The sequence below is a fragment of the Condylostylus longicornis genome, unplaced genomic scaffold (genome assembly GCF_029603195.1).
Source record: "Condylostylus longicornis isolate FDR11 unplaced genomic scaffold, ASM2960319v2 ptg000027l, whole genome shotgun sequence".
Lineage (NCBI taxonomy): Eukaryota > Metazoa > Arthropoda > Insecta > Diptera > Dolichopodidae > Condylostylus > Condylostylus longicornis.
Window position 1 is genome coordinate 3,025,257 of NW_026577996.1, and position 57,172 is coordinate 3,082,428.

General features: G+C 23.2%; 3 protein-coding genes across 9 annotated transcripts; 2 read left to right on the forward strand and 1 right to left on the reverse strand.

Moving 5' to 3' along the window:
- Positions 1-1,821: 1,821 nt before the first annotated feature.
- Positions 1,822-6,293, forward strand: LOC129607272 (kynurenine 3-monooxygenase). The gene is made up of 11 exons (XM_055518157.1): positions 1,822-1,839; positions 1,897-2,081; positions 3,032-3,101; positions 3,171-3,361; positions 3,425-3,473; positions 3,543-3,630; positions 3,775-3,943; positions 4,009-4,260; positions 4,324-4,554; positions 4,644-4,805; positions 4,864-6,293. Exons 2-11 carry the CDS (start codon positions 2,016-2,018, stop codon positions 4,945-4,947), a joined length of 1,362 nt encoding a protein of 453 aa, XP_055374132.1. The 5' UTR covers positions 1,822-1,839; positions 1,897-2,015; the 3' UTR covers positions 4,948-6,293.
- A 134-nt stretch (positions 6,294-6,427) lies between these two features.
- On the reverse strand, positions 6,428-31,035 carry LOC129607270 (terminal nucleotidyltransferase 5C). 5 transcript variants are annotated; one of them, XM_055518151.1, is made up of 2 exons: positions 30,500-31,035; positions 6,428-9,151 (listed from the first exon to the last, which is right to left on the reverse strand). In XM_055518151.1, the coding sequence occupies exon 2, from the start codon at positions 9,006-9,008 to the stop codon at positions 7,335-7,337; it is 1,674 nt and encodes a 557-aa protein (XP_055374126.1). In that variant the 5' UTR covers positions 9,009-9,151; positions 30,500-31,035; the 3' UTR covers positions 6,428-7,334. The 5 variants fall into 5 exon arrangements, with proteins under 5 accessions (XP_055374126.1, XP_055374127.1, XP_055374130.1 ...); XM_055518152.1 differs by having other exon boundaries at positions 30,496-31,025; XM_055518155.1 differs by lacking the exon at positions 30,500-31,035 and adding an exon at positions 20,922-20,939.
- Positions 31,036-36,242: 5,207 nt separating this feature from the next.
- Positions 36,243-56,066, forward strand: LOC129607204 (protein GDAP2 homolog). 3 transcript variants are annotated; one of them, XM_055518001.1, is made up of 9 exons: positions 36,243-36,397; positions 37,601-37,739; positions 39,700-39,833; positions 39,894-39,994; positions 53,883-54,036; positions 54,124-54,263; positions 54,335-54,389; positions 54,468-54,611; positions 55,459-56,062. In XM_055518001.1, the coding sequence occupies exons 2-9, from the start codon at positions 37,736-37,738 to the stop codon at positions 55,504-55,506; spliced, it is 780 nt and encodes a 259-aa protein (XP_055373976.1). In that variant the 5' UTR covers positions 36,243-36,397; positions 37,601-37,735; the 3' UTR covers positions 55,507-56,062. The 3 variants fall into 3 exon arrangements, with proteins under 3 accessions (XP_055373976.1, XP_055373975.1, XP_055373978.1); XM_055518000.1 differs by lacking the exons at positions 36,243-36,397; positions 37,601-37,739 and adding an exon at positions 38,573-38,681 and having other exon boundaries at positions 55,459-56,066; XM_055518003.1 differs by lacking the exons at positions 36,243-36,397; positions 37,601-37,739; positions 39,700-39,833; positions 39,894-39,994 and adding an exon at positions 48,910-49,210 and having other exon boundaries at positions 55,459-56,059.
- The last annotated feature ends 1,106 nt before the right edge of the window (positions 56,067-57,172 follow it).

Genomic DNA, 57,172 nt, shown 5'->3' on the forward strand with positions numbered 1-57,172 from the left:
CTTAGCTTAGCTACTATTGTAAGAGTAACTAAAGAAATTTAAGCCGAAAAGTAAAAATTGTGTAGATGAAATTTTAAACTTTTTAAATTGGAATTTTTCCGCTTGTTTTAACTTTAAATTAAAAAAAGAAATAATTTTTTTCAGATATTTTTGATATTATTTTACATTTTTAGACAAGAATATCAAAATTCAACTAATAAATTAATTATAGTATTTAACTAATTAAAAAATGGATAATATCGATAGCAAGCGCGTATTAGTATTCCCACTTGTTAACGGGTTGAAAGCTTTACTTTTAATTTTATAATCTATAATAATTTTCTTGGATACCATTAACTTAACGTTCGGCATGCAGATTCGGCAATTTGATCTTTCGAAAACATGATTTTGCATGCAATAAGAGTGATTATGTGATGGTTCGAAATTTTACATGTTAATTTTTCGACAGAAGTAATGTGTTTTTCCATTCTAGGGAAACGTAAACAAACTATTTTTCAATAGGTGCCTGTCAGTCTGTCTGTGCAGATTAGTATCTCAAGTTTGGCTAAACCTATTTCCACGAAATTTTATATTTTAACAAAGCGTTAGGTTATTTGATCGGTTACTAATTTCAATATAGTTAAACAAATGAAATTGACGTTAGATCAGCATTTAGATGTTAGCTCCTACATTTCTTATCCTTAATAAGTTTTCATAATTTTGAGTAGAAAATCGTAATGAATTTCAAGCATACATATATATAAAAACACTTTCAAAAACATATTTAGACTACCAAAATAAAAAGTAGACAAATTTGCTATTTGGTATATAAAGAGCAATAACGGAAACAGAAATACGGTATTAAAGCACAATTTAAATTAAAGCTTATAAATACTACTTACTGAATTGTGTATTGATAAAGCCATTTTAAAAATTCGAGGTTAAACAATTTTTGTACCTACTGCCTGACTTTTTAAACCAAAGATCACATACAACACAACAATTGAGCAGAAAGTAGAGAATTCATAACCCTTACTATGAAAATATATTATTTAGAGGATGAAATAAGATGGTTAAAACCCTGATACCACAAGATATGTGAAAATGCCCAAAGCTCACAACTTCATACAACTTAAAAAATATATAGAGCGATTACCTTTAATTTTAATTTACTCTGGCTTTGGAATACTAAATTTATGAAATTCTAGTTAGTGATTGTAGAATTATAACACAATTCAGCTTATTAGGGCTAATTGCTAAATTGTGTATTAGTATATTTACTACAATTTCAGAGCCACGATAATTCTTTTCTTTTCCGAAAGATGATATAAACGTCCGTTCATTCAATAATTTTAAAAAGCATTATTTGACTTACTATGTCATTTTATACAAGGCAATAATTTGCATCATATAACAATAATAATTTAAATAGATTGGAATTCAATTAAAAAATTTTGAATAAAAATATAAGTACTTTAACTTTGTTCTAATTATAATTTTATAATCATTATCTTATTTTTTTAATTATTATGTTTGGCTGCGCTTATTTTCTAATTCATATAAATATTTATTATATAAATCATTCCGAGATACAGAAGTAATTATTATTATTATATAGAAAATACATATATATATTTATAAATATATGCAAAATTTATGTATAAATATATAAATTTTTAAAAAGCTTCATCTTCATATCAGTCTCATAAAAAAAAAAGTTAAGGCAAACTTAAATTAATTTTTTTTTTTTTTTTGAAATTTGTATATCAAATTGCATCTCGTAATCTTTTTTTTTTTCTATTTCAATTTCTAAGACAACAAATATAGACTTGTTTTAGTTGTAAGGTTTCCATTTAGTGTGTAAGTAGTTCACGAGTACAAAGTTATTTTGAAATTTTATTATTTATTTGATTCCAGAATAGAAAGGGTGTTTGAAATTAAATTGTCGGAGTGATTTTATTATTCAATAAGAAATTTTTAAATTAAAATTAAATAAAATTTGAAAAAAAAAGAAAGTTATTTATTAAATAATAAATATGAACAAAAAATCGAATGGAATTGTAAAACAAGATGTTAATGTGGCTATAATTGGAGGAGGATTAGTAAGTACATACATATATAAATTAATTAAAAAATTCAAATACTTTATATGAATTGTGTGAGTTTCTATGTTCTGTATTATATATAATATATATATATAACTTTGTACATATATGTATGTGTTAAAGGAAAATCTAAAATACAAGTTTTACATTTCATAACCAATTTTTCATACCTATTTAATGGTTTCTATTGCACACAAAACATTTTAATTAAACCCAATTTTTTTAATATCTTAACAATAAATTTTGAACTATGTAAAAGTACTTGAGATGTTCCTTTATTAAATTCAGCAAGGATGACGAGATTTCTAATATGTAGCGTAGCGTTTCTAGTATCTAGTAGTAGCGAATGTCGTAGCAGTTCTCAAAGGGACTAAAAATTTTTTACTTCTCAAAAAAAAATGTATTTCGCAGAAAATCTTCCTTTTTAAAATAAACTCTGCACGCCACTGAATTAAAAGTTTTACTGATAAAAACTTACGAATTATCTGATTTAAAAATCTTAATTTATTTTTTTTGTCTTCATGATTAAAGTGCTAAAGGTTTAAATATAATTTTTAAGTAATGTCTGGTGAGTATAGAGCACATTTCAATTGTATATTTCACATGTACATTATATAAAATATTGGACAATTTTCTTCTAATCTCAGTGAGAAAATTAAAAATTTGTTTATCATTCAAAAATTTGAAATACATATACATACATATACTTATAATTGTTTAATTCTTTATGAGAGGAATTTTGCGCCATCTCTTATGGATTATATGAAATCTGCTCTCTTGTATTTATAATTTGTCACTCTATGACTTTATGGAGTTGTTGTGTTGCTGACTCAAAATTTGTTTAAATTGAAACCAAATACAAAATTTTTATCTCAATATTTTGACTTATTCAATTTAATTACACATATTGTAAAATTATTGAAAATTTTTTTTTTAACTTTTAATAGGTTGGTTCATTGACATCACTTTTTTTGGCTAAACTTAATTATAATGTGAACATTTACGAATATAGAGAAGGTATGAAAAAATATTTAACGGTTTAAAAAGGTTTGTTGTAATTATATGAGCATTTTTTTTTTGTTGTAGATATAAGAAAAGTTGAACAGGCTAAAGGTAGAAGTATAAATTTGGCTCTTTCTGTTCGTGGATTCAAAGCACTTGAAGAAGTTGGATTAAAAGATGTTTTATTGAAGCATGGTATACCAATGAAAGGGCGTATGTTACATGATTTAAATGGTCAAACTACTTTTGTACCATACGACTCTGTAACAAATCAAGTATATTTGAAAATTTTCATTTAAAAAATTTTCTATTAATTGAGCTTTAATTTAAAATTCTAGTGTATTTATTCGATTGGCAGAAAATTTCTGAATGAAGTTCTATTAACTGGTATTTTAATTAATAATATTAGTAATCTAACAAAATAGAATATATAATATATATATATATATATTTTAGCTGGAGAAAAATATACAAATATAAAGAGAAATTTCAAGCAAAAATTAATTTCAGCAAATTTAAAAGATGGAAGTCTTAAATTTAGAAAGTATGTGGAAATTTAATATCGTAAAAATGATATTTCTGTAGTTAATTTGTAATTAATAATCAAATTATTTTATGACAATTACATTTTAAATTTTTAATTTCCATTTTAACAAAAAAAAACAACAATTTGCTTTAAAAATTTTAGCTGCGAAAATAATGAAGAGTATACCAAACAAGCTGACCTAGTTATTGGATGTGATGGCGCTTATAGTCAAGTTAGACGAAATATGTTGAATTCTCCAGGATTTAATTTTAGTCAAACTTATATTGAACATGGATATATAGAATTATGTATACCAGCTGAAAATAATGAGGTCCGTTATTAAAATATTTTATATTTTTCTATAATTAATTTTACATAAATATTATTTACATTTAGTTTGCAATACCTGCAAACTATTTACATGTATGGCCGAGAGGTAAATTTATGATGATTGCATTACCGAATCAAGATAAAAGTTGGACGGTCACCCTTTTTATGCCATTTCATAAATTTGAATCGATTAAAAATGAAAAGAATTTACTTGAATTTTTCAATCAATATTTCCCAGATGCTATTCCATTGATTGGAGAGGAACGTTTAATTAAGGATTTCTTTAACGCAATTCCTCAGCATTTAGTTTCTATTAAAGTAAAATAAAAGGTTCTGTATTTTTTTAAAAGATTTGATTAAAATCATATTTATCACTTTCAGTGCTATCCATATAATGTATCGTCTAAAGCTCTTCTGTTAGGTGACGCAGCACATGCAATGGTACCATTTTATGGTCAAGGAATGAATGCCGGTTTTGAGGACTGCACTATTTTATATGAAATTTTATGTAGAACAAACAAAGATTTAGAAGGAGCAATAACAGAATTTAGTGAAACCCGTTGGGAAAATGCCCATGCAATTTGTGACTTGGCTATGTATAATTATGTTGAGGTAATATTTTATTAACATTTTATTGAACCCTTTCATGCAATTTTAAAATGTAAAAATGTTTTAAATAATTTCATTTTGAATATTTGCAGATGCGTGATTTGGTGACTAAGAGAAGTTTTTTGCTTCGCAAAAAATTAGACACTATTTTATATCAAATATTTCCTCAAACTTGGATTCCACTTTACAATTCAGTATCTTTCACTAGTATGCAGTACAAAAAATGTATTGAAAACAGAAAATGGCAAGATACGGTATCATACCCAAAAAAAAAAACAAAGAATTCTTTAATTACATATGCTTTAATTTTAGGTTCTGAGACGAACATTTTTTATTCTTGTTTCGGGAATAACAGCTGTCTGCTTTGCATATTTTGCATTTTTGAAATTTCTTTAAGAAGAAAAAATTCCAGTATAACTTTTAATTTTTTAAATAATTTTAATTTAAAAGAATTTTTTTATACTTTATATTGATGCGTTAATGTTTAATTATTTCAAGTTTTCATTTGTATTTCAAAAAAATTTTAAATCTTAAATTATATTAAATAAAATATGCAACTAACTTATTTTTGTCAGTTGACGTTGTTCATGAATAAATGAAGGTTTCTAAGTGTTAAATTATTCAAATAGGCAAGAAAGTTCATTTCTTAACTGAAATAGAGTAATGTAGTTATAAATTTTAAGTTCAACGTACATAAGTATCCCAAAGGTTTCGGTCTCACTTTTCCTATATTTGTGATTATCAACACACCCTCACTTTAAGAATATCTTAAATTTTTAAAGTATACATATTATTTCTTTCATTTTAGCAAAGACCTATATTTATCTATTATAAGATATATTTTATGGTCTGTGATTTTAGTCAGAAAATCGCTAACGCCTTTCAATTTTTTCCATTTGTGCAAAGATGAACGTGTAAGAGCGTCACCGAGAAGTTCTCTGTAATTTTTGCTCAAATTAAACTTAATTAAGTAAGAACTCAGCACTGTCAAATGTATTTCAAGCTGCGTTAACAGACGAAAAAGTATTGCTTTTTCAAAAGCAAAAAATTTTTGTTGCTCTCTTGGATATATTAATTCGGATGTAAACATAAATGTATGGTATATATTATTTACATGTTCTAAAACGAATCGCTAACAAGCAAAGCGTAAGATTATTAGCTGAAAATATGTGTGGTAAAAATTTTGAAAATTTCTAACTCTCAAAGAGTTCACACAATACTATGATTCGGAATGGAGAAATTAGAAAACATCATGCGTTCAAAAATTTTTAAATAAATAAATAGAATTAAAACAATTCCTAACGGTTGGCAAGATTATAAATAATAAAACAACAAATTTTTAATTTTATATATAATTATGTATATATAATTTAGTCTACATATATATATATACATAATAGAAACTTAAGTGTTTTTTGTTTATTATTCTAGCAAAATATATTTTCAAAGTTTTTAACTTTCCAGTAAAATAAATATATTATTTTCTTGTTAGAATATTTTCCAACATTATTTACATATTTTTTTTTTTTAAATTTGTATTTTCCAAATTAAAATTATGTTTTAGTACTTTTTACACTTATACTTTTCTAATATTAATAAAAAAGATAAAATATTATTTATTTTATATATACATGTATATTTACATATATATACATATATTTAAAATTATTTTCTATGTTTATATAATTATTCTGTGTATATTATAAATTTAAAATAATTTTGCAAAAAAAGAAAATTAAAAATTAACCCCACAAAATATTCAAGGAATATAGATTTCGCAGAGCGTTAACATCATATATAATGCTTTTTATATATTTTATACTGCTATATAATATATTAATATATAAGAAAAAAACATACGTTTATAAATGTATAACTTATAAACATTAAATGTATATAAATATATTTTTTTAATTGTATAATTAAATGGGCATTAATTTATTAATGAAAATTTTTAGGCAAAATATACCGTGTCCTTGAAAATGTAATTCTAACTTTAGTACCACATTGACAGTTTGTTAGAAAAGCAAATGTTTTTCAATAACCGTGAAAATAGCGTCTACTAAAACATTACCATTTCGCTGGCATGTTAGTTAAGTAAGAACTTACTGGCAGCACTATGGAAAATTTAGTGCAAATAAAAAATAGTTTAATATTCTTCTCTGTCGTTTTTCGAATTGCTGCCATTTTAAATATTTTAGCTCGAGTTAAGAATTGCCAATGTAGTTCTTAATTTTCAAAAACACCTTATAATTTATATTTTTTTTATATTTAATTATTTTACAATTATTTTTTATAATTGTGAATTCATTTTTTCAAGTATAAGTTAAGTTTAATTACTCTTGCATTTTAATGCAAGAAGTTTCTGTCTCATATTTAATTTTGTTACAACTTACAGCATAAAAAGAGCAACTTTATAATAATACATAATAAATTTATTAAATAAAATGAAAATTAGGAAAATAACATTCTTTTTTTTTCATGTAAGAAGTAAAATAGAAATACTAATAATTGTAATTATGATTATTAACTATTATTAAGGAAACGTTTTTGTTTTTTATTTTCATTTTTAACTTACGGATCCAAAAATTTTTTTTTTATTTGTAAAAATAATTATTTCTAAATTAAGAGGATATTATGCATACGTATACATATTTAAAAACATTAATTAAATAAATTGAACATTGATTATTTATATTTTCCATCTATCTGATAGATAACTATATCTATATAATATTATAATGTATTGTAATAACAAATAAAAAAATTTTTTATACATTTTTTTATGTTGCACTCAGCCATGTTGTTGGACAAGTACATATTGTTGTAGGAATCACAGAAGCATAATATATACCATTAGCATATAAAAAACTTGGAGGACCGCTTGTTAATTGAATATGTGAAGTTGCAGGTGGCTGCTGTTGCTCTGTTGTCGATAATTGTATTTGATCTTGTGGTTGCTGTATTTGTATAAGATGTGGCTGCTGTTCCTGATGTTGCTGTTGCTGTTGTGAAGTCTGCATGTGGATTTGTTGCGATTGTTGTTGATTTTGTTGTTGTGATTGCTGTTGTATAATCTTATCATTTTGTTGTTGTATTAATTGTTGCTGTTGACTTATTACCAAATTATGTCTTCTTAATTTATCTTGATGTTGTATTCGTTGTTTCTGATGTTCACGGCATAATATTTGCATAGCTAAAGATTGTATAGATGAGATTGTTTGCCTTCTTTCATGGCTCATTAGGCAAACTGTTGAATTTTCAACAACTTGTCGCAAATGCATTAAATATTGATATTGTAAATTTTCCTCATCAGTTTCCCAAAAATGATTCCTTAGATATGCTTCTAATTTAATAGTTTGTGTTGCTAAATCTGGAAAATCTATAAAAAATCTGGAGCACATATAACGTTCTAAAGTCTTAATTTTATCATTATCAACTGCTTTATAATTTCTAACTAATAAATTACAGTATTTTAATAAACCTCCACCACGTATCTCTTCTGGATTTCGTGTTGCAATTAATTTATTCTCTAAATGATATAAGGCTTCTTGAAAATCACCATAAACAGATTCACCGACAACGGTTGGATAAAAATTTTCTGATATTGGTAATGCTGCACATTCATAAAATAATAATAATGAATCCAATTGAATTTGAAATGAATCAACACTAAATTCAAATTGTCTTCGCATTGTATCAACAAATTTTAATTCAACATTTTTGTGACCAGGTGAATTACCCAGCGATATTAAACTCCATTTATCACAATCATTATTATTATTTACTTTAACCATTTTACCAACATATGCTTCTTTTAATGAACATGGCATAATACGACGTCTGGATACTCCTTCTGGTAGTAAATCTAATAAAGTGCTAAGGACGGCTGCTTTAACACGATCAAAATGGCGATTTGAACTGAATTCGACCGCAAATATTAAATCTAAATCATTATATGATTGATTTTCTGATGATAATACATGACTAGCGGCGCCACCATTTAAACGAATATCTTTAACTAACATACCAGCTCCACCATATTGTACATCCAATTCTAATTTCTTCCTAACAAGCGCAACTAAATCTTTTAGCGTTACTTCTAAAGTCGGAAAATTTCCACGTCCATGTATAGAAACTGTTTCGTTCATTACATCATTTAATTTAGAAACTTGTTCAAAAGATAACACAGCTAAACGTTGAGATCCTACATTAACATCATCATCATCATCACCTTCATCATCAGTTTCATCATGATTTAAATAATTTTCGTCGGTTTCATCATCATCGTTGTCATCATCTTCATCGTTGTCATTTGTAACATTTTCAAAAGAGCCATGATCTGATGTAGATATCAGTGATGCATTTGAAACTGGACTTGAAGATAATGTTTCGATTCCTTCATCTGAATTAAATCCATCATCTTTTTGATATAAATCCATTACCGTTGTTGACATCGGTATATTTGTTTTTATTGAAGTATCCAGTTTGTTGGTATTTTTTTTACACAGAAACTTGAATTCAATAATTTTTAGGTTATTTTTTTTAATATTATCTTCTGATAATGTTTAAGCCTCAAAATTCTTTAAGTTTATTTAAGCTGAAATGGAAAAAAAAAATAAATTAATATTATAAAATCTTGTGACAAAAAATATTATTATCAAATATTAGTAGAGTCTAAAGAGTAATATTAAAAGCTTAACAGTTTGGGCTATAATGATGAAGCACACATAATTTCAGTCAATCCAATACAGAATCCAGGGTAAGACGTCAGATTAAGTAATAAGGACAGACAGAAAACATTTTTAAGCTAAAGAATAGTTCGACACACTTAAGTACGATCGAGAATGAATCTCTTTGACTCCAAAATTATTGCCATATTTATGAATTGTGTAATTACACTGTAATACTTAAATTTTGAAGTCTTTGGTATATTTTCAATTATAATTTTCTGTAACAAATCTTGAATTTCTTTGTCTAGAAAAAAACACAAATTAAATACAACTTTACTCAACTTGGTTGATTATTGAATTTAAACTGAGTTGAAAAAAAAAATTAATGTTCAAACTCAAATGTATATAAGCTTGCGTTCTAAGTTTGAAAAATTAACTATGTACATACATATTTATTATAAAACGATTTAAAAGTTTCTAAAAATAAAAAGGAAAATTCAGTAAATTTTTTTTTATTATAGAAATATTTTATTAAAAATTGGGAACATTAAATATACAAATATGTAACACAAAAATCAGTATCAAAAACTTTATGTAGGTATAAAATTATAATGAATATATACATATGTATGTATGTATGTGCATATCTACACAGAAAAAAAAAATAAGAAACTAGGTAGGTACTAGTTTAACAGGTTATTCATTTGTTCTTTTTGTTTTTTTCTCTCTTTTGATTTTTGTTGATTGTCTTAATTTTCCGAAACAAATTTCTTTTCCGCTATAAAAATTTTGATTTACCCTTCATCTTGCTATTTTTTTTTAATCAAAATTCCATTTTAATTTACCCAAAAACAGCATAAATTTGAATTTATTTATTGACTTTTTGATCAGTTCGTCTGTCAAGACAATTTTAAATACTTTGTTATCAGAACTATAGGGTACTAGGGAAGTAGGTCATTCAATACATAAAAATATGAATCAAGTTTTCAAACTGAATAAAAGATAAAAAGATAATTGAAAAGAAAAATTTGTCTTGATCCTACCCACTTACACAAATTTAGATATAACGTAAATTTGATTTATTCAACAAGTCAAGTTGACATTTAATTTATTATTTGGCACTAAATTAAATCTTACCCTAATTTATATTATAATTTATTTTTAAAATTTTTATCAAATTAATCAATCACTAAATTACTGTAACATAATACAATTTTTAAGTAAATTGGACCAAGTATGAATTAAATGTATGTATGCGTTATATAACAGGGATGCTCGCGTATACAATACAACCGACTTGCCTCCGTAATTCAAATGAAATCTATGCTTTTTGGCTCAGTTCTTCTAAAACTGCAACGTGTTAGACTAGCGCGACCATCAAATCAAACCAAGTACACACTCACACTCACTCTGGCTCATCGATCGTGCACAGCCAGCATCAAATAACCAACTGTTTAGATGTTAAGTTGTCTGTTAAATAATTGTTTACTTTGATATTAACATATTCGTTTTTGAGAACCTTTTGTTATTGTTTTACCATGCAAACGTTGATAATTTTGCTCATGCTATTCTTGTTTTAACATAAATTTAAAACATGTTCACTTACATTTCAAATTCTTTTTTGTTTTCATTCCGTATACCGACCGCGTAAGTACTACTTGTATTTCTCATATGTTTAATACTGTCTACTTACATACATACCTTTATTATAATATGTATACATATGTACATGATATACTCTTATAATATATTTATAAATCGATCATCAAGGCCGCTTCTTGCAGTTTTTAAACTAATTTAGAATGTCTTAAGAGCTTAATATTCCAATCATAAAGAAAAAAATTGCTTAAGTACGTTACATTGACTATAATGACTATAATATCAAAAAATCGAAACAAGAAACTTAAAACCACTTTTTTTTTGTTTTTATATATAATATGTACATATTTTATTTAAAACCGTAATAAAATTATGAACGCGTTATAATATCTACATACACACCATACACACATGCTTATGTATGAATGTATATATAAATATTTAAAATATATACGTACATACACAGGTATTAAGTGTTGACACTGTGTATAATTAAAAAAAAAAATACAAAAGTAGAATACATATAAAATAAATATAAAATATTAAAATATTATACTTATTGAATTATACCATATAAACCTAAATTTACATAGGCAAGGTATTGCCTATAGTATTATAGCTATCAATTTTTAATATTATAAAATTTAATAAGTTCAATACATCAAGTCAATTCAATATATGTATACATATGTATGTATGTAGAAATGTACATGTATATGCATGTTATACTTATTTTTTTATCATGTTTTTAAAAATTGATTAAATAAAGGGTGATTTTTTATGTACATATGTAATTAATTTTAAAATTTAAAAAAAGTATAAAATTATTGCACGTAAGTATTTAATTCCTATTTAAATCGATAGTCAATTATCATTTACTTTTTAAACATGATTTTATGAAATTTAAGGTCATGAGTGCGTTTTATCACATTTTTGATAAAATATCACCGACTGTTCAATATTATGTTTAATATTGTTCGATTGATAGGATGCAATCGATGATGAATACTGAAACGGCTTTATTACAAATACTTCTATTTGCTCTCCGAACGTATTCCTTATTAATATTTCTTAATTTATTCATTAATTTGAGACGCCTATGTTCGTAATCCGTAAAAACATACATATATACATATGTACATATATAACTAGTAAATCAAACTGTGTAAACTGTCGAATTTTGAAATACATAAATACATACATTGTACATAAGTATATGTATCACACAGATGTACATTTATATGTGTACTTGCATACGTTATACATACATATTCACATATCTTAATTAGCAAAATTTAATTTTAATTTTCTTATTTAATTAATCCCATTTAAACAATAGGCTTAAAAAATAAGCTATAAAATTATAAAAAAAAATACATACATATGTATTTACATACATATAATTATATAATTTAAAGTTCAGTTAGACTCATATTTAAATATTTATACAAAGTTATTTATAAATATGTATTGGCATATAGTACGTACATATGTATATATAAATGATTTTAAACAGCAATTTAATTGTACACACTGGCACACATCTTGCATTAATTACATGTTTAAGAAAGAAAAATAAGAAGCAACGGGATGTATGTATGTATATATGTATATGTCATAAATTTGGGAATCAGTTATAAATTTTTGTTATCTCTAAATTAACGTATATACATCCATAGATCGATGCACATACATACTCGTATGCATGTATATATTAAACCGGTTTTACATATTATATATTAAACATCACAGTTTTCAAAACAAAACACAAAAAACACTTTACGTGTTCTTGTATTTAATTTTAGTATAAAATTACATTTTTTCTTACATACACATACGTATACATACATATTATATTTTAATTTTTTTTTCTAATTTAATTAAAATAGCAAAATCAATTTATGTTTATAATCTTGATAATACACATTTTGTGTTAGGTGATACATACATTACATACATAAAAATATACAATATAACATTAAAATCACATAAAAATTTGAATTCTCTCCTATATAACAGGATATTTGATTGATTGGAAGATCAAATAGAGAATTATGGTATAAGATCACCGAAAATTGTATATTTTATAATTTACTGCCATTTTATTGATATTTTTGACACTGCAGTAGATGTTCGAAATTAAAAAGCCCCTATGTTACATAAGTTTTTGCATACACCAAACTCATATATCCTAAAGTTAGCTGGATTAATGGAAAAACTCTTAAATTGGTTCCATATTTTATTCACCTTTTTTTTTTCCAATACAATTTTGTACTGATAATTGAAAGAGATGAAAAATATAGTATTACAAAAACAATAAAGAAAGACGACAATGATGAATGTAAAATTTTTGTGGACTTTTGTTGTTAAGATATGAGTTTTATTACATGAGTTTCGTGTTGTGTTTATTGGTTTGCTTTGCTAGTTCGATATTATATTTGCCTCTCTATTTTTGCTCCGTGTTGCTTGATTTTTGTTTGATGTTGCTTTTTGGTTTTTATTTATTTTTGTTTTTGCTTTTTATTTTTATAAAGCAATAACAGCAGTAAAACTACTTTTAAAAATGCTTTTTATTACGGTCTTTTTTTTTCTGTTTTTGTTTTAATTTTTGTACACATAACATTCAAGTGTTACATAATTCTTTTCCAAAAAGCGAAAGGAAATAACTGCAAGAATTATACAAGGTTTTATAACTTTAATATTCAATTTTCTAAAACAAAAAAGCAAAATGAAAATAATAAAAGTTATATAGGAATAGCATAAAATTATAAGCAAGCATTTAGTAAATGGCAAAAAAAAGGCAAAAAAGAGAATAAATAAAATATAAGAAAAAGCATCATAAAATTAAAAATCTAGAATAACTGACCTGATACGCTAATAAAAAAAAAAAACGAAAAAGAATCAAAATGAAAACGAAACTACTAAATTTCATTTTATTGTTGGTTAAAGTGAGTAAAGTAAAAATTACTATTGCATTCATTTACAATTACAACAAAAAAGGCAAAAAAATATTAATATAGGTGCACCTGCGCAAGACCATAGAATCGAATAAACCTATACAATATAATATGATCTATTATACAGAACTGTTATACAAAAGTATGTATGTATATGTAGATTGAATATTGTCGTATATATATATATGTATATATATTGTGTATTTAAATTCATCTAACAGCCCTGAACCTTATCAAAGAGTATAGTAACACGTGAATAATTCTTTATACTCTAATAATTTTGCCTCATATTCTCGAAATTTGACACTTATTTAAATGAAAACTTTTATACATGCATATTATACATACATATAGTGATAATAACCTACGAGTATGTATGCAAAAAAAAATTTATTTTGTAAATTACAAGTTATAAATTTTTTATTATAAATTTAATTTTATTTTGATAACGAAATCGAATTAGACGCCATAGATTGTTTTGTCCAAATGTCCTTACTTCAATAGTTGTGTTCCTACACAATTCAGCAATTGCAACTCATAATCTATACTTTTTATTGATACTGGATTGCTGCGATTTTGAAGTCATGGTATCTTATCAAAATGTCAAATTTCTTTTTCGTATCTATACAAATCGGAAAAAAAAAACTAACGTGAAATAGGGAGAAATTAATAAATTAAAGTTATAATGAGCACATATTTTTCGAAATTTTTTTTGGAAATGTGCTAAATTAATTTTCTATAAAATCAATAATAACAATTTTAAAATACGAATGTTTGTATGTATGTATGTTGACAAACAATAACAAATGTTTTTGAAAATTAAAAAGGGAAAATAATAATATTTAAATAAGGCAATATTTTTTTTTATAATTATTACGTATAAATGGTGTTTAATATACATAAATAAGTATGTATGTACATATATGCACGTACATTTATGATAAATTTGTCAATAAAAATTTCTGAACAAACAATGAAAAATACCACATGTTTGAACTGAAATAAATAAATAGAAATTAATGATACTTATTTTTCGCCGATTAATTTATTTAAATATTGTGTGTACTCAGTTGAAAAATATCTCATGAAATTTATTTATTTAATTTCATTAGAAAAATATTTAATATTTTCTTAATACATATATACATATTTGCGCAAAAAAACTCTTTTATTTATATACATTCATAGATATACATATATAAGGCAAGTTTTATATCAATGCAACAATATATGATGTATGAAACCAAGTCGTATTAGGTTTGATTAATTTAGTCATTAATTTATAGTACGATTCACCAGATAATTTCGAACTTTATTCTAAGTATCGAATCAGTTAATGATGGTGAGACTTTTGTTGTAATAATTCCAAAAAATTTATTATAGACACGAATCATTTGTATTAACTGGTTTGCATTTACAATAAAATAATATCGAACGAATTATTGACGATAAAAATCATTATTACTTAGTGATAAGACCCTCAGAATAAGTGCTATTAATTGTCAAATTATAAGTTACAAAAGTTGATCTGCATAATGTTTTACCTAAATGACAAGCTTTGTAAATTACATAAATATGCATACATATATGGATGAAACATAATGTGATCGTAAATAAAAATTAACATTTTTTTAAGAAATTTTTTATTTAGTTTAAAAAACTTTTAATATTTTAATTTATAATTAATTCTAATATTCAAAAATAAATAAATTTTGTTTTCATCTACTTAAATGTTAATTGATAATCATTTATAATTGTTTGTCGATATGTTTTTGATCGGAAGTTATGCCTTCGTTATAGTGATAAGAGCTGTTAGTAATCGATTAATTGCAATTAATTAAAGTAATTTTTTCAGTCAAATTTAATTTATTTCCTCGTTTTATATGCACATGTGCATTAAATCCGTTCAATGACATTTGAAACTATTAATCAAACTATGTATGTATTTAAAATAATCATCAAAAATTTTTGCTTAATTTACAAAATTTTGTTTTTTTATTATTTTTTAAAAAATTATCAAATAATTTAAAATCAATTTAATTTTATTTTTTGCATATAAGCAAAATTTGTATTATTGTTTTAGCAATATATTTAACAATGCAATTTACAAACTTCCAAAACCAGAAAAAATAATTTAGATTAATTAAAATTTTGTTTATAAAATATAAATATTATATGGCAGCTTATAATTTATGACATTAATGACAGTTTTGCAGTTTAAACAATAAGAACTTGAAAAACCAGTTTTGGGTGATTTTGCTTTTATGCATACACACAATTATTTAACTGTGACTTAACACAAGTTGCATGCATGTACTAATCAAAAAATAGTACCTAATTGACACGAAATTGAATAGCACTTTCCAACACTTCCAAATAGATTAAAATTAGAATTAAAACTGTTAAAAAAATGTTTTATTTTTTTTTTAAATAAAAAGTTTTTTTATTTTTATTAAAATTTTGTTCAAAAAAAATTGTTATAACTTATAAGTTATCTGAAACGATTCATTTAATTTTTAATATATACATATATACATATGTACATATACAAATATAAAATGTATATTTATGTATGTATGTACATTTGTAAATAATCTATAGATCCTGTTAAATTTTTCACAAACAAATATTCATTCAAAATAATGGTGATTGTCTATTGTATGTACATATGTATGTACATACACATACATATATATATTAATATACAGAATATATATATATATTACGAATATATGTATATCTGATATGTATATACGTTATATATAAATATATTTATACATTTGTGTGTATTTAAAGTACATACATACATATGTACGTATAAATATGACGCAATTGCCGCCATTCGCTTCTCTAATTTTATTTTCTTTTTGGAATTCGTTTCTGTTTTTTTTTGTTTGTTTTTTTTTTTTTTATATGAAGAAAATATAAACATTTACAAAATATCTTAAAAAGGCAACAACTTAAAATTTAATATTGACATTTTGTATTTTGTGAAAGAAAAACAAAAACAAAATACGCTTACCTATACAAATTTCTTTTTTATTCACTTGTTACACTTTAAGCTGAGTAAAAAATATTTAAATATGCTCTTCTTAAAAACGGTATAGTTAAATATAATTGCCATTATTTGGTGACATATGCAAGCACGTATATAAAGCTGCCAGAAATAGAGGACTAACACTTTAATGCAGATTAAAATTGTGTAATAAAAGTCAAAAGCAAAGTTAAGAACTATATTCCGACTTCAAAATTTCCATTATACTGTGTTATTATAAAGGATTCAGCAAGGGCAAACAGAAAACTTAATTGTGCATTTTTTATTACTGCTTTGAATAAAATTTGAAATATCATGGACACAAACCAAATATGTATATTGGGAAGAGTTTACACTAAAACAAATGTTTGTTACACTTAATTCTACCATTCGATTAAAAATTTATCATGCTACTCGTATATACTTACATATTAATATGTACTTTAAATAAAATACTAGGAAAGCTAGGAATATAAATTACAAAACCTCTCAAACAAAAAGTTAATGGTAATATTAAACAGCAAATTTCCTAACCAGCAAATATACATTTTTTTAATATACTTAAATTCATATAGAAGTTACGGTATCGAACTTTCAAATTTGCAATAAAACATTTTTATACTTTAATATTTAGGAAAGAAGGTCTTTTCTTCCTTGAAAATACCATCGGGAATTTTAATTTTTGTTGTAAAATGCAACTTACATATGTGTTATGGCTGCTGAACTGCGTAGCAAAACATAATTTATTTTGGCAGTTATATATTATATTAATATATACATATGAATATATGTAAATAAAAAAGTCGTACTTTTCTCCAACATTATCGTTCATGCCAATTATGTATTTAATTTTGAATTTGAGTTAGAAATAAAAATTTCAATTTTTTTTTTCAATTACTAGAACCTTAGTATACAAAATTATTTCAAATAGGTAGATACAATATTACACTTTTTTGTCGAATATACATCCATATATACATATATATAAGTATGATATATATATAACTATGTTAAATACATTCGTATATACAAATGTAATTGTTTAAAAATTTCTTTTCGTTACTTTATTTTTAGAATTTGTTTTTGTACTTATATTTTAAAGAAAATTTTAATCGGTTCGTCTACAAAAAAATTATTTTTAGTTTAAGAAACTTGAAGAAATGTACATACATATGTATATTTACATATATACATACATATGTTTGCATTCTGAATTCGTTACAGTATCCATAAAAAACACTATATTTACCTGAAAGCGCAATTTATAAGTACATTATGTATATGAACGTATGTACATAATGTAAGTGTGTATTTTCCAATGGAACTTAAACATACATTTTAAGGAAAGCACGTGTTTTTGTATTTTGTAAAGTCGATGCGGGGCTTAAATTTATTTAATATTTTCTATTTTTCTATTTTTTATTTTTAGAACGAAGAATTTTTTGTTTTTTATATTAGTTTACATGCAGCGTATTTTATTAATGTTATATTTACAGCTATACTTTGAAAATTTTAAGGTATTCGGCATATGAAAGTATTCAGTATTCGAGTTTTAGTCTACCGAAAACATATTAGGGCTACAGAGATTTAAAAAACAATGATTTGAACATGTTATTTGTAAATTTTTTTTTATATTTATTACAGTTAGGGCGAAACCGATGATGTAATTTGGATTTTCAATAAAACAAATTATTACTATAATTCAAACAAATATATTGAAATCGCGAATTTATGGGTTAATTTAAAATTCAATTATGGGTTTAATTTAAAAATTTATTCAATTTAAAATCAACGCTTCTTTTGCACCTACATACATACATCTTTATAACAAAACCAGTAAAGCATTTTCTCCAAAATTATTCTAAATATACATACATATATATATATATATATATATATATGTATATAGTTATGAAGTTTCATTCATTCATAATGTTTTTGTAATATCCGTTGTAAATTAAAAAGTTACAAGCGCCAAAATATGATATTTATAAATTCAGTAAAATAAAACTTTCTTATAATCATACATAAGTAGTTACAAAATATATACAGACATACATTTATTTAATGCGTATAAACACAACTTTTTGTTATAAAATTGTTCCATTCATATCTATATGTACCTATGAATCAATAGATCATTAACAATATTTTGTTATCACAATCCATATACATATATATATATATATATATTTGCAAGACGTACATACATACATACATACATATTCAATTTTTGCAAATTTGATTTTAACAGAGAAGAAAAAACTAAGTACGTGGTAAAATTTAAAACAACGCATCCAACGTAAACAATTTTTTACGAATAATTCATTTTAATAAATTTCTGCAATAACAACTCCTGTATACATACGAGTACTGAGATAAATTTCTGCTTATGTAAAATGAAAAATATTATGTACCTTTTTAAATTTATTATATATTATACACCGTTATGCATAACTATTACAGATGTACTTACATATGTACATAATGTATGATATAACAAAAAAATATCAAGGCCTGGACATTGACAGAATTGAAAGAGCGCCTAACAATATGTCATCACAACAAGTTCTTATGCATTTCATAAATATTTATAGCCTCTTAACCTCAAAATATCATCGTTAAAGAAAAATCATTGTTTTTTTTGTCATTTTCAATAGTAAAAAAATGTTTATAAAATCATTTTTCTGCAACATTTAATAATTGATTCAAAAGAGACATCAGCAAATTTATAGAAATAACAAAAAAAAAATTAAGAAATCAAAATCAAACACAAAAAAAATCTTGTTTTTTTGTTATACACCTACACAACACTAGCGCACATGGAAGATCTACATACATATATGAGAATTTTAAAAAAAAGCAATGTCCAGACCTTGATTTTTGTTACGTCGAAATACCTTTTATAATGAATTACATATGTACATATGTATGCATATACATATATAAATATATTATGTACTTATATAACACATCTATGTATATAAATACATATTTCACTTTTAATATTAAACCGTTATCTCTCAGTCTTCTTAATTAATTACTCATGTATGTACATACAAACCACATACATAATTTTGTAAATTCAAATATAAATTTTGTTTTTAAGAAAATAACTGTGAATTTTAAAAATAATTTAATTGTTAACTGTTTATTTTTTTTATTTTTACTGTACTCCAGTAAAATCAAACTAATGCAAGTCTATGTGAATTGCGGATAAAAATTTCATTCAATATTTTGTTTCAGAATTTTAAAAACATACTTAAGTACATAAGTACATGCAAATATTTTTAAAATATATGAATGAAACGTGTACATATCTACAATGCACAAATGTATATACATATGTAACTGCATGAAAAAGAATGTTTTAAATAAATTTTTGAAATAATATGAAAAAATTTATTTTAAGTTTTTACAATTAAAATTTACCCATTTTAGTTTAAAAATAAATTTACAATTTCATTTGAAAAAGATAAAACAAAATTTAAAAGAACTTTGATTAAAATAACAGAAAAAAGAATCAAAAATTGTCACGTCATAAACTTTTATACACAAGTATTTATATTGTATGCATGTACCTTACATATGTTTGCATTGTGTATATACTAAGCATGAATACATGAATTGTGTATGTGGTGAGATAAAATTACCTTTTCTGCATAGAAACAAGATTGCTTTTCCGTTTCTTCAACAGTTTGTTTTAAAATTTTTTGTATATTTTTCGTTTTGCTTTTTTTGAATAATTTTTATTTTAATTTTTTAACAAAAATCACTGATATTTTGCGTTTATTTAGCGATTATAAAATTAATTATTATGAAAATATAAAATTAACACCATCACACACAATAATTATTGTTATGCAAAATGAAAAAAAAAAAATATTTTTCTTCAAGTTTTGATTTCATCAAAAGATTTAATAAAAAAAAAATTGAAAGAGAAAATAAAATATAAAATGTTATTTTATTTTCTGCTCCCGGAAGAAATTGGTATGTACCTACTTGTATACGATAAAACGGCTCTTTCAAGTTATAATAAATTGGCAAAAAATATTCTTACTCTTATGTGTTTTTATTATTTTTTTTTTTAAATGAAAAAATAATTACCGAAATATCCGTACAAAATATTTTCATGAATCACTCAACAAAAAATATAATCCTTAACTAAAATATTTTGTATACTCTTTTTACGCATATTGTTGCCAAAAAAAAAAATAAAATAAAAAATTCTTCTTCAATACGTCTTTCAGTCTTTCTCTATCTGAGGTACATACATACTACATACATTCATACAAGCATGTATACATGTTATACCTATATTTATAACAGTTTAATTTAGAACTTTAAAGAAAATTCTTGAAATAAAAAAAAAATTAAAATGAAAATGAAAACAAGAAACAATCAAATAAAAATCCTACACTATAGTCACTACACTAGCACACTACATGTATTAGAGATAAATATTTTGCCTGTTGTGTTATTGTCAAAGAAAAATAGAAAAAGCTCTTTTTTCTCTATAAACAAGTATATGTAATTGTATAATATATATCCATATATATATATATGTATACATGTATGTATATATCAAATATGATAAATATATTTCGTGCCTACGTATCTGAATATATGTACATATATATATATTAATATATATTAAGTACTAAATAGTATTACATATGTATATATCTATATATTATGTGCACTGCATACCCACATGCCGCCGTTATATTTTTTTTTTTACATAAACACGTTAATATAGTAAATAAAAATAAGTTGTATATAATGATAATAAGGTAGGTACATATATAAAATCAAAATACGAAGAGAATTTCTATATTATTATTAGTACATACTACATGGTTGGTCATAATGTAAGACTTATCAAAAATCAGTGTTGGAAGGGTACTTTTGGTTCGTCACAGAAAGAATCCTCCATGGCTTTCATAGGGTATTTTAATTTCTACATCTTGAATAGAAACAAAATTATTAGGTTTAGAAATTATTAGTTAGTAACTTGGTAGGACCAAAATTATTAGCAAAATAGAACCGAATTTATTAGGTTTTCAACATATTCAAATTTACTCTTAATTAAAAAAAAGCAAGAACGCAATAATCTTTTATCCCATGTATTTGGTGCTGTTTGCTCCATCACTTAAATTTTATGTTCACACACTGATCAAAATGCACACACAAACACACATACATACATTTTATTTTTTTAAATACAAATTTCACATGTTTGCTTATAAGAAAAAGTATTGTTATTCTTATATACGCAGGTAAATTTTAATATTTAAGAGAAAAATTCTATTTAAATATAGATAGCAAAAAAAAAAGAAGAACGAAAAAGATTTTTGTTCAAAAATTCTAGCGCAATAAAATTTTACAAAACAAACAACAAAATAATTAAAAAGAACAACAATTCAATTTAAAAATTATTAATTAAGATTAGAATAATTTTTTTTTGAGGCACCTTAATTATCTTGTGAACAAGCGTAACGCAAATCAAAACAACAATTTTAAAAAGTCATCAATAAAACAAAAAAATTGACATTATAATGTTTGATGGTACATACATATGTACATACATTATATTAGATAAAAGTTTGATTGCTTTGTATACAATTATCACACATTCGAAAGTGATAATAAAATCAAAATTAAATCAAACAATAAGATTGTGTTATTGTTTTTTGCTTAGTGAATTTTTTGCCAAACAATTTCATAATAATAAGCAATTTTACAATTTATTAGATTGATTAGATTACATTAACTTTTTAATAAATTTAATTTATTTTGATAAATTTTCTAAATGTCATAAACAAATTTTCGGGTAAGTACACTTAATGATTTTTGATAATCTTTAGACAATATTTTATTGAAATATCCAGATACAATTTATGCAAATTGGCCAAAATAATTGTATTTTAGTACAATTGTACTTGAACACTAACAAATTAGAAATATCGTATAAGTAGTTGCAGAAATACTATGCGACACAATTCAAGTTGTAGTTCTACTTACTAATTACCTATACTCAAAACGTTCAATTATTTTTGTGTTTATCCATTACCCCTAAGCTAAACATCAAAATGGCAATAATACTGTACGACTGTAATTGTACTAGAATTCTGATATCAAGAAAATATTTTAAAAAATTATAAAGTTACATTTTAAAATCTCTGATTATGAAATAAATAATTAAGTGTAGGGTATAAAAATAAAATATGTTATTATTTTGTGAAACACAAATACTTATTTTCTATATTGTTATATATTGTCTCAGTTGTTTATATTATGTTATGCACGTATGTATATATGAATATGTATAACATATATTAACGTATACAATAAATGTGTAAGCGTATTCAAATTTAGAACAATTTATAAGATGTCATTAAGTAATAAAATATTAAAATGTAAAAAGATTTATATTGTATAAAATTAATTATGAAATTATTAAATAACAAAAATTATTTTTGAATCAATTATATACGGGACTAAAATTTTATTATATGATCACTAAGCATTTACACATGCATACATACACAAAATGGAAAAGTTACATATTTTAATAATGGAAAAGTTTTTTTTTTCAAATCTGATGATTATTTAAATTGTAAAATTTAAAAGGTTAAAAAACGTAAGTAAAACATGAAAAATTTAGCTGGAATACGGTAAATATGACAAAAATATAACAATATCTACACCTAATTTTAAATTAATTTGAAAAATTATTATTTAAATCAATTAATTGTTATTATTTAATTAACATTTGTTATTAACTTATAGATTTCATGGAATATAAAAGTTTATGCAAAATTTCATTTGGTCATTGTTGCAAATAGAATGAAAGCAGTTCCTCGTCCAATTCCAAATTAAAGAACAGTTTTTCTAACATTATATCAATATTTATATATGGTAGGTATATTAATTTATGTATGTATGTGTTATTACGATGTGCTGTTATGATCACACAAATTTAATGTCATGTGTTATTATGATTATCAAATAGATATACATTTTCCTACCTTAAATAAATAATAAGCGAATATACATGTTAAAACATGCATACCTACATATATTAATATAAATATATATCCATACTAGATCATCGGAAAAAGTCGGTATTTCTGTGTTATATGTACATATTATATGTACATATAACAGTATAACAATTGAAAGTTTAGAAAAATTTAATACGCATATTCTATTAATAATTACTTAATTTTAATTCCAAATTAAGTCATGAAATTGCTGTAGAAAATTACTTTTTATTTTTAAATACGTAATATGTATAAATATGTATATTTTTTTATATGTAGTATGTTATTTTTTATATGTATCATGCATGCATATGTTGTTTGTAAAAAAAACTATAAATTCTTCTGTTTTCAAAATCGAAGACTTCAAAATTTTCAATCAACAGCAGTCTACGTACTTACATACATATATGTATATAGTATGTAATTGAAAATAGATGAACTAAAGGCTGCGAATTCAATCATAACTTTAGCCCTCATTAGATTAGTGACCATTGCATGCTTACATTATTCAGCAATTTGTAAATTTTGTATTTTATAAGAAACTAGAAGCAAAGCCCCCGTACTTATGCAATTTTCGATTTTGCAATTGTTCGATTACTTCTTACTGTGTTTCACTACATATGTAGCCTTATATTAATAGCCTTGTAAATGGAATAAAATTAAAGGTAAGGTTCATAATGGATTTAGTAAATATTATAAAGTAAAACTTGTTATTAAAAAAATTCCGTAAGAAAATTACAAATCATATTAGTATTGACGTCATTACTGTTACATTTACAAAAGCAACAGTGTATAAAAGGAGCAAAAAAAAAAGAAAATAATTTGTTTTCATTTTTAAGGTAATTGAAACGTCATCTGCATCCCATTTTGTGATAGTATGACGTCAAAGGACTTATATTTTTTTTCTTTTTCATTACCATTACCACAAATTTCATAAAATTTTGTGTGGGCAGAACATTTTATTTAATGGAAACATCAAGGATATTTTTAGAAAATATTTATGTATTACTTTTAAATTTCAATGTATTTGTAATTCTATTTACTCCTAAAAACATATTATTTACACTTGAACATATGTGTTCGTATGTATGTATGTGTGTAGTAATTTAGAAGTTCTTAATATTGCAGAAAAATTGTGCAGATATTGTAAGCGTATAATATTTTTTGCTAACTTTTTATGAAAAATGAAATCATACATACGCATTAGTATATACGCATAAGCATGTACATATGTATATGGTATGAGGTTCAATTTGGTATGAAAAAATATTTATTGGTTACGTTATCAAAACGGTTTTTTACAAGTTAAGTAAAAAATTTGCTAAAAACCGAAATTTTAATTCTTATCACATAATTTTGTTAAAAAGTTAACGTAAATTACATCCATGACTTCAAAATTGCAACAATACTGCACAATACAGAAATAAAAATTCATAAGCTGAATTCCTACTCAACAGCGCCGTATTACTACAATCTCGAAGTCAGATTTTGTTTAAATATTCATTTATATTTACATTTGTGCTTAGTTGTACATTTATTGAAATGAATTATTCAAAAAATATTGCATGTTATGTATATGTGCAATAAATATACAAGTATATGCATATAAAATATATTAAAATCTTAATGCAAGCACTTTTTATTACATTATCAAAACTTCTGTGATAAGGGTTTATTAACACTTAATGAATGTAGTTTAATCAAAGCAAATTTTAATAAAAAATTTAACTTGTGTTTCAAATATTAGAAATTTTTTCAAGTCAAGTGACGAATTTTGCAAAATTAAAAAAATTCTTGAAAAAAAATTCAGTCAAACCATTTGAAAATGTGATGTTTTGTCATATGATTTTTAAAGGGTTCTTGACATTTAGACTAATCGTTTGACATTTTTATTAAACAAAATTACAAACAATATTAATATACCTTTTCAATTTGATGTTAATATCTTTTACTATATTAAACTACAGCCTTTCAAAAGTTTCGATTATGTTAAGCTATCTTTACAAAGTCTATTTTCTTTTTATAAATAAAAATATTTGTTTACAGGCGGCTAACATAATTGTATACCTCTTTAGTCAGAAATTTTTAACGGTATATAGTAATTCCTTGTCCCCTGTCTAAGAAAGAAATTTAAATTTCAATGAATGAACTGTCATACCGACTCTTAACATTTTTAGAGTGACCCATTAATGTATGTGTTGCATGAAGGGTATGAAACATTCTATACGATCGTATAACATAGCAAATTGTTCGTGCATAACGCTCCAATTTACACTAGCCTTTGTATTAATGTACAAGTTTAAAGTCTATCAAGCTGTATAATGTACACTGAATACTGCTTGATAGACTTATATTTTTATGGTTCCTATAGCATAGATGGCGTTATACGGAAAATAAATATCCAACTTTAATGTTTAGGTTTTTAAGATTAGGTTTTACTTTTATATTACATCATAATATAAAATAGCTTTGTATATAGTTCAATATAGTTCAGAGTGTTCTTCTTAATAAAAAGCAAACATTTAATTCATATAGACCGAGCAATGTAATACCAATACAATTAAATTTCAAAGTATTATGGTAATAAAATAAATAATGTATATTATGTACGAAAAAAAATAAAAAACCAAACCTAGCTCAAATTATTTACCTATAAATGACAACTGAATATCTAATCAATTAGCTAATCCATTTTCATTTATCCTCATTTAGTAGTAAAATATTCATAATTGACTATACTTATAGCCTTAACCTATAATTTATAAATTTATTCTAAATGGAAACGTACACATGCACATTAAATTAATATTCACGTATGTATATATGTAAATACGCTTAAAATTAGTCTAAGCACTATATTATTACAATTTCTATATACAAATTAGTATTCGTATGAATAACATTAAAAATAAAAAGAAATTATAATTTTTCATTAAAAGAAAAGTATAAAGATTAGATTTTTAATTACACGATATGAAGTCTTCATCAGCTGTTTTGAAATTGATAACCTAAACTGTTATCAATTTACAATTTGTTTTTCATTTTTTTTGTTGAATTTCGTATTTAATTTTCTTGTTTTTAATTAACAAGTTTTAAAAAATGATAAGAGTATATAATAGAATTTCTTTACATACAATATAAATAATTAAAAAAGTGACAACAAAGTTGATATCAATTTGAATACAATTTTGTTTTTCTTTTTTAATTTTATGAATGTCAAATTTTAATTAATAAATTGTATTGTTTTTAAAGAAAGTTTCAGATTGAATGAAAGTGCAAAAAATGTGAAGTCATTTAACGGAATAAATGTGAGTAACTATTCGTTTCAACTATTCTTTTAATCAATAATTGTTAAAGGTTAGAGGAGTTGAAACTGTTATACCTTAAAGTGTTATACGTTCAGACTGTTATATATAACATATCAGTAATTTTTATTTAGTAGATAAAAGTTATCTACTCATGCTACGAATTACTTGCAATATATAAAAAATCAGATACGATCAGCACATAACCGACCGGAAAGAAATTTTCTATAATTTAAATTTAACAAAAGTATTGCAAAAGATTATGAAAATGCCCTTTAAATACTTTTTTCAAATTTTAATGATTCTAGTAAGCTTTTAGTTTGATACCTGCAAAAATGGAAATTTGGTTCAGGTTCACTTTATACCATCCGAATTTCGTGAAAAACTCAGTTTTGGTACTAAATAAAACTTTAATATTAAATTCAGTTAGTTCCATATACACGTACAGTTAAAAAATTTAAAATTGTTCCAGTTCCCGAGGCGTTAATATAACAAAAATTGATCTATCCGTGACACATCCAAATTAAAATCATATTTTCATAAATTTTTATTAAAATCTGTTCAGTTGAACTTGAATGACAGACAGACAAACTGATAGACAGACACACTGACATCTTGCTAAAATAGTTTGTTTATATGCTTCCCTATTGGAGAAGTACGTTTCGGAATAGGTGCAAAGAGCGTAATTAAAAATATTTGAAAGTAAAACTGTTATATGAATAAACAATTTTTTAGCATAAACCTCTATTTTTTTTTATTTACTGAAATTGTACATAAATAATTTTAATGTGTTTAACTTTTATTATTATTTATTCAATTTGATTTTATTTTGCTTTTCTTTCATCTTTTTTACTTGACCTTCGTTTCATTTTAACCAAGAATGTTGGTATGTATTTAACGTTCATTCAAATAAAATTAATAAAAACTGGGTAACTTTTATAATATCAATAACATTCAAAAATAAATTCTTTTCTAAGTTGGTTAAAATTAAATATCTAGGTTTTTATTTACTCTAGTTTTGTATTTCGCATTGAAGTAACGATAATCTGGCCAATTTTTAGCCAGTTTTAGATTTTTTTTTTTAATACTAATGCAAATTAACAGAAACGGAATGTGTACGTTTTTTTTATAACAAAAAAAAAAAGATAGGAAAAAAATTAAAAAAAAAAGTATGTAAAAATGTAAACGTACTAATTATACGCGATATTTCGTATAAGAATAAATTATAAAACAAATAATATGAGTATGTTTGTATATGTATATAAAAAGTAAGAGACACAAACACAACCGCAAGTTTTATATAAATTTTATTCGTAGGTACTTTATGTATATAAAATATACATACATATATTCTGTACGTTTATTCATAAGTATTTAATTTTCTCATACAAATGTATATCTATACATTCATAAGTACATACATATATATATATATATATATATATATATAGGTTATTTTGTTTTTTTATAAATTTACATTTATTATACAATAATATGAAATACAAACTGTAACATTCTATGAAATAAAAATTGAGCTTTTGCCTTCGTCATTTTGCAAAAGTTTTGAATTCTTTTGAGATAATTGAATATTTAAATAAAAAAAAATCAAATTGTATCCATACGTATTTAATAATATGCTTATGGTATTAAATTAATTCTGTCAATTATAAGGTATGTGCAATTTAATTCAACAAAGAGAGATATAATATACATACATATATTACCTCCCTAGGAATACTATTCAAAATTCCCATTATAAAAGGAATATGTTTCTATTTTCATTTTCTTATTGTTTTACTTAATTAATGCTATAGTACCACTAGCACTTAATTTTAATTTAATATTTTATATATATTTTAGTACTTATTAAAATTGACTAATTAATTGACTAATTAATACAAAATTGTTAATAGATTATAAAATAATTTAATAAGTGAATTCTAATAAATAAAACAATATTATAAAAGGTATTTCTACCTTCTATCTCGAAGCCCAATAGATGGCTCTTAATATTTTTGTACGAAAAATGGATTCTTTTATATTATATCTACAGTTTAGTTTTTAATCTTGTATAACATTATTTCCTAACAAAAGTTTTTCAAACAGGGTTTTCTAACATCTTTACATACACAGAACATTAATGATAGTAGAAAAGTGCAAAAAAAATCAAATCTATTCAAATATTAAATATTTAACATTATGTATTTTATTTTCATGGCGATACGAAAATCTAAGCAACCTATTGGAATTTTAGCAACCACTTTATAAAAGTTGGTTAATTACTTAACTAGAATTTCTGTTTGCTTGTTTCGTATAAGTAAATATTAGCTAAACAATAAAAATATTAGGTCTAAAATTGAATTATGGAAATTGATTAAGTTTCTTTTAAGAAATGTTTTTAAATTAATTTTGTCTATTCTTCTTTATCGTAAAATATATTTTCTTTTATTATAAACTTAATTCCTTCTTAATAAGAATTAAGTTTTAATTTAGAACGCTTCCATATTAAAACTGGATTTGACAACTTTCACTTTCGTATGTAATTTTAATAACATATACATACTTTTAATTCTAATAATTAGATTCAATAAACTTCAGATGTATGTACACACATTATACATACATATTTGGACATGTAAATATACACATACCCACACATTTAAATTGATAACTAAAAAATTATAGACCTAAGTAAGGTATTTTTTTTTGTTTTCAGATTTTGTTTCGAGAATCATTTTAATTTAAACAAGTTCGTTTATAAAAAAAAAAAAATTATACTTGTTTTGAGAATTGCTATGAATCTCACGTAAAATAAAAAAAAAACAGTCACGTAATGTTTTTGTATTTTTGCTTTTAAAATATTGGAGCATTTTAATGGTTATACAAAATATACTTATGCATGTTTGTGGTTTGTGTACACAAAAGTAAGATTTTTCATATTTTTAATAAAATAAAATTTTGGTATTTAAAGTCTATATTTGTTTATACAATGAGTGGGTACAATTTTATTATTTCAGAAAAAAGAAAAGTTTTAGGGCGCCCTCTATACTCAATATTTAGTTTTATGGGTATAAGGTATTTTAAATTCTGTTATACTAATCGAAAAATTGCAACTCTCTTGCAAGATATTAATATGATCTTGTCTTTTTGTATTAAAATTTAATTGCTGTCATATCAATTTTGATTTGATTTATAATTAAAAAAAAATATATATATAAAAAACTTCTAATATAATATGTATTTTAATTTTATATTAAACATATAGATTGTATATATGTGTATCTATAAATAAAACAAAAAAAAAAAACTGAATAAAACATTTTTTGTTACCTACATGAAAATTAGCTTTCGTAAGCAATTTTCATATTGTTCTTCCAACTGTAATCCAATTGTCGCTTTAGTTAGTAGTGTATTTATAGTATATGTATATGTGATAGCGCTGTATAGATTTTATTTCAAAGCTTGTTGTTGTTGATAGTTTCCTTTTGCCTTGCCGTTATTTTTATACTATTTTCTATATACTTTGTTTCTTGAAAAAGAACAATTATTATTGTTTTTTAAGATTGAATTTTATTTTTTTCTTGTTGGTTTTCTGCAAAACGTATAGGAAATTTTCTTTAATAATATTAAGCCTTTTTTTTGCGTTTGTTGAATTTAATTTGTTTCGGTTATTAATTATAATTATTAATTTTTTTAATATATAAAAATCACTTCAAATTTTTAAAAATTCAATTCATTTGCTTATATTGTTTATAAATTTATTAATTTTAATAAAGTCTTAATATACAAAATGTTTCAACCTAAGATACAGGAAAAAAATTTAAACTGGTTTCAAGAAAAAAAAAACTATTTTACGGCTAAATTAAATAATTTAAAGGTGTTTCAAAACACGCACGTACAATCACAGAATTTATAAAATAGTTAAGTTTTAAAATTAAATTTTTAATTCTCTTTTTTGTGTCTTCATTTCTAGAAAAACCTGAATTTAAAAACAAAAAATTTTTTTTTCAAACTGGGGATAGTTTTAATGATTATAAGAACAAGAATATAAATTTATATATTTTAATTAATATTTTTTAAAATTGAAGAGTTTATTAAATACAAACACGTGATAATAATTCAAAATTAAATTGCTGTACTTTAAAATTGTAAAATAATCAAATTTGCAGAAAATTTTGTAGGTCGATTTTAAGTATGCAGAATGTTTTTTAAAAAATAATAAAAATTAATTAATTTGAAGTGTATTGTTTATTTATATTAGAATATTTTAAATATTTCTCGTTACAATACATGAAATGCATGAAATGACGTATAATATTCTCATTTGTAGTTTGTAAAATTAATATTATTAAAATTTAAATATGCCAAATATAAGACAAAAAAAATTATGTAAAAAAAGTTTATTTTTTTTATTTCTTTTTTATTCAATAAGAATATTTTAGTTATTTTTTATTTGAATTTTTATTGTACAACATTATTTTATTTTGCTTTCAAACGCAATTAACTTCACTTAGCGACTGATCTCTTTCGCTGCAAATATTTACTCGTACTTAATATTTTTGTATCATTTCATACAATATAAAACGAGCAACAAACCATCACTATGTATACATACACATATATACATATACAAAAATATATATATTAGGTATATAATATTATATATTTTATAAATATACAATATTAATAATGGTAGTTGAAAAAATTTATTATGTTGTTTTTATTATTTTAATGTTAATGTGTGTTGTCGTCGTTGTCAATTTTGTTGTTTTTATTAATTTTCTAGTAGTAGTAAAAAAACTAGATAATTGCTTTTTCCATTTGTTTTTTTTTTGGTATTTTTAAATTTTTCTACTATTAATTTTTTTTTTTGGTTGAATACAGTGTATGACAAACTGTATATAATGTAAAGAAAAATACCTTCAATTTAAAATATACGTATATGAATGAAATTATAATGTATGTACATAGATATTTCTCAGCATATGTGTGGCATATAATATATTATATACGTACGTACATATATTATTCTTGAATAAGTACATATGGTATAATAATATAAATAAAGTTTTCTGGTATATAGGTGCTTGTACAAAATAAAATTAAGTTTCAAAAAAAAAAAAAAATAACTGACACTTTAAAAACTTTATTGAAAAAAACAAAAAAATTAATAAAATTGTTGAACGAACGAGCTAAACACACTACACAGCAGCAGCGAACAGCAAACTAAACTCTACCGTTAAGCTTTTTTTTTTTATTATACATCATATTCTTTTTGTAAGGTACGATTAAATTTTAAAAGCAAAAATAAATAAGTATGTAATTGTTTATTTATTTTTAAAAACTTGTCTATATCCATCTACATACGAACAATATGTATAAATAATATACGAATACATATATATATAAATGCTGATTTAAAAAAAATTTAAATACAATATTAAAAAAAGCAGTCAGCTCTTATTGTAAAAATACAAATTTTTAAACATTCGAAAGCTTCGTATTTATATAAACATGTATGTATGAATGGATGTTCATAAATGATTAAATTTGAGAATGTTAAAAATAAGTATATATGTACATATATACGTACATATTATATGATGTATAATAAATAAGGCACTCAGTTTTAGTGGTAAAAATTTTGTATAATAATTTGTTATAATTAGAGGGATTATTACTTTATTTATTGAAAAATTAAATTAGTTTTTATCAGTATGCCGTTATTGTTTAATGTAGATATTCGCACACAAGCATAATCATGATGCATACATTTACACATATTATGTATAGGTATGTAATAATAGAACAATTATATTAAAAAATTCTAATTATCTACTAACAGGTACTTTTTATTATGTGTGAATAGAAAAAAGTGTTTTATAAAAATATATGTACTAATTTAAGGCTAATTTAAATTAAATTTGATGTAAGTACAAATATACAAATTTTTATTATATATCTAATATGAAGCTGTTAATACAAAATAATTTTGACAACTTCAAAACTATTTAAATAAACTGTTATACATATGCATGAATGTACATATACATATTTTGTGTTCTTCAAGTTATGTTGTTGACTTTTTAAAAAAAGTGTGACTATTAAAATTAAAAGTGCAATTCCTTAGACCTAAAATCTAATATTACAATCATGCTAGATAATTACAGATAGTTACAATAATTTAAACAATTCTATGCGATTTTTTTGGTTTTATATGACTCCTTAAAATTTTTGTGGTGTCATTTTTCATTATTTATTGTATAATTTTTTTTCCCGCGGTTATCCTCTCTCGGAATCAACAAAATTCGAATTTTCATTTATGTAAATAATTCTGAAATATATTTTCTGAAAAATTACTTATCTTAAGTAAACTAATTAGTCGTCAAATTCGAACATGACGTTAATGCTTCTGTATTCAATTATTGTATAATGCAATTTAAGTAGTTTAATGACAATAATTTAAAATTTAAGATTTGGATCATTTGTATAATTTCTGCGTTTCTGTAGCTTACGGTTATTATATGAACAAAGATCAATTTCACTCCTGAATTTCTTTTAAATCTTACTACAAAGTTCACTACCCTTATTATAAGTACACACGTTCGACAATATATCTGATATTGTTAAATTCAGCTGAAACTTGCATTTATTTTCCAAATATATATATATATACATACATTGTATGTACTTATATTATACGTATTTATAATATAAGTACATACGTATATATATGTACCTATATTTATGCAAATAATATTGCATGTGAATATTCGAATATTTTTGTACAAAAATACTTGACAACAATTACTGAAAGACTAACTTTTTGTTTTGTATTCAAATCATTTTTGATATTTTAATTCATTATAATACATATTATGGTACATATACATTCATATATCTGTATAAAAAAAGGTGAACGAAATTATGAAAAATGAAATCGCTTGCAAACGCAAAAATAAAAAATGTTGAAAAATAAAAATACATAATGTTATTAAAAATTTAAACTTTAATCGTAAGCACACGCTTTTAATAATTAAACTAGAACAAGTCTTTAATTTCAATTAGTATTATATTATTTCTTTATTCATATACTGTGAGGGTATCATTAGATTTTAAACTTGTTAAACATTTAGGAGATATAGCTATGCCAAATGTTATATCAAGTTACACTTTGACTACATATTATCAGCTACTATGGACTTCTATGGAACTACTATGGAATCGATTCATTAAATAGTATACAATTCCTTTTGTAGCGTTTTTCAGTTTATTTCGGTAAAAAATCATTTTGCATTTTGTAGGAAACTTACAGGTTATTAAACGGGCTCTGCTCTCTTATAAGAAAAAAACTTAAGTACCTAACTAATTTGTTAATGGGAGTATGCGAAACCGAAAACAAATTTTATTTTTTTTTTGAAATTTTGAAAACTTCAAATTAATTATATGTATATAAATGAATAGTTTTAATATATTATTTTCTTATAGGCCGATTCTAAGTGTTTCTAAGTGTAAAATGTTTCACACTATCTAAGATGTATATATATATATATATATACTATATATGACTATGATATAAAAAAGAATGAATGTCAATACACTTTTAGGGCATTGAATTTCATCGTTATAATTTCTATACAGTTGATCGTTCCATATCGTATAATACAACAAACCTTGGTTTATTTTGTTCTCAATTTTTCTACGCTGTAATCCTATATCCAATATAATAAAAAATTTGATTGCAGTAAGAATATGAATGTATACTTACGTGTAAACTTAATTTATTTTGCGAAAATTGTCACATTTTTTTAATTATTTTATACCAACTAATTTTATATTATGCATAATGCATAAAGTTTACATTAAGCTTAATACAAAATAAGATGAAGACTTAATTTTTTTTTCTTAGAATAAAATAAAAAGAAATAAAGTATTATGGACCATAACATGGATTCTAGTGCGAGTTATGTAAAATATTAATTCGTCAAGATCTCGTTTCTTATACTCATGACAGTTCAGAACTATTAATATTATTTTTTCTGTTATTAATTCAATCTTCAGGTTCTAGTAGATAATTAAGATTTCTGAAATGGCATGATTAATTAACATAACTGAAATGGCATGATTATAAATAGCATAACGAACAGCAACTTAGTACATACAAAATTTTAGAAAACATACCCTATAGAGTATAGGTAAATCAATTTGAAACTTCAAAGATAGATATGCTTTTTTAAAGGTTATAAAATATTTAATTAAATTTAAAATTTTTGTTCATTTTAAAATAGTTAAAACAAATTTGAAACGGAAAATTGCGCATTTGATATGAGCTAGGACTCCCACCATTTGTAAGGAGCAATTAAAATAAATCACTTTCCTATATTTATGCAATTTTTTATTTTAAGTACTAAATTAGCAGACTATGTTGACATTACCATGTTAAATTTATTTTGACATTTATCGAAAATATGATTTAGTAATTTTTACAAAATATATAAGTATATGCATATTGTACTAAATTTTAATTTTAAAACTTTTATAATAATTTTTTTTTCATATAAAAAGCTTCTTACTTAAAAGCAAAATAAAATTTTTAAAATTGCTTCTGAGTATATTGTGGAAATTAAAAAAGTTTTCGGGAATGTGCAAACCAATTCCAGTCGCCATATTTGAAAAATTAGATATATTGTATTAAATTACATACATATATATTTTTTCGATATTATACTTATTATTTGGACATTAGACTCCGTTTCCAATCCAATCATAAATTGAAGTCAATCTGACAAGCCTTTATTTTTCTCTTTATTTTTTTTACTAGAATTAAATTCTCAAGTTAAACCAAAAGGAACGATTTAACATAAAAAAAATGTAGTTTCACGTAAAAAATTAAATTTCCTTGTTTTCTTAAAACTCATCAAAGTTAATGACAGTGTTGGTATTGTTGGTGTTAATAAAATTTTTCATTTGTTTTTAAAAAAGTTTTAGATATTTCCTTTGTACTGGCAATCTCAACATTCTAAATATTTGACATTTGAAGATTTTTAGAATTTCGTTATGCGCAATTGTAAGAAACGTCAAAAAGTGCAGGAAGGAAAAAAAAGTACAAAAAAGTTGGTGCAAAAAATATACAAATTCAATTGAATTTTTTATTTTTTAAATTAATATTTAATATTTTTAAAACTTTACACAATTATATCATCATTTGTTACTACAAAAAATCTAAAAACGGGTTAGTTTTGTGAAAAATCAATTTATTAAATAAGAAATTTGTAAAAACATTGTTGAGTAAAGAACACTCACATTATACTTACTAATTATTGTAATTATAGAATTGTTTTCTATAAAAATGTGTAAAATTGTTGAATTTTTTAAACTAAATAAAAAATTCCTCTTTTTCAACTAAAAATTTTCTAAATCTGAATTAGATAAGTTAAACTAATTAGATTTACAATTTCACCTTAACAAGCATATTTAAATGTATTGTCAGTGGCTTAATTAATTATGTAAAAAGAAAAAAGAACATCTTTTGGTAAATGGAAGAATAAAAATTGCAAAGTAGCAACTAGAACTTACATAAAACATACAAATATGATTTTGTTATACGTAATTCTACTAAGATTGCTTAATAGTAGTAATAAATTGTACATTGTTTTTCATATGGATTGAGAGAGATACCTACTTACATACTAACATTAAAAGAGTTAATGTTAAAATTTTCATGTTTGTATGATTCATAGAAGAGATAAAATATTTTTTTGTAACTTATATAATTCCATAGCCATTTATTTTTAAACAAAGAGTAGGTAGGTAGGTATATAAGTAATTTTTAAATTTTTATGAAGGCGAATGAATCGTATATTCTTTAAAACTGGTAATACAAAGGTTAAGTAAGAGATTCTTATGACGTAAAAATAAAACAATCTGGTACTAGATGATACCAATAACCTTGGTAGAAATTTTGCCCTTTCATTTCAAATGCTAAAATAAAAACAAAATGATTTTACCCTAAAAATATAAATGTAAAAAAATAACATAAAGTTTGCGTGTCTAGTGAATTTGTTAAGGTTTTCCCTTAAATAATGTTAAATAATAACTTAATATTTCTATTTATCTATTGATTAATATTTAATTTCGATTGCTTACAATATCTTCTAAAAATATAACTTTGGATTTTATAATAGAAAATATTAATTAAATAAAATTCAAAAGTTAATGAAATAGATTTTTACAGTTTTTTCTGAAGGTATACTTACTTAGATGCATATGAAGGAACCTAGCAATATTTTTACGTCCAATGGATTTAAAAATAACTTTTTTTTTTACAAAATATTTAATAGTTATTATAATTTTGAAACCTTTTTTTTAACAATTATCTTTACGTTAAGACCGTTTTGTTGATAAGTAAATTTTAATATTTTTCTTTCAATTTTAGGTGTGTTAACATAACAACTCCATTTCCAACTTCCTACTATGATTGAAATTTTGGAGTTTTAGTTCCTATTTTCACTTATTCATATTTTCGAGGAAAATTTATTTTGGATATTTAACATTCGTTTTAATACCTCCAATGGGTGAGTATCTTTTTTATAAAGAAATATATTTCTAAAACAATAAAACATTTGAATAATAAAATTGGGTAACCTGGTTCATATCACTTATATTCATATGAGTTCTTAAAAAAATAAAAAGTGAACGCATACAAATCTTTTCAATATTATAGATACTCTTCATAGAATTCATAAATATGTTACTTAAAAAATTTGGGTTTTGATGATTATGTATGTTCTTGTCCTTAATATTCAAAAATTCCATAATTCATTGTAGACTATATTCAAAAGGACGCGAAGAAAAAACAATCCAATCGCATCGTTTGCACAATTGTGTTACACTTTTTTACTCCTATTTATTAAATCCGAAGCTCTAAATTTTAATAGATGTATGAAGTTAGTGTAAAAAGTTATAAGGTTGTTTTTTTTTAATTTCCGGTACAAAGTATAATATTATCAAAAAAATTTTATTTCGAGCAAAATGTCTTCTTATTATAAAATGCACATTCACCAATTTTTCATCCCTATTTCTCCAAAACTATCTTTTTTGTGCTTCAAAATAGGGAAATCAATATTGAAAAAATTGTAATCCACCTTGTTTTTTTTAATTTCAGTTTAGTTTTAAAAATTCTGCATTAACATTAAAAATATATTTTTTCTTTTCATATGAGATTTTATATTGTCGGTAACATTCATTATTTTAAATAGAATTTTCTTATCTTTGTTTTTTAAACATTCCTATCTTCCTCATATCTTAATTAAGATTACATTATTGGTGAAAGATATTCAGATATGTCAATTACGCTGAATTTTAACGAGACATAATAGTCTTTAATCATTATTGCACTAGTGTTTTAATACTAAAAATTTAAATTTTTTTGTTTTTTCATTTTAATAAAAGTTACAAAATTTCTTTTTGAATATTTTCTAAAATGAATAAAGAACCACAACATTCTAAGGTTTTGTGTAAGTTTTTTTACAAATTAAATACCAAATACACATAGATAGCTAGTGTGGATTAGTTTTTCAAAATTATTTCTTTTGTAATTCTCTGAAATTTTGTTTTGAACTAAAAAAATTTAATAAATATTTTAATGTAAATATTTATTTATTTGGAAATGCATTTTACATTTATTAACAATTTAGTCCAAGAACAAAAACATTATTAGAAATTAGATTATCTTTATTCTTTATTTTTTACAAAAATTCTCTGACTTTTTTTAATATTTAAGAAGTTTAGTGTTTATTTAAAATCAAATATTGTTTACTATGAATATTCACGAATTTTCATTTTTTTTTCTTAATTATTTTTTAATTATCCTGTGCTAACAAGTGTATTAATTAATTTGCTTCGCTTGGTGTTCAACCTTTGCACACAATGTTCAATACTAACCTTAATAAAAAGTTGAAAAAATTTAAAAATCAACTGGAAATTATTGAGAAGTTTAAAATTTAACCATTATTATTTTTTTTGCCATTTTTTTTTATTTTGTTTATTTTTCTACTAAATTTACTTAACACTCTGCCGTAATGATTTTAACATACTGAAAAAGTGTTTATCATTTGCTTTCAAAATAAGGTATTTTATCTTAGCTCAAATAAAAATGTAAAATATATGATAGAGCACATCTGTCGCACAAAAAACAAAAAAAAAAGAGAAAAACGTAAAAAACGAAAGCAAAATAATTAAATTGTTTTAAAAATTGTATTAAAAAAGTTGAATTCTTTCCATTATCTTATACAAGTTATATTTGTAAGCTTTCCTACAAAGGAGTTTTCTTACCAGACAATTTCAAATCTTATTCTGACTATAACACTATTCATATTATTACTATTATTGTTATTATTATTTTATTTTTTTGTAATATTAAGTGAAAGCTATGATAAACGATTCTTTCGAATTTTCATGTATGTTTTAATTTTAAAAAAGTTACATGCAATTGCGATATTCAATTATATTTGATTCTTGTATTTTTAATTTCAGCTGATGATGATTCTGATAACTGTCCCCACGATTTTGACGATAACTATTCCGACTTAGAGCTAGGTCATATAAATGTTAATTCAAGTATGAGTTCTCATTTAAATATTGGACAACATTCTTTTTCTCAAATGCAGGTAAGAAATATTGAATGAAGGAAGTAGTAACATGAGTATTTATTTTATATTTTTTTTCAGGGTGATTTAGATAGACAACGTCTTTTAGGAGATCGCGGAAGAACCGATGTATATAAAAGCGTTATAGAAAATGGATTGGAAGGCATTGAACATCAAGAAAGGTTAGTGCCTAACTTTCAGTAAAATTTTTTTTCCCGTAATTCAGTATTCAATAAACTGAAACTTGAGAAATTTGTGTAATCTTAATTTTTTGATGCGAGAAAATTTTAGGTCCAGAAGTCTAATATTTTTTGAGGCAACATCTATTTTAATTGACTTTTGATGTCGCCAATTATTTTTAATTGGTTTTTTAGTCTGGTTTTTTAAGCGAAATATGCAATATTTTTTCTTTAAAAAAAGTAATTTTCATATACCTGGTTTATTTTGTTGGTTAAGTTTGTATACCTCTTGTTTGTTGTTTAAATTTGCGGTGGAAGATTTATGTACTAAAAATAATTTTTAATCTTGAATTTATTTAATTTTCTTGTGAAAAGTACATACAGATTAGCAAACTAAAAGATTAGAAAAAAGTATTCTTCAAAAAATTATTAAAATTATAATGTACAATATAGGGGGTTATTACAAAAATTTATAAATTATTTGCTACCGTCACGCGGATATTTTCTTACTATCTACCAAAACAAAATATGTTAATCTATTGAAGTAGCTGGTCGCTTCAAGAAGATAAAAAGCATGACATCAACAAGTAACTTATATTTCACGGAAGACTGGTAACTTGAAATTTAATATTTTTAAGGTTTCTTACAAGTGAAACTAGTCAGAATATTATAAATATTTTGTTACAAAATGCATTGAATAGAATGCAAAATTTAAAATGTATAATTAATTTTGTTTTCACAATTTTCATTTTTTACTTTTACTCTTAAGAATATTTTTTTTCTTGAATTTTTTAAAGAATAGAAGAACATTTTTTACTGGAAGTAGTTTTTTTTTCTTCATTAATGTTTACTTTGTTTATTTAGATCACATATCTGATTATATTATCGCAAAACATGTTATTATTTCGCTATTCAAAGCGCGAATTTTATAATGTTACACACATATGTATATGATACACATGTGCGCATATCTATACTAATTGTTTCTAAATAGCGGCATTTAATTTTAAGATTTTACTCAATTGTATTACAATAAATTTTTTTATATTTGATTTAGCAAAATATGCTTTATTCGTATTAAAAGTAAAGAATAAAAAATCAATTGAATTAATAATAAATATTTAATTGATAAATATTTTAGAACAAAAGTGTATTTTTCAAATTATACAAGACTTTTTATCTGAGAAAATCAAATATTCCTAGCTAGCATGATTTGATAATTTGTATAAACAACAACAACAACAGCACTATTAAATCATTTTTAATAATATGTTTTAATTAAATATGTTAATATGATTGTTGACGTCTGTATTTCATTTGTATTTCTGACATGATGTAATAATGTTGATCGAATGAACTGTAGTAACGCAAATGATACTTTTTAGGTTAGGTTTGATTTAAATTATTTAATCACCTTAATTAAATTAATTTGTATTCGTTTGATTAAATAAAATAAATATAGAATAAAATTAAATGTTAAATTTTAATTACAATATTTTAAAAATATTGAAAGAAGATTGAATCAACTGGAGAATATGAATTTAATTTTTTATAAAATATTTAAGATTCTTATAAATTTGTCTTACATGTATTTGAACAAGTGGCTAGTTACTATTTAATTTGGTTATTATATGGCCGTCTCTTAGATTTCTGTTATTCTAATAAGTTTAATACTAGAAATAATAGAAGAAATCAAGGTTGTTTTTTTTTCTAAACTACTTTTTGAAGTCATTGTATCAGAGTTTAAGAATTAGTAGTAAACATAAAACGTAAGCATAAAGTACACATATACAAAAAACATATTATTCCGAAACTTACTACATTATAATAAATTTACTAAGTGATTGAATAAAACGTTTAAATTAGGCACTGTGGCAATAAACTTTTTATACCTTAAAATAACGAAATCTGTGGTTTTTTATAACTTTTATTGCTTATTTTAATGGGTAATTTATAATTAATTCCATGTAGGTTTCAAAATTTAATCAACGTTACATAATCATGTACAATATTTTTTTTTAAGTTTAAATTTTTTTATAATGGGATTTTATCAGAATAAGTTCGTGTGTTTTTTTTTCTTTGAGGAGGATCCATGTATAATAGCGAGTAGTAAATATGCTATATGCAAGCTTTTCTTTAAATAATCCTAGTAAATCAAAAAGTTAGTTGAGTTTGTAAATACAATTTAACTCCAATTCTTTTTTGTGGGGGAAAAAGTAGGCGAAAAACTAGATTCCAGCACTGTTTAAATAGAATATTTTATTGTTGATTTTTTTATTTAAGATTTTTTCAATCAATTTTTCAACTAAAATAATAATAAAATTCTATTAGAGAAAAAATAAATTTTTTCTCATCTTTCCTTCTTTCTACTGTCAAAAATAATCTGCTTTTGTTCCGGTTATATTTCATCTAATTTTTACTATTTTCATTTTTATTTTCAAAACTTAAAATTTATTATTGAACTGCCCTCTGTTAGTAATTTATTAAATTTAATTTACATCATAAAACCAAAACGATGAGCAAAAAACGTAATAAACGCTCTTTTAATTTGTAGTTGTTTTTTATTTTGTTTTTTGAAAATTTTTGTCACGTTTTTATAATAAATAAAAAACGTACAAAATTTTTTGCAAAATCTTATGCAATATTTTTAATATTGACATTCAAACATTTTAGTTTTTATATTTTAATAGTGAAATTAAAACTTACTACCGAATATACCGAATGTGAATTTTAGGATTCAAATCATATTAATTTCTTGAATTGTAGACAACCATATTAATAAATTCAATGTGTCATCTATAAAATGTCAACTTGTAAATATTGCTGATGAATTATTTGTACATATGTATGTGTTCGCAAACATATTATAACCTTAATAAAATCAATGAGCAACAACCTGTTGATGAATTTTGAATTTTTTTTAGGGTTTTTGTAAAAAATTACAAATTTTAAAACAAATTTTTTTGTTCCACTTTTTTTTTTAGTTATAAAACGAAAATGCTCAATATGAAATTGAGAGTAATTTAAAGAGTGAAATTAAAATTAACTCAAATTTTCAATTCATGTTTTAATTTTTGCAGAATAGAGAGAGAGAGTATCAACGTCAAAGAATTCTTTTATTTTAGAATTTTTGTGTATTTCTAACAAAAATAGTTTTTCTAAAATCTTTAACAGAATATTTCAATTTCTTAACAACTTAATATTTATGTACATATATAGAATTTTAATTATTTTTGTTTTTTGTTTTCATTCTGTCATGATTAAGTTCATCTCATTTATTACTTTAAGATACTGGGGCTAATCTAAATATATCAAGCAGTTTTAAAATTTGGATTTTATTTGTTATCTTTAGTCATGAATATTTAAAGCAATAAATATTTTTTAAAATGAAGTAAAAAAACAATGCTGACTGTTTAACTTGTAAATAAAAACGCCGTAAATTAAAATGATTCATACGACGTAGAATTTACTCTTGATTTATGTTAATGCAAACACAGTTAATTAAAACAAAAGTAATTAAAAATAGTAAAAAAAAAAATTTTTATGATTTTATATTTTAAAATGCATTTGCATAATATTATTACATATTTTTCTTGTTTTTTCTTTTGAAATAAACATACTATGATTTTGAAGATTAAAAAGATGTTTGAAAGTTTAAGTTTACGAGAAAAAAAATTTATTACGCAATTTTTTTGTTTTGCTTACAAAAAAAAATATTTAGTTTTATATTTTACTGTTATTTTTTGAGAAAAGTTTTTGTTTAAGAATGCAAATTAAGATTCAGTAGTAAGATTAGAAAATGTGGACGTCTCACGCTACGGTAGGCCAAGGAGCTTCTGGGCGATTATAATCAGAAGTGGTATAGCAAGAAAATGAGAATGTAAGAACAAGCTCACGAGTCTTCTTACGGGATACTGCCGACTCAGGAGTCACATGAGGAGATTGAGTCTGAAAGGTGAGGGCAGTTGAGTAGACTGATGCACCTTCTTAATGAATATGATGGGTTTATTCACAGAACAAGGTGGGTTTGCAAAATCCATTTTATTACGTTTTGGTGGTGGGTTTGCAAAATGTAATAAAATGAATTTTGCAAACTCACCAAATTTCACATCTCGAGTTTTCAACGTCAGTTAATTTCCCTAAAGAAATGTAAATAAACTACTTTTAGTTGATATCGGTGAGTCGGCTTAATATTTTCCTAGTATTTTTGTTCCAAAATACTTTAATTGTAAATTAATCAAACTGGAAAAGTTTGCTCTTTATAAGCTTAATACAATTTTTTTTTTTTCAAATTTTTTATGAATGAATTTTCTACTTGGTATAGAATTTTGAATAGTAACAATTTTTCCGTAAACCACTGATTTTAAATAGAATTTTTGTAAGAAATTCTATTTAATGTTTACAAAAAGTTTTCCATTCCATATGATTAATTGATTTTAACATTATTTTGTTATTTTTTTTTTTTTGTATATTTTCCTAGGTCACGCACTTAAATTCAATTTCTCTTTATTTCTATATTTGTAAAATATTTTATTTTACACGTAATTCACAAAAATTCTATGTAAGCAATTTTCCATAAAAGGAAAAGTAGAAATTAAGAAAAAAAAAAAATAGAAACGAAAAATAATTTTTTTTCTATAAATAGAATGAAATAGTTTTAAAAATATTTTCCTATCAAATACAAAATTTCGATATTAGATTGAAATTACATTCAGCACGTGAACTTGATAATTTCGTCGGCTGAGAAATAAAACAGTGTATAAAAAAAGGTATAGTTTTGAGTAAATCGCGTTTGAAGTTTTTTGCAAAATGAAAATGAAGTTTCGAATCTAAAATCTTCCGATTGTCATCTTTGACTATCCTGAAAAGTTATGTTAAACATTTTTGGGGGAATAAATAGTTTATTTGCATAAATTTGATTAAATAAATTTTTGTAGATCTTAGAGGTTTGAAATTTCTTGGTACTTCTTACACTATTTTATTTTTGGTAGAAATTGTATGAAGAAAGTTATACACTGTTTCATTTTAATTTTTTTGTATGGTATACACCATTTCATTTTTATTTATACGTTATTTTATTTTGTAAAAAATTAATATAATTTGAGAAACAAAATTAACATTACATACTTTAACTCAACGTATGAAAATATAAACAGGTATTTTTATCGATATTAATGTAACATGAAAAGTCGTAAACAAAAATAAGTAATATTAACATAAAAGATAATTCAAATGTACATTATTTTTTCTACTTGAAATTTTGAAACTTAGTTTTAAAAATTAATTATAGCTCTTCAACCTCGTCTTCTGAATAGCTTGGTTTCTTTAATTTAGATAAATTATTTTTAGATGAGGCTTTTTCTGCCAAGTTTTGATAAAATGCTACTGAATGTTTCTAACTAAGATTGATTGATAATGTTTTCATATTGCGCACATGAAACGAGTAATTAAATTTTGTATTAAAGATTCTTTTATAAGTATGCTAGCCAACTTTTATGTGTATTTTATAATGCTTAAGTTAAGCTTTTTTGCAAACGGTTTTACCATACAATGTATAACAAGGCGTAAAATTTTTTCGAGACATTCGCGGTCGTTTTCTTGTATATACTTTGTGTGTGAAAGTATGTTTTAGAAATAATCTTTTCTTTCCATAATCACCCAGCTTTCAATACGAATTATTACTATTAATTCTTGCATCTTAAGGAAATTTTTCAACGCAATTGTGTTGGCAGTTGCAAATTCCGTTGTAACGTTCTTTTGCTTTGAATTCTTTCTTTTTTAATATATTTTATTGCTTTTTTACATTTTCACTTAGATTAGTACTTTATAAAATTTTTTCGAGTAGTGTTTCCGGTGATGTAGATGTAATGGCTTCATTATCAAACGTGTAGTCTATAAAACATTCTGTAAGTTTTTCTGGTTCCGCTTCACCCGTTTCAGATGCTGAACTCTTGCTAGGTTCATAATTGTCATCAGAAAAAGAAGAAAAGTCTGTAATAGAATTTTCTGGTGACTTCTCGAAAAATGTTACCACTTCTTCATCATTAAAATTTTTATTCCTTTTCTTTTTACGTAACACAACAAAATTATTTTAATTGTTGTGAGTATAAAATTTTGCCTTAAATTATTATTAAATACTCGTATTTGCTTCACTTATTAAAAAAAGTTATAACTTTAAGTTCTGTACTGATCAACAAAATCCAACAGAATACTTATTTGTTAAAAATATTTGTCTTATACATGAAGATGCATATAGAATTAAGCAAAATTAAACAAGTATAATGTACATATGTACGTTTGTTTTGTACGCTGTTTTATTGCATTGTTTGCCAGGGAAGACGATTCAAAATTCAAAATTAAAGTAGTGTATAAGGCAATATGAAACAGTGTATCAAATTCTTACACCGTTTTACTTTTCAGTTTATTGCAAAAATTTTTTTTATTAAAATTTAAAAAGCGTGTAAAAGTAACATACACTTTTTTATTTGGTATTGAAATTAACAACTGAATGATAAATTTTCTACCAAAATAGTGTAAGAATTCATTACATTATTTTAAATTTTGTAAAAAGTTACGGTTTGGAAATAAAACAAAGTAAACGCATTTTACGCTATTTTGTTATTAATTAGTTTCTAAAAATGCTTTATACAATATTTTCGTTTTTATTTAAAAAGTATGTTAGAATAAAAAGATAGAGAAATATAAAGTAACTCAACTTATAGAATCGACTATGGAGAATCCAATGGTAATAAAATCGGATAACGACGTATAAATGTTATACGCTGTTTTCTTTCTCAGCCGACGATTTGTATATGTATGTATGAATATGTAGTTAATGTTCATTAATTTAAAATGTACTCTACTTTTTTAAAAATAGCAATAAAAATTGTTAACTTAAGCTATTTTTAAAGAAAGTTAATAAAACTGGAGCATTTAGGAAATTTTATTTTAATTTTATGTTAAACGTAATTTCATGACGTCATGATTGATTTTTTGTTTTTCCAGTATACAAACACAGAATTTTATTCAGTCTTATATGCATGTGTGTACTTATTTTTTTTTTTTTTGAAGAATGAATAGAAAATCAAACATTCAACATATCAAAGCTTTTTTGTGTATCCTTCAAGTTAATGTTCGATTAAAAATAATAAATCACAAAAAGGATGATTCATTTTTATCTTTTTCCTCTTTTTTTATTTTTATTTTACACAAAATTAACTCAAAAAAACTCTTATGAAATTTCATTAAATTTGAAATTTATAAGTGCGCATGTTAACAAATATAAGCTTTTTTTCTTGCTTCTTTCAAAAAATCTACTCCTTACTCATGTATGACAAAAAACAAAAACAATATTGCTGTATAACAATTTTGTACAAATTTTATAAATTTTAAGATTGAGAAAATTTATACCGTAAATTTTTATATTACTTTCTCACTTGTATTTCTCTTACTGTACACTCCTAATGGAAATGGAACAAAATTAATTTTCTAAGATAAAGGTTTAAAATTTGGGGCCAGATTGTGTTTTTCGGAAAAGTGTATACGAAAAGTATTCGATTTTTAAACGTAAGAAGAATGATTGTTTCCAAAATACTGATATTAAATTTATTTTCGTAAAAGTTTAAGTCATAGATGTTTTTTAAAAGAATATTCAATAAAAATGTAAACAAAGTAAACTCACAACGTAATATGGGGTTGATTATAGCAATACTGTCATTTATTTCTTTAAAAATGACTTCGTTTTCAGACTAACCGAACGCCCCAATCAAAATGGTATAATTGTACATTAAAAAAGAAGCAATTAACAGTCCAAAACGCGAAAAAAGTTTCTTTTTTAATTTATAGGTTTAATATTGACGTTCTTTAGCATAATTGATAAAGAAAACGGACTTTTAAGAAAATGAATTCTACCAAAGAAAAAACAGTGCGAAGCAAAAAAGATCACATTTAATCGTCATCTTTGAGAAAAAATTCGACAACTTTAACATTTTCTTTCATTTCTTGAAGAAGTTGTTTTTTGGTCAATTACAGAATTTGCGTTCCCTTTACATGCTCAAACTACTAATGAGTAGCCAAAATTGAGCAAAACTACCTCGAACAGATACTTGGAGGATCTGTTCAGTTACGTTATTTTTTTCCGGTAATTTACAGCAGGTGGATCGTATATTTTCGGAGTTATTTTAGCATTTCATTACAATATTTGAAATGTCTTCTTTTTTTGATTGAATTTAAAAATTAATGTTATATTTTACTCATACATACCGAAAGAGACCGTTCCATTTACATACTACTTTCATAGTGAGTTTGAATAGCGTTTCTAATTGAAACAGATGAGTGAATAAAATGTCACTTTATAGTTGAGTTATAATTCACTCTCTCTTAAGAGCAATCCGCTCATGTAGAGTATATAACAATATTTCTAACAACAAATAAAGATCAAAATTGTTACATGGTTTGTAAATTTTTCATTTTTTCCTTTTGTGTTCTCAGTACACAATTTGACAAAATGTGATTTTAGAGCTTTTTTGTTTTTTTTTTTTTGTTCACATTCATGTACAGACACAATTGAATTAAAGTTTTGCACTTAAAAATACAATATGAATTTTAATTGTATCAGTTTAAGGTGTAAATTTAGTGAGTTCGGATTATTATAAATAATTTTTTTTTATTTTGCTCTTGAAGCAAAAATTTTGTTTTTTCATGAGAAAGAAAACTTTAACTGTGAATAATTTTTATTTATATTTTTTGGAAATTTGAAAAATTTTCTCATATTATTTTTGAATTTTGCATTTATTTTTTTTTGAAAAATTTTCTAAAATTATAAGTGATTTTTTTGTTTTTTTTTTGTTATTTAATTTCCGAAAATTAAAAATAAATTTTTTGTTTTTTGAAAGTTCAAGGTTTAAAACCGTATTTTTTGTATAGAAAAAATAAAATAAAAACTTGTGATTGTTATAAAATTTACTATTGAAAAATTTTACAAAAAAAAAATTTATAATTTCTTATTTAAAGAAAAAAAAATTTAGCCGAAAAATTGACGAAAAAGTGTTTGAAAATATTGATTTTTGTTTTTAAAATAAGAAAGAATAATTAAGAAAAAAAACAAAACTTGAAAATGATGGAAAGCACAACCATTAACTTAGATTCATTGCAACCGTATGGAGCAAATGATTCAAAAATTGATGGACCAGATGATGAATTTGAGTCACCAGAGAAAAGGTTATTAAGATAAAGAAATTTTCTATTCAAAGTTAAAAATTACGGAAGGAAAAATACGCAATTGATTTAGATAAATTTCGTCACACTTGTAAAATTATTTTGATTAATTTTTAACTTTTTTCCATTTTAACTATTTTATAAAGGTTAGAATTGAAGAAAATAAAAAAAAATTGTGAAGTGTTAATAAAATTTCTACATAAATTGAAGAATTTTTATTTGGAAGTAATGGAAATTTTTTTTTCTCCAAAAATTTTAAATTTTAAGAAAAATCAGTGGTCGTCTTCTTTGAACTTCTTTTTTTCTCTAATGCGTAATAAGTTTTAAAATTATCGCATTTTATTAATGAAAATATTCTTAATTTTCTCATAAAACTTTAATAAAATTTTAATTAATATAAGAGTTTTGAAATTCAATTAATAAAATTAATATTATTCTATTCTTATTGTGATTTAAATATACGATTCGGAAAATACATTTTTTTTCATAATATTAAAAGAAGAAGTTGAAATGGGGTAAATGTCGATAGGGCGATAAGGAGAATAAGGGAAAAATGCCAAATGAGTAGAATGAAAACACATCCAAATCACTAATCCCAACAATAATATTTTAATGGTTCAAAATAACGGTATATTTCTTTGTTTTGTTAGACAAAAATTTTTTTTTGGTTCATTCTTGTTTGTTTGTTACAATTCATAAAATTTAATCAATTATAAATCGATTAATTCGAAAACATAAAATCAAATATTGTTGGAAAATTGCATTTGTGTATTTTGTGCATAAGATTTTTGTGAAGACCACATTCGACTCATAATTTTCTGAGAAGAAAATTAACTTTGATTGTATTACGTAGCGCACAAAATTTATTACCGGAAATAAATATTCGATTCCAATTAAAACGGAGTTTTCTTTTATGTAAATCACAAAAGCGAATAAGTTTTTGGGGTTTTATATATGCTGTATAATATGGAATAAGATTTTTGGGCTGTCGATTTGGTATCTAAAAATAGAATTCAGTATTGCAAAGAGATTTATTTATTTAAGCAGAGTAACAAAGGGATATTATATCATTTTTAGATTTTTATAATGTAAATCCAATCTGTTTTACGATTTTTGTAGTAAAAATATGAAAATTCAATTAATTTTACCGAATTTTTAAAAATTTTAATTTTTCCAAAATCTTCTTTTGTAAATTCTCTCTCATATCACTTATACACACCCATATGACCAATTCATGGTTAATAAATATTATGAAAAGTATAAGTTAATATTAAATTTTATTTACTGTGCAATATTAATGGAGTGATACTTGTTAATTATAGTGAATTTTTCTTAGAACTAGTATTGTTTTTGAGAAAATTGTAACAAAAATAAAACACCCCGAAGCGTTTAACAAAACACATAAAAAAACAGAAAACACACAATTAAGATTAAACGCACAAATTAAGTTTTTTTTTTATAAATGAAGTTCGAATTTTAAAAGTGCTCTGTTTTAAATTAAATAAAATTCTCCTTGATTTTTAATATTTACTAAACCTTATAAACCAATTGTATAAACACCCCAAGGCAAATGTTATTGAAAAGATTTTTTTTTTTTTCAAACTGCAAACAAAAAACTCATTTTTATTTTGTAAAATTTCGAAATTTTACAAATTTCTCTTAAGATTTTGCAAATTTCTCTAAAATTTTCAACATTTGTTTTTTAACCTTGTTTCATTTTTGTTACAAAAGATTTTTTTTTTTTTTTACATAATTTGTAAATAAAAAAAAAGTACATATTTTATTTATTGCTTATTAAAATAACTAGTTTATTAAAATATTATTGATAATTTCAAGTTTTTGATTACAAAACAAATTTAATTAATTGAAGCATAGAAAGAAAAAAAGAAACAGAATTAAAATGCGACGCACTACTCACTTTATAATACATAAAGTACATTTAAAAAGGTTGTGATTTTGTTATTGTATTTTTGCAGTTAAACTATATTTGTACACCTATAATAAGTATACGATATTACTGTAATATATATATGTGTATGTACATATGTAAGTAATTACGATATAAATTGTTTGCATTTAATTTTAGCATTCATTTTATTTATTCTTCTATATTTTGTATTAAAAAATTTATCTAAAGCGTAAATATTTTTACACCTTTTCAATATTATTAAAAAAATTTGTAATTCTAATTAAATAGTAAGAAGAATTTGTAAATAATAATGATGAATTAAATGTAAAATTATTTAAAAAATATAAGAAGTTTTTAAATAAGTAATTTTCCACATATTGTTAATTTAAATGCGAAAATATAAATTTGGAAAATTTTTTTCTTTTTTCAATGTAAAACGTACATTGAAATTTTTATAATATTATAATATTTTTTATAATAGTTCATGTATTTAATTGATTATTATTATTATTATTATTAATTTATTTGTCATTCAAAATTGTCATCTAGAAATAACCTGTATATTCAAGATTCAATAATTGTCACATTTGAAATTCGAGATTAAAATCAGTTTTAAATACAGACTGTTCTGATATATGTATGTCATTGCGTTTTGACGTATAGGTATTAAGAATTTTTGAAAAATGATTCAGTAAATTAGTTATCTAATTTGTCAAGCTACATACTTATACGTTTATGTTATTCATGTAATTAGATAAAAAAAAATACTATTTTTGTACTTAATTTTAATTAGATAAATTATCTAAAAACATATTTTTAATTAACTAAAGAATTTCTAGAAAAACAAAATCAATATTAATTATTTTCAAACTATACATGAACTAAGATAAGGTACATTAGCTTGGTTTTAGGTAGCAAAACAATCAATAAGCCGTATGTACAATAATAGAAATATCCTGTTTAAACACTTGACCTTTATTTAACCTTAATAGGATATGTATAAGTAGCTCAGGAAATATAGATATTTAAATCATAAGATAATTATACTCTCAATGCTTTAAACTGCGTATATGCAGTTATCTTCAAAATGGGAAATTTTTTTTGGTGCGTATTAAGACTAATATAATGGAGAGAAGGAAAATATATTTTTTTTAAATAATTACCTTAATATTAATTTAAAATTATAAGTACAATAAATATATTGTTATTGCTTACTTATAGAATACAATAAAACTCTCATTAAACAGAAAGTTCTTTATCGAGTCTTTAGCAGGGCTACTATTATATATAAACTCATTTCATTATAAGTTTAATGCCTCCCATAAATGGTCCTGTATAAAAAGAAATTACAAAAGAATTTGGGAAACGAAACCTCAAATTAGAGCTAGTGATAATTCAAGTCTTACTAAGTGTAGTAGTTTCTATACAAATACGTGAATCGTTAAACGAATATATAAAAATATAGGCACTATATTACGTTTTTCATAAAATATACAACGCAAATTTATCAATTTATTAAGTTTTATAATCAAATTTCGTATACAATATTGCATATTCATACAATGTACTTAGACATATCAATATATTTGTATAATATTTGTGGGTGTATGTATATGTTATCGATCCTTATATAAAGGATTTTTCTTAATTATAATGCAATTTTAAGAATACTTGTATATTCTACTACAAAAAGTTAACAAAATCAATAAACTTTTTATAAATTTTATAGAATAATTTTTAAAGGAAATTAAATTATATTAAATAGAAATTTTTTTTTAATTTTTAAGCACTCATGCACTCATTTGTGACAGTTTTTTTTTTATTTTTATTTTTCTTTTGATTTGGTTCTATGTTTTGTATGGAGGGGTTTAGTAAGTCGTTAGTATAAAGTGCTATATAAAGTGTCACTTGAGCGAGTTGCAAAAATTTTTTAATACCTGGTTTGTTTGTTAAAAATAAAGGAAAAATGGCTGTAATGTCAAAAAATAAATGTGATTAGAATTAATTAATTAAAGTTGGAAAATAATAAAAAAAATTTTCTCAAAATTAGACACTGATGTGAACTCTGAAAAACTCTGCCATCTAGCGTATTTAAATAATAACAAATTTCATTTCAATAAGTTTACAGTACCGCCTTTTGAAAATTTTGTTTATTTTACAAAACAATGTGTCTATATGGTTCTAAAATTAAAATTTTTCTTTCATATTTAAAATTTCATAATTAAATTAGCATAAAATTAGTTTAGCACAAAAATAATTATTTTAACGGCAATACGTTAAAAAATTTATGACTAATTAAGAAATCTTAATAGGTACATACGAGTATTCCACATGTAAGCTAAAAGAAGAAAACAAAACAATGCTATTTGCAATAATGACAAAAATTTTAAAATATCAATTTCGTGACGACCAATTTACATTTTGCTTAATTTTATACATACTCTAATATTTCTTTTGTTTTATGACTTTTTTTATGGAAAGTGTTAATTTTATTTCCTGAATTCAGTAGTTGAATAGCTTCTGTACATCAATCTTTTTAGCTCCTAACTGTGATTTTTCATCAAAAAAAAAACACGTGAAAATTTTATTGGCAATTAAAAAAGTAATTATTATTAATAGTTATATTAACTCCAACTTCAGCCACTGTTATTAAGTCCTACAAAATGTGTCAAAAGTTGTTATAAATGTCAAAAATATAAATTTATGCTAGGAGCTAGGCTGTTTATTTTGTGTATTAATATAAATGTATTTTTTTTTGTTTTTCAGGTATGACAGGCTATTACATAGAGCTAAAACAGAAGATTTAAGTGAAATATCCGGCATTGGGTGCTTATATCAAAGTGGTGTTGATAGACTTGGCAGGCCAGTGATTGTTTTTTGCGGCAAATGGTTTCCAGCTCAAAATATTGATTTAGATAAAGTATATTGCATATACATACATATAAAATATATTAAATTTATTTATTATTTAATTAAATTTTAAAATAAATTTAATTTTTATTATTAGGCTTTATTATATCTAATCAATTTGTTGGATCCAATAGTGAAAGGTGATTATGTCATTGCATACTTCCACACTTTAACATCTGCAAACAATTATCCTACATTTAAATGGCTGAAAGACGTTTACACTGTACTTCCATATAAGTAAATAATTAATTTTTGTATTTATTTTATAATTTAAATTAACATTGGAATTTTTTACAATATTATATTAGATACAAAAAAAATCTTAAAGCTTTCTATATTGTTCATCCTAACTTTTTAACAAAGGTAAAATTTCGATTTTTATTGTGTTTTTTTCTTTGTTTTTCCAAAAATTTTTGAATTCTAACCGTTAAACTATTTTAGATGATGACCTGGTGGTTCACAACATTTATGGCGCCTGCTATAAAAGCTAAAGTACATTCCCTTCCTGGAGTCGAGCACTTATATTCAGCAATTTGCAAGGACCAACTCGAAATTCCAGCATATATAACCGAATATGATATGACGGTAAATTTAGGATAATTTTATTTGTTATTGGTTATAGTTTATTTCATAAAATATTGGGGCTTATTCTTAGTATCGAATCACTAAGTGAAAGCGAATCATTTGTATGAATTGGTTTATGTTTACAATAATAATATCTGATTTTTTATGATAATTGTCTTTATCACTTCGTAATTCGATACTCAGGATAAGCCCCATTGTATTAATAACAATTCACTATCTTAGAAAGACAATTAATCGTTAATATGACAAAATTTTAGTGAATCGTAGTAACTTTTGTTTCGTAACCTAAAATTCAAATATCTTTTTCTTTTAGAATGCCATAAAGAACTTGACTTGATGTCATAATTTAAATTCTTAAGGTCCTATTTTATTGTTAATTAAAACTGTTATCTGCAACATGTGTTAATTTGTTTGAAAAGTAAAATTTTAAAAACAAAATATTAAATTAAACTGTTCTAAGTTTTACTAAGATGAATTTTTTTTTGAAATTTTCAACTAAACATGACTGATTTTGAATTTGAAAAGCTCTTCTCCAAAAGTATCAAACTACAAAGTGCATTCGGTTAAAGTAGGTTTAAGTAATCAATACAATAAGAGTTTTTATATTTATTATTTGAACTTGTTTTGTTATTCTTAAGTACACCAATTATATTCTACTTATGGATAGTTTTATCGTAATATTATTTTATTAATTATCTCTAGATTACCTGGATATTTTTTATTTTATAACAAAGAAAATATATTGCACCATAAAATATCCAATTGAATTTACCTTATCTAAATTAATAATATTCATAAAATTTAATATTTTTAATTAATCCTTTTTTTAAATTTATTTTCATTTTAGATAAACGGACTGCATTATTTTCAGCCAATAGCTCAGACACCGTCATAAAACTAATTTGCCGCTTATGTCTCCTCTAACGTATATGTATTTCGTATTTAAGTTAATTATTTACGATATTTTTGTGAGATGTTTGTTTTTCTTAGTTTTTAAAAAGCTATATTGCATTATAAGAAAACATACATTAAAACAGAACATTAAAAAAAAAGAAGAATTTAAAGTATTTTCATTACTAAGTCTATTAAATAAAAATCTAAATACTTACTAAAAAAAAACAAAAGAATTAACAAACTAAGTTACATAAACAAAAAAACCTAGGTGTATAGAAAATTAATTCTTATGAACAAGTTTATTAAATTTTTAAATTACGTTTATAAGGTTTGTTATTGCGGTTGTAGATTATTGATGTTGAAAAAAAAACTACAAAACACAAAAAAAAGTTAAAAAAATAAATAAAAAATAAGTAAAATAATAAAAGAAAAGATCAAAAAAGTTTTTAGACCGTAAAATAAAATTTATCTATTTGTTGAAAATGCAATCGCATTTAACTAATAATAATGATATAGAAAACTAAAAATTATTATATATATAATTTAATTGTAAAACGTACTAACTTAAAAGTATAAGATATATAAATGAAAAAGAATCAATTGTTAATAATAAAGAAAAATATACAAATGGTTTTTCGAAAAAGAAAAAAAATTTTGAGTCTCGTTTATTCTTTTTTATTATTATGTACTACTCGTATTATTAAAATTTAATAATTTTGTGTAGTTATCTATGAAATTAGAATTATTTTGAAAATTTTATTTCTGTTGCGAATTTTGTAATAATACCTTGCAATACATTTAGTCAATTAAAAAAGTTAATTTCTTCGATTTTTGAGCAGTTTTCATATTTTTGAGCAGTTTTCGAAAATCCAACTCATAAAACAAGAGCAGCTCCCCTATCTGTAAATATCGATGAAGAACTTGCCATTCAGCATAATAAATTCAATGAACGCTCGCATTATGCAACTAAACAAAGACTTTTGAATATACACAGTTCCAAAGTACGAAGCAGTGTTGTTCAGAAGAAGATATCAAAAGTTTAGTTTTTATTATTTTTATATATTACTAGAACTAATAAATTTTCATATTTTAATTTGTAATCCTATTCACATAAATATTTACTCGTATTCATAACATTACTCTTTGTAGTTACTTTCTTCTTTAAGAAACAAGATTTCGATAGATTTTCTAATGAATTTATATTTTGTAAAATACATTAACATATTTACAAAATATGTTAACTTGTATAATGTAATATAATGTTAACATGTATATTATATCCAAATAATTCTGTAAAAAATTCTTTATGTCACCAACTGAATGACTTATGTCTGAACTGAACTAAAAATATTTTCGGGCTCTACAATGTTAGGCATTGCATAAAATTAATTTGACACGTATAAATCAAGCATATAATCTTATTCGGTGTTATTATATAATTGCATATTGTAATTTTATCTTTACTACAATTAAATTTATTTTTTTAACAAAACTCATACTTAAATTTTAGTTACACTCCAGATTTGAACAGAATTAGAACGTTATTCTCAAATTTTCAAATATAATTTTATTTTATTTTTACGATAATTGTCAACACTGAAAAATTAAAAAAAATATAAAAATATATACTAATAAAAATAAATAAGTTCCAAAAATATTAATATAAT

Coding starts and splice junctions, on each gene's coding strand:
- LOC129607272 (XM_055518157.1), top strand. CDS start 2,016: ATGAACAAAAAATCGAATGGAATTGTAAAACAAGATGTTAATGTGGCT. Junction 3,944..4,008: donor TACCAGCTGAAAATAATGAG/GTCCGTTATTAA, acceptor ATTTACATTTAG/TTTGCAATACCTGCAAACTA. Junction 4,806..4,863: donor ACAGAAAATGGCAAGATACG/GTATCATACCCA, acceptor CTTTAATTTTAG/GTTCTGAGACGAACATTTTT.
- LOC129607270 (XM_055518151.1), bottom strand. CDS start 9,008: ATGTCAACAACGGTAATGGATTTATATCAAAAAGATGATGGATTTAAT.
- LOC129607204 (XM_055518000.1), top strand. CDS start 38,648: ATGAATAAAGAACCACAACATTCTAAGGTTTTGT. Junction 39,995..53,882: donor GGCATTGAACATCAAGAAAG/GTTAGTGCCTAA, acceptor TTTGTTTTTCAG/GTATGACAGGCTATTACATA. Junction 54,612..55,458: donor TAACCGAATATGATATGACG/GTAAATTTAGGA, acceptor TTTTCATTTTAG/ATAAACGGACTGCATTATTT.